Here is a 72,089-nt window from a genome sequence, read left to right on the forward strand (position 1 = left end):
GTCGAGAAAGAGATGAAGGAGATCGAGAAAGAAACCGTTGGGCTGGCGCCACGTGCCCCCCAAGAGCCGATCGCACACTGTCGCTGCACGCAAATGCGACGACAGATCGATACGGAGCAGACGCATATACGATTCCTCCTATGCAATCGCCTCTGCGAGGCAACGGCAGGTCGATCGTCTGTCGATTCCAGCAACCCACCAGGACAGAATCACAGAAGCACAACCTACCACAGCCAGTCAACCATGGGCCGGCGGCGGGACGGCAGAAATCCAAACGCTAGGCTCGGAGGCGCGACACGACGCCGAAATTTCTTCTTCCCTTCCTTCCTCCCTCCCGTCCGCTAGCTCTACTACTAGTTGCATATATTTAGCATCGACTCGTCAGCTATGTCGTGCCGTGCGGCCGCGGATAGTCGATCGATGATCGATGGCCCGAGCGGATAATTTTCAGCGGCCTCTCTAGCTGCTGCGTGCCTGGCCGCATGCCGTGTCGAGCCAAGGGCAACCGCCTTCATCTTGGAGGCGAGGCAATCTCCTTACATCGCACATTTCAGAGCTTCTCCGATTCGAACAAGAAAGAGAGGAGCGGATAACGACTGACCAATGTGCTCTCACTTTCGCCCTGGCTAGCTAAGAAATGCTCCGACTATTCCAAGATATATCAATTATGTGTTCTATCAGATTAATTCGTTTTTTTTCCTAGAAAAAAGAGAAATATCCCCGGGCTCGTCATAAGTGATGCACATCAGATTAGTTTTTCTGTCATGGTATAATACGTGTCTTATTCCCGCCAAAAAAAAGACCAAGTTAGAAGTGGGGGAGGTGGGGGTCTTGTTTGTAATTCCTTTGGGTGCCAACCCAATGATCATGTTCCTTGTAGCCAATGTCTTCTTAGAGCATTTACAACCGAACTTGACAAATTTAGTCCCTCAAACGCCCGCGGACATGTCCGGACGCGTCCATGGGCACTGACCGAGCATTCCTCAAAAAATGCAACCCATATCTGGACACCTCACTTATCATATCTCAAATCCATACAAACTCATGCAACTACGTCGACGCACACGCACGGTCCAGCTACTCCATCACACTACACTAAACAAGCCATCGGACTACCAAAATTTGGCATGTTTGGCCATGATGGAGTTCATCCACGTCTGCCCTTGCCCTTCCCGGCGCCCTTGCCGTCCTTCTCGCGAAAGTATCGGTTGAAGACGCAGTACGGATCTTGCCGAATCTGCTCGTGGTCGGAGCTATCCTAGTCGTCACTGTCCTCCTCCCCTCCTTCGGTGGCAGTCCGGCCATGGCACGGACCGCCCGATTCTGCTCTCGGGCGAGGGCGCGCGTCTTCCTCCGCTGTCGTTTCTTCACAATGCGGGCGCGAATGGCTTCCTCCTCCGCGGCTGCCCGCGCCGCCGCATCAGCTGCCTCCGCCGCCGCCATTTCAGCCGTGATACAGGCCTCGGCGGCCCCTATCCTCTCCTTCCCACGGCGGGCGGCCCGTTCCCGGTGGCACTCATACTCTGCCCGACCGGTGATGGGGAATGACAGGTGTTCCGGGCAGCACCGCGAGGATCCAGCACTAGAGGACCGAGCGCCCAGTGAGCCGACGCTATGGCGTCGCGGCGGACGGATTCGTTCGTCGGCCGGGCGCTGTCCTCCCAGGAGCGGCGGAGTGCAATGCGGACTGCCACTGCCTCCTCCAACCCACACGAGATGACACCCCAATCGACGGATCCGGACTGGTCGGAGTCCATCCACTGCCTGCCATGGCGGAGAAGGCCAGAAACCGCCGAAGATGAGCTCGGGTGGGAGAGAGGAGTGAAGTGAAGTGGCTAGGTTTGCTCCGGCGAGAGGATGAGGACAAATAGAAATGAGATCGGGTGGGCCAGCATGGGCCGGGTCTGATGTGACGGGCGTGCCCGGGCGCCCCCCATATCCACCTCATATTTGGGCTAGATATGAGGGTGCCGGTCAGCCTGAGCATTTGAGGGCAGTTTGAGAGGCCCGTCTGGATCTAAATTCCGTGACCGGGCAATGACTGGACAGCCCGTCCGGTCGTATAAAGCGGATTTGAGAGGTGCGGCTATAGATGCTCTAATTGACCTTCTTTCTCCATGCTCGAAACGTTCTTGAAAAGAAAAATTAGTTGGATCGACGCCACGCTCCAATACCTGCTGGACACATCGTCCGCAAGATCTGTACACGAGCCTAGCTAGCTGGCCCAACAAAACAATATACTACTACCAGTTTGGTTAATTAGGAGATGATCTATCCCTATCTAGGGTTATTATCCCACCGCTTTGTTAACTATCAGGAGACAAGACGAACCATGATGCTAAGCTGGCCATTAGTTAATCAGTAACCACGTCCACGTCTTGCCAAGCAAATCTATGCGTTGGCCTAATAATATGACAGGATTACCGAAAGATAACGTCTGCTCATAAGTCGCAACACGTGTCCTTGTTCTGTTTTGTAGTATATATAAGAACAATCTTGCTAATCTTGCTAATTATACATGAGACTGCGCTCCTCAATTTGCTTTCTGCTGATGCATCATTTTTAACATCTACATCAGAACGATGCATGCGGCCATTAAGTAGCAAGAAATGGCCTCCACACGGTTCAGTTCATACGAGTAATTAATAAAGTTTCAGTTCACACGGTCACGGTGCTGTGCCATTGAGAGGGAGCAGGCCCTGACGTATATGGTCAGTTTTAAAGTTTTGATTTTGTTGCTTGCGCAGGATCGATCTCAATGTAATCATGCAGCTACCGGTGAAATAGTAACCACAGAAACTGATGTTGACACTGCCGCTCTTGCTGACAATCAACCACAAAATTGGCACCACGGGTTCCTTTTCGATCATTTTCTTGAAAGAAACCCCTTGTCTGCAGATGTCTTATCAATCTCTAATCTCTTAGTCTTCAAGCCTGATCTGAAAGTATATCTGCATATGCAGGTGTGTTCAAGGTCTTTCAGTTTCGTCGCTGCAAGATAGCTACCGATACCTAGCTCTATCTACCCCTCCACGTCCGTCAATCATCAGTTAATGAGATGGGTTTGATTTGATTTGATGGAACCCATCAGTGGGTGGTGGAAAGATAGGAGAGAAACTAATACTTATGTTATTGTTTGCCAAAGAAAGGATGAGGAGGCTTGCCTGCACTTTGATCTTGCGAGTTACAAAAGTTGTACCCCCTGCTAAAATTGCACTAAAACAGCGTCATTTAATATGGATCGAAGGGATTAACTCTTGTTTTCTTTAGACAAATAGCTAATCTTCAAGAACCCATATATTTGCAGCGAAATCAGCCCAGCCTGCGCTATGCCAAAAAAGAGTTCATTTTTTGGAAGAAAAAAACCAGTCTGTGTTTTGTGAAGTAGCTAGCTCCATATGTATACGTACATACGTCACTCATTTTACATCGTTTACAACAACTACGTCTTCCCTTGATTGCCGGTCTATGCACTGGCTGTCTTGGGACAAACTTGCATCTCCAAAAGTCCGCGGCGGAATGGATTTTCGTGATCTTGAGTTGTTCAACTTGGCGTTTTTTGGCAAACACGGATGAAGATTCATCACAAATCCAAATTCATTGTGTGCGCGGGGCATGAAGGGACGTTATTTCCTTGATTCTGGATTTATCGAGGCTACTGTACCACAATATCATCGACCATTTGGCGAGCTATTGTGGCAGGCAGGGGAGCGCTTCAAACAGGGCTGATAAAGAGGATGGGGGACGGGAGCTCTATCTTCATTTGGAATGATAAATGGATACGAGGAGGAACCACACTGGGTACTGTAAATGAGCTCACTGATACTGACAATTGGACATGGCGGCGGGAGCTGATCCGAGACACTTTTATAGCCCTTGACGCTAACGTCATTCTGAATATCCCACTACGGCGTGGTGGTGGTGATGATTTTCAAGTTTGGGCCCATGAAAGGAGTGGCATCTATTCTGTAAAATCTACGTACCGTGCTCTTGTGAATCGGAACGAGTGAGTTGCTCTAGATGAAGGGACGGTCACTAACACCTCACAGACTGACGAACATATGTGGAAGACACTATGGAAGCTCAAGGTATTGCCGAAGGTACGTGTTTTCTGGTGGCGAGTCATTAGAGGAATCCTACCCGACGAATGCACTCTTCGGCGTCGCCATATTAAAGTTATAAGCAGCTGTAATGCCTGCTATGCTATGAATGAGGACTTGATGCATGCCCTAATGCATTGCTCTCATGCCAAGTTGTTCCGGAACTAGCTTATGCTCTTTTTGGCACTCGTAAGCCACGCTTGCATCCTAATACATGGCCTTGTGACATCATTTGTGATGGTCAGTTTTCTGATACTGAGAGGGCTCAGATGATCTCAGTCATGTGGACGATATGGCACTCAAGAAACAGAATCACGCATGATGATGACCAATTGGACCCCTTCTCTTCGGTTCGGTGCATCAGAGAGGACCTGGCCTTGTTGGATGTTCCACAGGCCCATGCTTCGATACTCCCAGGCCATGGGTGGAGACCTCCTGATCCTGGGGTGGTTAAAATCAATACTGATGCGGCTCTGAATACGGATTCAGACAAAGTGGGTGTGGAGGTGGGGGGGGGGGGGGGGTCGCCCGCTCTAGTAACGCTTTGTTGGGTGCATGGAGTAAACCTCGTATGGAAGTGACAGATCCATTCATTGGGGAGACCTTGGCGCTCCATGATGGTGTTATCTTTGCAAATCTGCGTGGTTTCTCGCATGTGATAATGGAGACAGACTGCCTGAAGATTGTTAATCTCTGAAAAAATCGCCATAACAGTTTTTCTGTGGTGGCGCTAGTACTTCTAGAAATTGGAGAGCTAACTGTGTCTTTTTCTTATTTTGATATTCAACATGTAAACAGAGCAGCCAATGTATCAACCCATCTTTGCACAAAACATGATTGCACGCTGATGGTCACCGAGAGTTGGACTGACTCCAGACCTTCCTTCCTGCTCACCAGCTTGTTGGCTGATGATGCCAGGAGTTCTTTCGTTGAATAAAAGCTCTCAAGTTTGAATGAAAAAAAAACTACAGGTTCAGAGAAGATCAGCAGTTTGCATTAAAACTTTCCCATGAAAACCTAAACCTCCCGCGGCGTCTTCCCTGCGACGGGGACGCCGTGGCCGACATGCTCACGCTCCCGCTGGTCATGGGCGAAGGCAGCGGGGAGCACCCGTCGTCGTTGGCCACCGCCACCGTCGGGTCCGGCCGCAGGAACTGCAGCAACTTCTTGTGGTTCCTCATGGCACAACGAAGAACGTACACACAAACACAACACCGGCCACCAATCCTTTCAACCAAGTCTCGAGTCTTCGCAACCTTGGAACGATCGAACCGGCTGCCCAAATTACTCGGTGAGAAACCGAGGAGGGAAGGGAGAAGGAACCGAGGGCCGTCGAGAGTGACACTATAATCAAGCTTACTAGACTACTGCATAGTGTGTGGACATGTTGAGTAATCAAGCAAAAGTCAAACACAAATCGCTACTCTACTGTATGAGTTAGACGGAAATAGATTGATTGGGCAGCGAAATCTCTAGGTTGCAAGGAAATCGTATCGGTAGCAATGCTATGTATAGAGGATCTTCTGCCTCTCGATTGTAACTCTATTAATTTGGAATAAAACTCTTTTTTCATCGTAAAAAAAAGGCCAGTACTCTGTGCCGGCACACTGGCCTAAATTTGGGCCGGTCGGCCCGCAGCCGTCCGATATGCTTACTAACAACCGTTCGATCCCCTCTCAAAAAAAACAACCGTTCGGTTAAAGGCTAATCTTCGTCCTCGTTAACCGCTCGCCCGCAGAGAAAAAAAAAGAGAAGTCAACCGACACCGCGCGACGCCCCGGCCTCGAAACACCACCCGCACGTTCTCCGGCCGTCGCTCCCCTCGACGTCGGTCGCCGTCGCTTCCCTCATCGCTGGTCGCCGTCGTCGCTGTCGGTTGTGGTCGCTGGCTTCATGCATGTAACAGCCTGTTTCCTACTGTTGCAGCTCCTCATGGCGACGGCCGCAGCTCCGATGCGACAGCTGCAGTCCAATGGCAGCCGGCCATCCTCGTCGCCGGTTACAAAATCAAAATGGCACAACCGCGTAGCTTATAACCAAATAAGTGGTGGTAGCAAAAATCAGTGTCGATTCCAGCAAAATAAACATACTGTGGAAGCAAAAAAGAAAATGGGACCCTGGCTCCGGCAAAAAACTCGCACGGGAGATGGAACCAAAAAATACGAGCCGCCGGTTCCAGCAAAAACATGATATGGTGGAAGCAAAATCACACACTGGTTGTAGCAAAAATCAAGACGGTGGTAGCAAAAAAAATGGGTTATTTCCAGCAAAATTCAAAGATGGTAGTGGCAAAAAATGAGGTTGGTTGTAGCAAAATACAAACTGGTTGTAGCACTACCGTCGGGCCGTGGTCACCACCGTCGTGGTATGGCCCACACTGGTTGTAGCAAATCCCGTCGCCGGTGGTAGCTTTCCCGGTGCCGGCTGCAGCAAAATCGCAGCACCGACGTCGCCGCCACAAATCACCGTCACCTCCCTTGTAACAAATCCGGCCATCGGTTGTAGCATGGCCGGTTACTGGTTGTAGCACGCCGTGCAGCCGCGGAGCTGCGAGTACGCCTTGACCGTGGCCGGAGATGGACGAGAAGGGAAGTGGTGGACAACCATTGTCAGTCTGCGTCCGTTATCGCTGACTTGGTTCCCCGCAGCAGTTCCTGGGGTGCGCGTGGGCCTGGGCAGCAGCAATTTCATGGGGCGGAGGCCATGACCCGCGTGAGCCGGCCGGAGATGCGAGACGGTGAGATAGAGATGTGGAGGATTGGTGGCTGGGGTGCTCCAAGTGAAGATAAGGAAGAAGAATGAGCGGTTGGTGGGCCTTACTGGTTACGTGGCTTGTATTAGAGACATGCGCGTAGCGCGCGAGCCAGCGCCACCGGCCAAAAGCTTCGGCCGGTCTGCCGTCACTAAACGTTTCCCTAAAAAAGGTAACGCAGCTGCCGCCGAGTTGGGTGACAAGTACGCCACGCTCATTTGACTTGATTTTTTTTTAAAAATATATTAATATCACAAAGATACCAATTACAGATAATCTCTGCACTAACAAAAAGTCATAAAGACATCTAGGATACACACAACCTGAAAAGAATATAAAAAGTATATGAAAAAAAGACCTCGCCACAGTGATCAAGTCCTCTCAGCAGCAGTACACAAACCACCACCAAAAAGAACACCCGAAAAACATAAAAGGTCTCCAAAAGCGACGCATTCAAGAAGGAAACAGTGCACAAGTATCGTCGTTGCCCGATCCAAGATCATAGGTTTTCACCCTGGAGAAAGACCGAGCTTTCCCACTGTCCGACCCGAAGCCGGATCTAGGGTTACCCCAGTGCTCGAAGATGGCGCTTTCTTGGTTGCTCGCGGCGTCCCTGGCGTTGGATCTCAAGATGTTGGATGCCGTGCTTGGTGTGTGCTGCTTCTCCGGGCATGGGCATCCGGGGAGCAATGTATGACATCGTCGGCTCTTCTTCCATGTCTCCTTTCTCAGGCCCGGCCGTGTCCTACAACCCACTCGCCGACTCTTCTAGGCGCTTACGGTGGGGGTATATTGATTCGGTCGGTTCTTGAGTCGTAGCCACGTGATGTGGGTGCCTCGCGTTGGTCATGACGCGACCTTGGTGTCCCGAGCCTCATCTCCTCGCCTTTGTTGTTTGGAGTTCAGGCTAGGCTAGTTTAGGGTTGTGTTGCTTCTGTTCTCTTTTCCCACATTTTGGTGTGGTGTCCTCGTCTCCCTTTCCTTTGTACTGTTCTCTCTTTGTACCGTTATCTTCCATCTATCAATGAAAAGATACACAATCTTTGCGTATTCATGAAAGAAAAGAATAACCGAGCTTTCAAAATAATACCTTCAACAATGCAATTGCCAGGCACAACCACTTAAGGCCAGACCTTAGGTTTTCACCCTGAAAGTCACGACTTGGCACCCGAGGAGCACCACCAAAAAATGAAATTCTCTAGTGTCGTCGCCCCCACTTGACACAACTGCTACTGAAAGTTATCAAACACCTGGCTGGCTCCATCGCCTTCAAGGCCCCCTCCGCTTTACAGATCCTTCGATCTCAGCCATCAAGACTTTCTCCGCTTTTTTCTGTGCCATGGAAATCGAGGTGCCGATATGTCCCATGGTGTAAACAAATAGCAGAGCTTCGCGCCACGCCCTCCTGGAGCCACATAGGCTGATATGGACGCAAACGAGCGGATACTATCCGATCCAGATATCCTTGGGCAAAATCTCCGGCTATAGTTCCGGAACACGTCGACGGCCGGATCGAGGAGGACTGATCAAGCATAAGTTGTCGTGATGCGATAAGAGCACAAGGCCGCCACCATACCACTGCCTCCACCAAGCCGACGCCATTAACATCACGGCGGAGGACACCGGCCCATGCTGTCCACAGCCCGCGGCTCCCGGCGCCAGATCTGACGAAAGCGGCAATGGCCGGCCCGCCCCTCACTCCAGCCCCGCGCTCGAGCGGCAGCAGTACGACGCGCATACGAGGAGGCAGGCCCCCGGCCCGACTTGTCGGAACCGAGCAGCCGCCCAAAACATCGCCATCACCAAGGGAGACTCCGCCGTGCCCGAGCACACCCCCGCTGCCGCCGTCGGCCGCAGCGGCTTCGCCCTGCAGCTTCCTCCGGCGTAGAGGAGGATTGATTTTTGTTGGCGGTGGCGCTAGGGATTGACGATCCACCCGTGTCGCCCACACGGGAGCGACGCGGGGGACGTGGGCCTCGTGGGCGTATACGGACCTGGTTAAATGATAGTTCATTCTTCTAAAACAAAGTTAAATAATAGTTTACTAGAAGTAGCATATCGGGTCGAGGATTAGTAGCATACCGCTCGATCACCACCTATGTTAATTGTCGCGAGCCAGGAACCAGCATGCCACATGACGATCCTAACCTATTAGTACTTTTTTGGAAAAGAGGATAACGCTCGACCTTTGCATCAAGTGATGCACAACGCCATAATATTTATACTGGTAGTATATATTGACATGCGCTAAGCTGGCACATTAGATGAAGTATAATGACAGATTTTATGACCAATTACGTGTCTTTATGTCTATGTGAACGTGAAAGACATGAAAAATAATAATAAAGGGAATCAACTCTTAAGGAAGAGCCTTGCATATACATTAGCTTCTATAGGCAAATACAGATAGATATGAAGACGGAAAAAGAGAAAAGGTAGAAAAGAATACTAATTATAATTTTCAGCCACTCACAGGTTTAACCCTGAGCGTGCGCTCCCTCCCTCCTCCTCTGCGCCGGCGGCTACTCCGGCCCCGGCGGCCACCCCCCTCCCCCCTCCGCCGGCTGTCCACTCCGGCTGCGGCGTCCACGATGTCGAACCGGGTCGCCCTCTCCGCGGCGTCCTCCGAAGCGTCGCCGGTGTCCTCCCCTCCCCCGGCTTCTCCTCGTCCTCGCCCTGTGCTCCGCTCGATCCTGGTGGTCCCCGAGGTGGTTGGCACGGCGCACGGGCCGCTCCTCCAGGGGGCGTCCTCCCGCCCGGCCGCGCCGCCGGCGGTTGGTCCTTCTAGCTGGCAGACCAGGCCAAGCCGGCGGGGGTTTTCCTCGCGCTCGCGCTCCCCCCTTCCCGGCAAGTTCGGCGCTTTCCCCCCAGGCATGACCGGCGTTCCCCTCCGGGCAGGTGGCCCAACATCCTCCCTTCCTCCAGGCCTCCGCGTGGCCGCATCACGGCTATGCTCGTCTGCTGCTGCTACAATTGTGGTAGCGAGAAGCACATCTCTGCCATGTGCACCAACCCTCCAGTATGCGTCCGTTGTGGTTTGGAGGGCCACATCTCCAGGGACTGCGGTCTGCCCCGGCCCCGTCCCCGCAGCTCCTTTCCGGTGGATGTTCCGCGGCCACCGCCCGCGCTTCGCCCTCGCCCCTCCGTCCCCTCGGCTGGGGCGCGGCCTCCGTCTCCGCCGGCGGCGCCCGCGTCCGGCACTCCTCTACCCCGCCCCCCCCCCCCCCCGCCACCAGGCCCGCCACCTGCTGGTGCGGTTCGTGTCGGTGTCTCGTGGGCTCAGGTGGTGTGCGGTGAGTCATGTGCGAGTGTGGCTGGTCCGGAGTTCGCCGTGCCGTTTGCTCCACCGCTGGGAGCGGGTGCCTCCTCCTCCTCGTCGGCGGCCCCGTAGATCTTGGTGGATGAGCAGGTGGATTGCTGCTTCTTGGAGTCCAGGCCAGACCTCTACGCCCTTGAAGAGGAGCTGGCTCGTACTGTGGTGGTCTCCGTTGTGGGCTCTCGTCAGGCGGCGAGCTTGGCGGTGTTGGTAGAGGAATTCGACCTGGCGCCCCTCGATGCTTCAATCCGCGAGTTCTTCCCGGAGGAGTTCCTGGTGCTTTGCAGATCGTTGGACATTCGGAACAGGCTTCTGCGGCGTGGTAGGGCGGGCACGCCTCAGTTCGACCTGGTGCTCCGGCCCTGGTCGCGCCAGGCCCGTGCGACGGCCATCTCCATGCCGTTCTTGGTTCCCCTGTCGCTCTGGGGGGTGCCGGCGAATGCCTGGACTCGGCGGTCGGCCGAGGCTCTCCTGCATGGATTGGGCGGCGTCATCAAGGTGGCCGCTTCGACTGAAGCCTGGAGCGACATGGCCGGCTTTTGGGTGTGGCTGCGTACAGACGATCCGCACTGCATGGATTGGGCGGCGTCATCAAGGTGGCCGCTTCGACTGAAGCCCGGAGCGACATGGCCGGCTTTCAGGTGTGGCTGCGTACAGACGATCCGGTGCGGATTCCTTCTCGGCACATCCTCATCATCGAAGAACCTGGGAGTTGCCGTTTTGGGGCCGTGTGCTCCGCCTGTGCTGCTGATGCACTTTGGTATCCAATCTCCATCGTCCAAGAAGAAGGTGCCATCCGGCTCGGCCCGCCAGCGAGCGCGCCGCCCCCACCGCCGCCTCCTTCGCCGCCCCCATCGCCGCCTCCTTCGCCACCATCTGATGGTGGGTGTGATGGTGGTTCCGGGGCAGACTCGACTAGTGGTCGTGGCCCTGCAGATTCGGGTGGTCAGGCTGATCTTTCTCCGGTGGACGGTGGCGCGCCGGCGGCGCCCTCGGCTGCGCCCGTGCCTTCCATCTCGCGTCAAGGTGGCGTTCAAACGGGTCAACAAAGGCAGTCCGTCTGCAGGGCCCAGGATGTGGCGGTCTCTGCGCTGGCGGTCGTCGATGCAAGTTTGCCAGGTGTTTTCAGCTCGGCCAGTGTGGTTGGCCCTTTGGCGACTGATCAGGTGGGCCAGGATGTCGACATTTCGGCGCTGGCCTCTGCGAAAAGCGGTACGGGGCCTCATTGGGATCATGTGGGCCTCTCCTCGGGCTGTGGTTCTGCACTGTTGGACTGGGGCGCCAATCCCCCGACCCGCGACCCTGCCTCTGTCGGCCAACCAACTCGATGCGGGATCCGTGCGGCTCCTGCCCTTGACGCTTCACCCATGGTGGGCCTATCCTCTCCGCGAGTTCAGATTAGTTGCTAGGACCTTGATCTTCTCCAGGAAGATTCGCCACCCACCCCTGCCGCCAATTATGGCTGCTCGGGTTTGTCGCCATGTGTGGACGATTACTGCGACGCCAGCTCGACGCCTGCTTCCCTCTTGGATCCGGTGGATTGTGGATCCACTTTGCATGATCTGGACGTGCCTGCATGCATGCAGGATGGGACGCGCCCTTGCAGCCCATAGATGAATGGCCAAGACTGGATCGTTGTTAGTTTATCAGATCGCCACTCCTCCCACGGCGAGCCGATTGCTCCTTCCCATCCATCGCCGCAGGACCAAGTTGCTCTCCTCTGTTCTGAGCTCAGGCAGGTGATCTCCCCGCTGCTTTCCCAGCCGAAATCGTGCGAGGTTCCGAAGAAGCAGAGGAAGCCAAGACAAAAACGGCCACCTGTGTCCACTCCTCGGCGTAGTGTGAGGCTTGCCAAGGGTGGCCGAGCTTCCAAGGCATCCAAGCAACAGGCGGTACTCATCCGGAAGCTCTGCCTTGCCAACGAGGGCGATGTGATCTCCGACGACGCGCTGCAAGCCTACGTGGACCTATTCGACAAACCTCTAGTGGACAGCCATATACAGGCCATTCTTGCTCTCTTTAGTTGGGATGCTTCGACTCTTCCGCTCATGGAAGAGGATGTGGACGTGGTGGTGGGCCGGTAGAGCCCCTGCGTGGTGGTACTTTGGTGGGTCCCTAACATGACATCTCAACCCCCGAAAATTTTGGTGTGGAACGTGCGCGGGCTTAATTCCCCGGCGCGCCGTAGCTCAGTTTACCAGATTGTTCTCTCGGCCGCGGTTAGCATAGTGTGCCTACAAGAGACTAAGATGGAGTTGATGACTTGTGATGTTGTGAAACAATGCCTTGGGAATAAATTTGAGGACTTTTTCTATGTTCCCGCGGCGGCATCCTCCTCGCTTGGGATAAAACGGTGGTGATGGGCTCAAATCCGCATGTTACGACAAACACTCTAACGGCCCTTTTTAAACAAGAAGGGGGGCCTCACTGGTGGTTTACGGGTGTCTACGGCCCGCAAAGTGATGTGGATAAGGTGGAGTTCATCCAGGAAATTCGAGACATTCGAGATCTCCATGTGGGCCCTTGGATGGTTGCGGGTGATTTCAACTTACTCGTGAATCCGGAGGACAAAAACAACAACGTGGTTAATCGCAGAATGATGGCACGGTTTCGAGCGCTCCTCAATAGGCTCGCCCTTAAAGAGCTTTATCTCAATGGTAGGAGATACACGTGGTCTAATGAACGTAAGCGCCCCACCCTTGAGAAGATCGATCACATTTTCGTCTCCAACTGTTGGGAAGACATCTATCCTCGCCACTTGTTGACTGCCTTGGGCTCGGCTATCTCCGATCACTCCCCTCTGTTGGTGGACCTGGACGCAGATTTCCACTTGGGCCATCGTTTCCGCTTCGAGGCTTTCTGGCCCAAGGTGGATGGCTTCCTGGACGTGGTCAGCTCGGCGTGGCATTCTATTCCTGCCTCTGGAAACCCTTTCATCATCCTTGATAACAAAATGCACGCAACGGCAAAAGCCCTTCAGCAATGGAGCGATCGCCGGATTGGGAACATTCGGCTGCAAATTGCTGTCGCTTTGGAAGTAATTGGGAGACTTGACAAGGCCATGGACACTAGGCAGCTCTCTGAGCATGAGCACGGTCTGCGGAAGTTACTGAAAAAGAAGCTGCTAGGGCTCTGTTCTTTGGAGCGCACGATCGCTAGACAGTGATCACGGTTACTTCAGCTCAAGGAAGGCGATGCAAACACAACATTTTTCCACAAGCACGCAAGGCACAGACAACGGAAGAGTGTGATCACCACTATGCAGCACAATGGCGCGGTCCTCACTGGTCAGGAAGATATTGCGACCGCTGTGGACGACTACTACTCCGGCTTGCTCGGTACGACGACTCCCCGGCTTGCCGCTATCGACCTGGATCAGCTTGACCTAGCCCGGCTTGATCTTGCGCACCTGGAGCTGCCATTCTCCGACGAAGAGGTAGAAGGAGTCCTCAAATCCATGCCGCTGGATAAAGCTCCAGGCCCTGACAGCTTTATGGGCATGTTCTTTCTGACGTGTTGGCAGATCATCAAAGGAGATTTCATGCGGGCGCTTTCGCAATTCTATGATGGCGATATGAGGGGTCTTGCGGCTGTCAACAAAGCTCTCATCTCCCTCCTTCCGAAAATTCAAGGCGCGGTGGACATAAAAGACTTCAGGCCGATTAGCCTTATAAGTGCGCCGGCTAAAATCTTTGCTAAGATTTTGGCCATGAGACTTGCGATGGAACTGCCACGGCTTGTGGGGCTGCACCAGAGTGCTTTCATTCGAGGGCGCACCCTTCACGATAACTTCATGCTCGTGCAATGTACGGCGTGGCGCTTAAATTCATTGTGCAACCCGGCGGTGCTTCTCAAGCTGGACATCACTAAAGCCTTCGATACAGTCAAATGGCCCTTTCTACTAGAGGTGTTGAGGAGGATGGGATTCGGACATCGGTGGATCTCTTGGATATGTGGGATTTTGGCTACTTCTTCGACGCGTGTCATGGTCAATGGATCGCCTGGCAGGCCTATCCTGGCTAGTCAGGGAGTGCGGCAAGGGGAGCCTCTGTCTCCTTTGCTCTTTATCCTATGCATGGAGCCGCTTCGGGCCATCTTCCAATATGCAACGGAGAAGGGTTTACTCTCCAACCTTGCTAGAACCGAGTTACGGCAACGTATCTCTATGTTTGCTGACGATGTAGTGGTCTTCCTTAGACCAAGTGAGCTCGAGGCACAAACCTGCCACCCCATCTTCAAGCTGTTTGGGCAGGCCTTGGGGCTGGTTGTCAACATGAGCAAAAGCATGGTGCTCTCAATTCGTTGCTCCCAGGACGAGATGCAACTTGTCACTGAAACTCTGGGATGCACTGCTGCGCCATTCCCGTGCAAATATCTGGGGCTGCCGTTGACCCTTAGAAAGCAAACTGCTGCCCAGCTACAAGCTCTCGTGGACAAGGTAGGAGACGAGCTCCCTCTCTGGAAGGCGGCTATGCTTCCGAGGAGTGGGCGGTTGCTGCTCATTCAATCCGTCTTGTGTGCAATCCCGGTGCACTCCATGCTTGCCCTAGACTTGCCGGCGAAAACGATCACCGCTCTCGTCAAGATTTGTCGTGCCTTCCTTTGGTGTGGTAAGAAAGAAGCGAACGGCGGCAACTGCTCTGTGGCTTGGGAATCTATATGCAAAGCTAAATGGGCTGGTGGCCTCGGAATACCCAACCTGCAATGGCTCAACAAATCCCTCCAGGCCAGGTGGCCGTGGTCGCAGAAGTATGACAAAGACAGGCCCTGGAGTGAATTTCAAATCAAGGTACCCAAAGAATCTCTAGCACTTGTGGATGCGGCAGTGAACATCTCTGTGGGCGACAAGACATCCATCTTCTTCTGGGAAGATAAGTGGCTTCTCGGGTGTCGGGTACGCGATCTGGCCCCTCTCATCTACGCCAAGATCTCACCTGGAATCAAAAGATCGAAAACGGTGGCGCGCGCGCTTCAGAACAACGACTGGGTGGGGGACATCAATCCGGACCTCCAACCTGCTGCTTTGCTTCAATTCTTTGAGCTCTGGGATCGTGTGGCCATGGTGCGGACGACTGCGGGCGAACAAGACGTGATCTCGTGGAGCTGGGAAAGCAATGGATAATTTTCTGTGCGATCAGCTTATGCCGCCAAATTCATGGGGCTCGAGGTGTCCCCAACGGCGGCCATCACCTGGGGATCTCAGGCACCCCTACGATGCCGCTTCTTCGCCTGGCTCACGCTCAAGAACAGGTGTTGGACTTCCGACCGACTCGCCAGTAGAGGCCTTCCACACCAAGTCTCGTGCCCGCTTTGTGGTCAGGCCGACGAATCCATCAACCATCTATTGCTGGATTGTGTGTTCGCTAGGCAAATTTGGCACTGGACTGCTGGGGTCACGGGCCGGTCTGCTTTTGTGCCGCTCGGAAACGAAGAGCTCAGCTCATGGTGCATCAGGTAGGACCTACTGGACACAAACCAGAAAACTACAAGAGCAACCTCTCTTCTAGTCTTTTGGTTGCTCTAGAAGCACAGAAACGACGTGGTATTCAATGGTACAACGCCATCAGTAGCTCTCCTCAAGCAGCGGATCATGGATGAAGGGGAGGCCTGGACCAAGGCAGGCTTGTTTGGCAAGGTGGCCCAAAATGTAGAGGTAGTTAGGTGGGCAGCTCCGGGCTTGTAGCTTTTCTCGTTTTCTTGGTAGTGTCGGAAAAGCCGACATGTAAATACACCGTGTACATTGGTTACTTTGGGGTTCTTCCCCTTCCTCTTTAATGAATGATATGCATGCTCGTGCGTATTCGAGAAATTTTTTCAGTAACTATAGATGTAATGTTAGTTTCATATAGCCATGCTCTTAGTAACTACGATTGTTGTTGTGCGAAACAAATCTATGTATTGACTGAATAACATGATATGATCAAGAACAAGCATTAGCTTATGCTGAACATTGTTACGTGGCATCTTTTGTTTGCCAACTACAAAGATTGATCTAGTCACCTAATAGGGATTTTGTTGACAAATTTTAGTCAGTGATGCGCGAATGAAATCTTATCAACGTATCTACCTAGCCGTAGGTGACAGAGACGCGCGCGAGGATGCAGGTTCTCGCGTGGAATAAATGGAGTTGAAAAACGGAAAAACACGTGAGGGTTCTATATATGCCTGAGAGAAAATGGCGCCGATGGATCGCGACAATTCAGAGCTAGGACTCCCACGAGTTTAACCAATCAACCGGTCATGAACAACAGTGTGTATGTATACAGATTGAGCTGATATACACGTACTGAAGTACCGGATGTATACATTGCATATAAAAAATATTGCGACCCTCCGTTCTATGAAGCGTGTAGGCGGCAATGGCCTGCATACGTACATGGAGCCAGCTGCTAGGTTGTTGTAGGTACAAGTCCGTCCCGGCCACTAGAGCTTGGCATCAGATGGATACGCGATTCGGCCGATGAGAAATTGAAAAACAACGATGTATTAATGAATTTGTTTTTAGATAATCTGTTGCCATTTCTTCTGTACCCTTACCGTTTGTTGGTTTCTTCTTCTCAGGTCGCGAGCTGCCGGGGCTTTTCCTTCCTTCCGCCAGCTCCAGTTTCGTGGAAATCAGCCTCGATTCGATGCTGTGCTGTGCGGCCGCGGTTAGTCGGTACCTCCACCTCCAACCGTCGCCGCGCCCCTGTCACCTGCCATGGAGGGCACCCACGTCGCCGACCCGGCGCGCCGTCCGCGCCATAGCTGCAAGGTCGTCGTGTCTACCCCCGCCCTAGAGCATGCCGTCTTCGTCCTCAAGCGCCAGGCCATGCTCCTCACGGCGGCGGACGCCAGGCGCACCTCCTCTGCCATGGCGGTCGGCCAGGAGTTGGAGGCGTGACTGCGCATCCAGCCGCACCAGCTGCGGATCACCTGCCACGACCCGGAGGACTACCTCATCATCTTCGACCTGCCGGTCCACCAGGAGCAGGTGGCCAAGCTGGGCGCACTGACAGTCGACGGCGCCAAATTCTTCATCAAGCGTTGGCATGAAGACGACCATGCCGTGATCCAGCCGTTCAACTACCACGTCGAGTCGTCATCGAGAAAATGCCGCAGCACTTCTGGTCTGTGGAGGGGGCTGAGGAGGCGCTCGGCTGTCGCGTCGACCGCCTCGACAGCCGCACGTTTGAGCGCAGCCACACCAAGAGTTTCGCCTGCTGGGTATGGGTATGGGACGTCGGCCTCATCCCGACCAAGCACACCTTCTGGCTGATGCAGCGCAGGGCGGGCAGAGTGGAGGAGATGCTGGGCTTTTCGCCGCCCGGCCGCGTCGTCGCTGCGCCACCATCTGCAATCCGCCACGACGTCCTCATCCACGTCGATCGCATCGAGGACTGGACCCCGTACAAGGCGCGGTCGCCGCGCTCTGCTCAGAGCGGCCTGCCGTCCTCGGGTTCGGATGACGATGACAGGCCGATGCCGCGCATCATCCCGGCGGCCTCCTGGAAGAAGGGCGTGGAGGATGGCCAGCGTGAGCCGCAGCATCGCCGTCAGCTCGCCACGCTGGTGGATGTGGGGTGCAGCGGCGGTGCTCACGGAGGTGGCCGCAAGGACGACGAGCAGGGCGGGCGCAGGTCTTGGAAAGACACCCTCCTGGGTCGCAGCCGTGTGGGTAAGGAGAAGGTGGTGGATACGGAGGCCTCCTCGCGCCGCCGCAGCCGCTCCCCCCGGGCATGCGCCGCTCAGAGAGCTCCAGGGGCCGCCGCAACGCTGGTCACCACCATGCTGGGGGTGCAGGGCCAGCCTTGCTCCAAGCCCCGCGGCCCCTGCCCTCCCAGGCACCTGTCGACGCGCCACCAGCCGCCGACCCGATTGCGGACTTCTTCGCCGGCGCCAAGACAGCGCTGTCGACTGCATGGCCGCTGAGCTGGAGGCTCACGTGGCAGCTGCCGTTTCTGAGCCACTGCTTTTCAACGGAGAAGTCAACAACGCCAATGCCGCGTCCACGGCCCTGCTGGACGCCTTCGGCCCAACTCTGGCGGGCTCATCTTCTGCGGTAGGCCTCCTAAGCTGCAACAAGCCGGCCCGCCCCACGGTGGTGGAAATGCAGCTCGGCGCTGTCACCCGTCAGGTCTGCTGCCTGCAGCTTGACGCGACTGCCGCACCTGCAGACGCAGCTGCTGCACCGCAGGGCCTCTTCCAAGGAACAAAGCCGCCGCTAGTGCCCACTGCGCCGGTGCGCCGTTCGTCAGCCCCCCCAAGACCAGGACTGTGCCGCCCCTCGTTCGTCACAGCGCCAGGCAGGCGGCCAACCCATCCCCAGTGCCGGTGGCGCAGCGGGGAACCCTTAGGCTGGTGCGAGAGCTGGGCCTGCTGGGTTCCAAGGAGAAGATGACCGCCAAGGCTGCTGAGAAGCTTCTGCGCAAGTTCGACGAGCCGCTCTCCGACGAAGACATTGCCTACATCGCCAAGATCACCCGCCTCAACCACGAGGCGCTGCGTGTTGCTGCCGCCATGGCAGGACCTGATGGAGCTGCCGATGAGGCCGTAGTGTGATCATGTTAGTTTCTGCTTATGTTAGTAGCCTCCAACGGCGCCCGGCCTTCCGCGAGGTTGAGTTAGGTCTTGTTTCTGTTCTTGTCAGGTTAGCAGGTAGGTTTAGCTAGTGTTGGCGCAGTTTGGGGCCTACTGGAGGGCGCCAGCATCCCCTCGAACGTGGCTGTGTGTGGTTGTTTCCATTCCTGATCCTTTTCAATGGTAGTAGTAGTCGTTGGAGCATGTTTTGGTTTCCTTATGGATGACAATCACTGCCCAATTCTGAGCTGGAATGTGCGAGGATTGAACATGCCAGCTAAACATGATGCTGTGTGCGAAACGGCGACAGCACATCGACCGGCAATCCTATGCCTCCAGGAAACCAAGATTGATGTTTGGTCGCCGGCCCTAGTCAAGGATGTAGGAGGAGCGAGGCTGGCTGACTGCATCGTCCTTCCGGCGATAGGCACCAGGGGAGGGATTGCAGTTCTTTGGGATAACCAGATCGTTTCCCATGCTGTAGGAGAATTTGCAATCACTGCAAAAGTCACCGTCCTGCGTTCGGCGACTACGTTCTGGCTAACCACAGTCTACGGGCCAGCGGATGAGGGTAGAAAAGACGATTTCCTATGTGAGCTAGGTAGATCAGCGCCACCCTCGTTTGAGCCGTGGCTACTTACAGGCGATTTCAACATAATCTATGAGGCTAGGGACAAAAACAATTTCAACTTAAATAGGCGCATTATGGGTAGGTTTAGAGCTGCGATCGACTCGGCTTGCCTGCGGGAGATCAAGTGCAAAAATGGACGTTTCACGTGGAGTAATGAACGGCTAAACCCTACCTTGGTTAGCATAGATAAGTTTTTCTGCAATGTGAACTGGGAGCTGCTGTTCCCCACTTATGGGCTGATGGCCTCTGCCACGGCATGCTCTGATCGTTGCCCGCTGATCCTAGCACCGTGCGACGCCCCTAAGCGCCCTGCCCGCTTTCGCTTTGAGTCCTTCTGGCCAAAGTTCCCACATTTTCAGGCCACCGTCGAGCGGACTTGGAATAGGCCAGTTCAGCAGCGCTGTGCGTTCTCAAGGTTGCAAACCAAGCTGACCCGCACTGACCAAGCAAACCAAGCGATCTCAAGATTTGGAGCAACTCTCTTTTTAGTGACGCAAAGCTGCAGTTCCACATTGCCAGTGAGGTCATCTTGCGGTTAGAAGTAGCTCAAGAAGCAAGAACTCTATCGGCTGCAGAATTTACACTGTGCAGACTGCTCAAGATGAGATTGGTGGGGCTGGCGGCCATCGAGAGAGCCAGGAAAAGGCAAGCCTCCCGGGTGCTCTGGCTGCGAGTGGGTGATGCTAGCACCAAGTTTTTTCATGCCAAGTTCAGTTCCAGGAGGCGCACAAATTTCATTCACTCCATTCAGAACGATGACGGAATTGCAATAACACATGCAGACAAGGCCCAAGCCATCCATGATCACTTTAGCAAAGTAATGGCAGCTAGCATGGGCTAGAGTGTCACGCTAAACTGGGAGGCGCTGCGGTTGCCAAGGGTTCAAGCTGCTGGGTTGGACAATCCATTCTCTGAAGACGAATTCTGGGCAGCAATTTTGCAGTCACCGGCAGAAAAAGCGCCGGGGCCTGACGGCTTCATTGGCACTTTCTTCAGAGCCTGCTGGCCGATCATCAAGAATGACATCATGGTGGCATTCCACCGCTTCTACAGCCTCGCGCGGGGGGGGGGGAGTTTAGCTGCACTGAACACGGCATTTGTGGCGCTACTTCCAAAGAAAGAGGGTGCAGCGAGAATAACTGACTTTCGACCGATCAGTTTGATACATTCTTTTGCCAAGCTGGTGACCAAGGTTTTGTCAATCAGACTGACAAAAGTGATACACACAATTGTCTCACCAGCGCAATCGGCCTTCATGAAGAAGAGGTGCATCCAGGATAGCTTCCTGTACGTGCAAAATGGAGTACGAGCGTTGCACAGAAGCAGAACACCGTCGCTGCTGTTGAACTTGGATATATCAAAGGCGTTTGACAGTGTTTCCTGGGATTACCTGCTGGAGCTGTTACAAGAGATGGGCTTCAGCGCTAGGTGGACGGATTGGATGGCATGGTTGCTTTTGATGTTGAGCTCTCAGTTCCTCCTAAACGGAACGACAGGGAGCAGGATCAGGCACAGGAAAGGGCTCCGTCAGGGAGATCCTCTGTCACCACTGCTTTTTGTCCTTGCAATTGACCCGTTACAGCGCCTGATCGATGAGGCGGTCATGCAGCAGATGATCAAGCCGTTACCTAGGAGAGAGCTCAAGCTAAGGGTCAGCCTCTACGCAGATGATGCCGTGATTTTCATGAACCCGGACAAGGCCGAGATGGATGCTTTAGTCGAGATTCTGCACATGTTTGGAGAAGGCACAGGTCTGAAGATAAATCGTCAGAAATCAACTGCAACTCTGATCCGTTGTGAAGAAGTTGACATCCAGCAGGTGCTGCAGAGTTTTGGGGGCACCATGGCCATGTTCCCAATGAAATACCTAGGGCTGCCACTCACCCTCACTAGAACTAGGATCGTGCACCTCCAGTTCATCCTCGATCGGATCAGGGCAAGGCTGGCCGGATGGAAAGGAAAGCTCATGTCCATCACCGGCAGGCGGGTTCTAGTCAGAGCAGTTCTAAGTGCAATTCCTACTTTTGCGCTCACCGTGCTTCGCATGCCGAAGAAGTTTTTCAAAGAGATCGACAAGGTGTGGCGACGTTTCCTTTGGGAATAGGATGAGGAGCTCTGCGGTGGCAAATGTAAGGTCAACTGGTCCAAGGTTTGCTCTCCACTGGACAAGGGCGGGCTGGGGATCATCGACCTCGAGCGCTTCGGCAGAGCTCTACGGCAAACATGGCTCTGGTTAACATGGAAGCACCTAGAAAGGCCGTGGGTGGGCATGGAAGTGCCGTGCTCGGAAGCAGACAAGGCTTTCTTCAGCGCGGCTACCTCAGTCACAATTGGAAATGGTTGAACTACTCGCTTCTGGACATGCTCCTGGCTGCCAATGGGCACGCTCAGGGTGCTGTTTCCCGCCCTATACCAGCACTCGAAGCAGAAGAACAGGTGTGTGGCCGATGCCCTGCATGATGATCGTTGGATCCAGGACCTTGCGCATGGACAGATCGAGCTGGTGGTGCAAGGCTGCGTGCGGTTGGCACGGCTACTGCGAACCGCGTCCATCTCTCTCAACCTGGACTGCGCAGATGAAATCAGATGGAACTTAGAGGCCAGTGGCTGCTACTCGGCGTCGTCAGCATATCGAGCGCAATTCCAGACCAACCACGGCTCAGTTTTCCCACAACTCATTTGGAAGACATGGGTGCCCGGGAAGCTGAAGATGTTCTGTTGGCTGATGATGCTGAACAGGTTGTGGTCTAACGACCGATTGCAGTGACGAGGATGGCCAAACTCATATTTCTGCCAATTCTGTGTGCGCAACCTTGAGACTGCTGAGCATGTTTTCTGGACATGCCCGTTCACTACCTCGCTCTGGAACAGTCTGTCGACATGGCACGGCTGTGAGGCCTGAGGATGCAGCTGGAAGACGGCAACACAACGGCAGCTAATCGGGTGTTGTGGTTTGTGGGGCGATCAAGGCCAGAGTTCAGAAAAGGCATCAAATCACTGGCGATGCTCACGCTCTAGGAGATCCGGTTGCACCACAACAGCTGCACCTTCAGAGAAAAGGAGCCCTCCGCGACGGCGATCATGCAGGCGATCAGGAGAGGTATTGATCTGTGGCGTCAAGCCGGTGCATCCTGCCTAATGCACCCACTCTCCATGCCTCCAGAAGGGATAGGCTGATTGAGAGGCCGCTGCTTTTGTCCCCCCAGCAGGCCTGTAGTTTTGTTTTCCCCTTTTTCTTGTTTTTCTTTTTCTGATCTATGGATCAGCACCATGTTCCTGTTTTTCCCGCAACTCTCCCTGCTATGATCAACATGAAAACACCAACTCTCCAAGCTAGGTTTTTCAAAAAAAATATACCCAGAGCGGATAATTTTCAGCGACCAGTAGCTACGTGCCTGGCCGCGCCGTGTCGAGCCAAGGGTAAGCACCTTCGCCATGGAAGCGAGGCAACGTCCTCAGATCGCACGTTTCAAAGCTTGTCAGACAAGAATGATATCATCAGTGGATAATGACCGAACAATGTGCTCTCCCTTTCGTCCTTCACCCAGCTGGCTCGCTAAATTACGCAACATATTCCAAGACAGAGTATCTAGCTAACAACTATGTATCCTGTCTGATATGTGATGTTGCTTGGTTTGTCCTGTCAAGATTTTCACGACGAGAGGCACACCCATGTAGTATGTACGTACGAATCTAAGGGTGCAAGCGGACAAGCGGGCATCCCACTTCGTCTCATAAGTAAAAATCATCAACCAGTTCACACTTTACTCATTTACTCCATCCGTTCGAAAATAGATGACTCAATTTTGTACTAACATTTGAGTCATCTATTTTGAAACGGAGAGAGTACTTTGCTTATATAAAGTTAACACTGCATTTTGTATTGTTAGAGTTGTGTCGAATATAGTGTACAAGGTAGGTTACAGTTGGACTTGTAATTGTATTGTGTTTAGATAGGATATGGAGTCGTGTTCAAGTAGGATACTTGTATCCTAGACCTCTCTTATATAGCGGGGGTAGACACACGATGTAACCTATGCCAACATAATAGCACAGTCGCGTGAGGGGGAGCCGGCGGCGTGTGCCGGCACCCGGGTCGCCAGCGTGCAGTATTGTGACGGTGTCACAGGGAGGAGCGCCCATAGTCAGGCCCCGGGGATGTAGCCATATCGGTGAACCTCGTTAACAAATCTCGGTGTCGTGCTCGTGTGATTGCTTGGTCCTCGGATGATCGACGATGGCCTTGGATTTATTCTAACAAGTGGTATCAGAGCTAGGTTACCGGAAGGCGATGTATAGTTGATCTAGAGGAGACGAAGATACCACGGAAAGATCAGGCGTCGACGATGCAATCGGAACGACGCGGCAATGCCATGAAGCAGTGTCGAATTGGATTCAGAGTCGGCAAGATCAAACGTGATCTGCAGTCTGCAGCAATAGCGTGCGTGGCAACATTGTGGGCCAAGGTACGGTCCAGTTCGGCGACTGGAGGCAGGCCAGCAGAGCCCCGCGCGGGTGTGCGTACGTGATGTTTGCTGGGGCGAGGCGGCAGCAGGTTCGATAGTTTTCTCGATGCAATCGGAAACAGCGAGTCACGTGATTTGTTTTCGAAACAAAAAGGGACCGAGTCCCAGGAGGATTAAGCGTCGTTGTGTTTGAGCCGGAGATGTGCAGCAACAGGGCAGCTTCTTGGTGTAACACGTCCGCTGGAATAGGCTAAGGGATTGACAGCAATTGCTAGCATATGGAGTTGAGCCAAATACACGTTGAAGACCAACTTGTTTTGGATTTGCTATTAGTTCATTAGGGTGTACCATGTTTAGGTTTTGCTCATGTACTTGGGCATCATGTGAAAATAAGCTCGGTTATTTTTTTCATTGGGTCAGTCATACAAAGAACCATGGCGTCAACGGATACTAGGTTTGAGGTGGAGAAGTTCAACAGAACTGGAAACCTTGGGTTATGGCAGACAAAGATGAAAAATATGTTGGCACAACATGGATGCTTGAAGGCGTTGCGGGATCTCAAGCCAGTTAAGATGGACGATGATGGCTGCAGTAAGTTCGGCTCAGGTTAGACACATAGGGCAGTTGGCCTAACAGATCGATGCAAGTCGGTTGGTACAGAAGACGGTGGTGGGATCGGCGACGACGACATAGGAGCGTGGTGTTGATGGTGACCGACTTCTGGGCGTGGAAACACGTGTCGCTGGCGCAAGGGCTTGTGTGACTTCGACAAGACTATGGTGCGGGGTTGATTCAATATGGTGTACACACGGAGCTCGAAATCGACGGGGCGCGGGGTGGGACGTACAACCACCATGGAGTCATGTTGAAGGTGGAGCTGGAGTCTGGCGGAAGACTTCACTTGGTGCTGATTGAGGGGCTACGGTGTAAGTCGACAGAGTCGAAGCCTATTCAGCGGGGAAAAAAGTGAGGGACACGTAATTCGGACTAGAGCCCAGTGGTCTGATGGAAGCGTGAAACTCGTCATCGGTCGGTGATGACCGATGGTATTCTACAGTGGGGGTTGAGTGGTGTGGGTTCACGACCCTTCAGACTCAATCGGGACAGCGGAGGCTCGACGCGGTAATAGCGGTGAGGTGTGCGGTATGCACGGGACATGGTTACGGTCCAGGGCTCTGGTGGTCATACATGTGATGAGACAACTGCGAATTTGACTCGGGATGACTAAATGCAATGGTGAAATTCCTTCAAGTTTCAGACAGGCGGGCAAGAAAGGAGCGGTGATGTTGAGTTCAGGTAACTCTTATATGTGACACCAATATGTGAGTTGTTCACTGTCACGCAGGTCAGTGATCGGTGTGTGATGGCATTGACCGATACTCTGTAAGTTGGGAGCACAAACTAGAGTAACAATGAACTTAATTTTTCTCGAGTGTTGACCGTGGTTAAGAAAAGACGGGACTAGAAGTTGCAGGTGGAGTCACATGGAGTCTTTGGAGTAGCAGCGGTACTCACAAGATAAACTCAAGTCCAATGTACATGGAAGTTTGATGCATTGACGAATTCAAGATGGTGGAGAATATTCGCCAAGGTGGAGTTTGTTAGAGTTGTGTCGAATATAGTGTACAAGATAGGTTACAGTTGGACTTGTACTTGTATTGTGTTTAGATAGGATATGGAGTCGTTTCCAAGTAGGACACTTGTATCCTAGACCTCTCTTATATAGCGGGGGTAGACACATGATGTAACCTATGCCAACATAATAGCACAGGCGCGCAAGGGGGAGCCGGCGGTGTGTGCCGGCGCCCGGGTGGCCGGCGTGCGGTATTGTGACGGTGTCACGGAGAGGAGCGCCCGTAGTCAGGCCCCGGGATGTAGCCATATTGGTGAACCTCGTTAACAAATCTCGGTGTCGTGCTCGTGTGATTGCTTGGTCCTAGGATGATCGATGGTGGTCTCGGATTTATTCTAACATGTATTATGGTATTGTCCATTAGTCAGCCTCGGTTATATATCAACATACTCATAATTAGATGTGGCCTAGTTAATTCGATCAACACGCTATAAGTAACAAAGACGAAATCAAAGCGAGATCGCGACATGTAGTTGTATGCATCAATCGCTTGCACCCACATATACTTTCGCGTGCCAGCACTAGCATTCAGATTTCCCCTGTTTTGCAGCCATGCTTGCAGCGTGTGGCAATAAGGCTTGGGTTCCGCAAGTCGATATATATGTAGCTACATGTCAATTAGCGAACCACAAAAGCTGACATTGACACCGCCGCTCTTGTTGATAATTAACCACGAAATTGACACCAAAGATTTCCTTTTCAATCATTATCGTAGGGAAGTCACCTCAAACACGGTTTGAGTATGTATATGGTCCCCACTTTCTTGACTGCAAGATATACTGATACCTATATCGATTATCATCCCCTCTACGTCCATATGTGCGTCATTAATTAGATGGGTTTGTGAGAGAATGTCGTACCCTGCCTAGGGTGACGGATTCATGTTATATAGGATCGGGGCGCAACTTCCGTATAGCGTACAGAGAGGATTACATCGTTAGGATCCTTGACTTGAGATCCAAGGGATAGACTAGAGAGATAGAGATTACAATAGATAATGGAATATCCCAACTACCCTAGTCTATGGTTTCGGTTCAGATGGACTCCTGGTCGATCCTGGTCGAACCCCTGGTCGAACCTGTACGTGCCTGAACTCTGTTGCTTAACACCCTCCCTTAATCACAATTGCGTTAAGTTGAGATTATGCTTGAACTCTTCAAAGTTTCTTGTGGGCAATGCCTTGGTAAAGCCATCTGCAACTTGGTCTCGTGAACGAACAAACCAAATTTCCAATTGTCTGTTGGAAACTCTTTCTCTGACAAAGTGAAAGTCTATCTCAATGTGTTTTGTTCTTACATGGAACACTGGATTAGCAGATAGATAGGTAGCACCCAAGTTGTCACACCATAAACGTGGAATTCTAGTATGCTTCACACCAAGTTCTCTTAACATGGACTGAACCCAGATAATTTCTGCTGTAGCATTTGCTAATTCTTTATACTCTGCTTCAGTGTTTGACCTGGATACAGTAGCCTGTTTCTTAGCACACCATGATATCAAGTTTGGTCCAAAGAACACTGCAAACCCACCAGTGGATTATCTATCATCCACACATTCTGCCCAATCAGAGTCAGAGAATGCACTAACAAGATTGGATGATGACTTGCTGAAGGTAAGACTAAGATTCATAGTATGTTTTACATATCTCGCAATGCGTTTAGCAGCAGTCCAGTGAACTGTGGTGGGTGCGTGAAGAAACTGGCATACCTTGTTCACAGCAAAACATATATCAGGTCTAGTCAAGGTTAGGTACTGAAGAGCCCCTACTAAACTCCTATATCTGGTGATGTCTTCTTGATTCAAGAGAACTCCTTCTTCAAGTGATAATTTTTCTGTGCTTGAAAGAGGAGTCAACGAAGGTTTGCGTCCTTGTAAACCAACTCTTCTTACCAGGTCAGTAGCATATTTTTCTTGAGATAGGTGGAGGCCATCTTCATGTTTCTTTACCTCAATACCTAGACTCCCAAGTCCTTGAGAGCAAATTCAGCACTTAGGTCTTTTAACAGCCCTGCCACTGCTTCATCTGATGAACTTGTGACAATGATATCATCTACATAGATCAACACAAATATCGATGTATTTGACTTATTGTAAATAAACAGAGATGTATCAGACTTGGAGGGAGTAAAGCCAAGTGCTTACAATTTATGACTCAGACGTGAATACCATGCCCTGGGAGCCTGCTTCAGTCCATATAGGGCTTTATCAAGTATGCACACATGAAAAGGCTTACTCTTGTTTTCAAACCCAGGAGGCTGTTTCATGTACACTTCCTCTTCCAGAATGCCATGAAGGAACACATTCTGTACATCCAGTTGCCTAAGGCTCCATCCCCTGGAAACAGCAATAGATAGCATAAGACGGATAGTGGCAGCTTTAACAATGGGACTAAACATATCCTCATAGTCAATACCATACCGCTGTTTAAAACCTTTTGCAACCAATCTGGCCTTGTAGCGATCTATAGTTCCATCAGACTTTTTCTTTATTCTGTAAATCCACTTGCAATCAATTAAATTTTTACCTTGCCGTGGGGGAACTAAATGCCATGATCTGTTTTCCTGAAGTGCCATGTATTCTTCTTCCATGGCCTTTTTCCACTTTGCATCACCAAGTGCTTCATCAAGAGTGTCTGGTTCACCTGTAGAGCAAGCTAAACCAAATTTGGTTATCTGCTTATAATTAGCAGGTTTAATTACCCCCCCTTTGTAGCCTTGTACGCGGAGGAGCAGGAGAGGCCGTATTGGTGCCCTCCGCAGAAGATCCAACCTCTAGACGAGGCGATCCCAAGGACGATCCTGAAGCGGACAGGTCTGGTGCAACCGACGCGGTTTCTGACGCGATGGGTTCTTCTGTGGCATCTTCTATTGGTGTGGACATGTTTGATGGAGCAGAAAATCCCGAGCCGTGCATGTGGTCCACGTCAGGCCCATCACGGTGCAATGATTGCGCGGGCCCGGGCAAATCCGCACCTGATCGCGCGCCCGTGGCAGGTCTGGCGGCGGGATCAGCACCGGATCCCGTGCTTGCACCAGTTTCCACGCGGGGAGGCCCACCTGGCTAGCCGCGCACATAGTGGCGGGGTCCGCCCGCTGGCCAGCGAGGCGTAGGCTGGCATGTGGTGTCGGAGGATCGACGCGGAGTGGAGGCCACGCCTGGCCCAGTTGGAGAAGCCCGCGTGGCAGCTGTTGGCTGGCCGCTGCCGCGCCTCGCAGGTGACGCAGGATCCGACGTGCTGACGCCCTCTTGCAGCACGGATCCCGTGAAAGATTCGCTGGCGCGCTGCTGGGGTAGCGATCCCAAGCCAGATATGTCTCCTGTCGGGCGGCGCATCAAATATCGCTCATTTGGAGCGTATTGTGCACCGTTTTGGGCGTTTTCTTCACCATTTTTTTCAGTGTTTGCATCTACATCAGTACAAGACTCAAGAGCAAGGTTACGAGGATTAGTCAATAGTTGATCATCACAGTCATTTCCCCCTTCATCAACGCCGGTGAGACTAGGTGATAGGAGAAGGATTTCTTGACGTAGGAGAGCACCGACATTGGGGTGAAGATTGGCAAAAGGGAATTTTGTTTCATCAAACACTACATCTCGAGAGATATAGACGCGACCCGTGGGAATGTCAAGGCACTTGACGCCTTTGTGTTGAACACTATAGCCAATGAAAGCACACTGTTTGGATCTAAGCATGAGTTTACGATCATTGTAGGGACGAAGATTGGGCCAACAGGCGCATCCAGACACACGAAGGGACGTGTAGTCCGGTTTGGTGTGAAATAGCCTTTCCATGGGAGTTTCATTGTTAATCACACGACTAGGTAACATATTGATAATGTGGACAGCGGTGAGGAAAGCCTCGTCCCAAAATTTAAGGGGCATGGAGGCGCCTGCTAGAAGAGAAAAACCAACATCAACAATATGTCGATGCTTGCACTCAGCTGACCCATTCTGTTGATGGGCATGAGGACACGAAACATGGTGGGATATGCCAAGTTTTTGGAAGAATGAGTTTAGTTTCTCATACTCCCTCCCCAATCAGATTGGAGAGCAAGGATTTTACTATCAAATTTTCTTTGTACAAGAGCTTGAAAATTAAGAAAAACTTGGCAAACATCCGACCGTTTCTTAAGGAGATAGATCCATGTGAACTTGCTATAGTCGTCAATGAAACTCACATAATATGTATGTCTACCAACAGAAGAGGGAGCAGGCCCCCGGACATAAAAAAAATGAGTTGCAAAGGTTTGGTAGAAATACTTGTAGAAATTGGATAAGGCAATTGGTGGCTCTTGGCCCTTTGACACGAATCACAAATTGTTTCCACATCACGATCCCCAACATATGGGAGTTTATTTTTCCTAAGCAAACACTCGACTAAAGAGAAACTTGCATGGCCTAATAGATCGTGCCACCGTGTTGAAGACACTTTGGTGGCACCAAGAACTTGTTTATTGAATCTTCTAATCTCCGGGATCAAAGGGTAAAGCCCACGAACGCATGTACCTCGATACAGCACCCTCCTCATTGCCTGATCCTTGATAAAAAAGAAGAATGGTTGAAATTCAAGAAAGACATGATTATCAATGGCAATGCGGTGGACAGAAAGAAGATTTTTGTTGGCACTAGGGACATGCAAGATTAGTTTGAGATGAATTTTCCTATGAGGGGTTTTAATAATTGAGTGACTAATACGACCAATCTTCATACCTTCTCCACTAGCGGTGTGGATGTGATCTTGGCCGCGGTATTTTCCCCGCATGGTCAACTTTTCCAGCTCACCGGCGATGTGGTTAGTAGCACAGCTGTCGACATACCAATTTGTGTCGACGCCATAGGAAGCTTCAGCAGCCCCGACCACCTTTTCATCTTGAGATGAGTCTTCTTCTTCATCAAACCGGTACCAACAGTCCTTGGCGGAGTGGCCCAGATTACCGCAGATTTGGCAGCAGACAGCATCAGGCCGAGACTTGTTGGTGGAGCCGCTCGATATCCAGCCGCCCTTGGTGTTGGAATATGAGGGTCGGCCGCCGCTGCGTGCGTTGTTGTTGCCGCTGGTGTTGCCCCCACCAGGGCCCCTACTTTTCCCGCGAGGAGGGCCGTGAGGACGGGAACCACTGCCACGCCCGAGGGTGGTGACATTCGTTGAGGACTTGAAACCACCACTGGTCCCAGCCCCTTGGAAGAGGGCCACTCGATGATCGAAGTTGCTCATCTGAGCGAAAAATTCATCAAGAGTGACCGGGATGACACGAGCATCAAGGGTAGAGACCAGCGGCTGGTATTCCATGTCCAGGGCATTGATGATGTAGGAGATGAGCTCGTCGTCGTCCAGGGGTTTGCCGGCCGCCGCGAGCTCGTCAGTGAGAGATCACATGTTTGCGAAGAAGGTGGCCACAGATTGCGTGCCCTTCTGCGCGTTGGTGAGTGCCGCCCGGATGTTGGTGACGTGGGACAGTGAGGTCGACGAGAACATCTTCGCCAGCACCGACCAGAGCTCATGTGCATGGACAATCGAGGTTACCTGCACGAGCACTTCCTTCGAGAGGTTATTCAGGAGATATCCCAGTACTCGTTGATCCTCCCGGATCCACACGTGGTGGAGCGGATTGGGGATGGACTCCTCCTTGCCATCCTTGTCCTTGGTGACGACGACTTTGGCCGGCTCGGGTATGCTCCCATCAACATACTCGAAGAAACCAGCACCTCGGAGCTGCGGCGTGATCTGGGTGCACCAAAGGATGTAGTTGGTGCGGGTGTGGCGCTCAGTGATCTGGCCGGAGAGGGTTGAGTTGGAGGAGCCGGAGGAGGCTATGGTAGGAGGTTTGTGGCAATGGAGGAACTAGATGAGATGGAAGAGGTAAGCTCTGATTACCATGTGAGAGAACGTCGTATCCTGCCTAGGGCGATGGCTTCGTGTTATATAGGATCGGGGCGCAACTCCCGTATAGCATACAGAGAGGATTACATCGTTAGGATCCTTGACTTGAGATCCAAGGGATAGACGATTACAATAGATAACAGAATATCCCAACTACCCTAGTCTATGGTTTCGGTTCAGATGGACTCCTGGTCGAACCCCTGGTCGAACCTGTACGCGCCTGAACTCTGTTGCTTAACTGGGTTTAGGTTGATGGGACTCTGTTGACACCAGATTTTTCCATGGCACAAAACCCTATCAAGATGACATCGGATGAGAAAAGTTACAACTGCAAAGTTCTTCGTCTCGTCGAAACAAATGGTTTTGATATAAAAACCTTTTTAATCTGAGGTCGTATTTGGCCGGATCATCCGGCCGAAGGCCGGATGAATGACCCGAACGTCCGGGCAATCATCCCGGTAAATTAACAGAACCATAAATTTCGGGCCCCTTGAAGCAAGATCATCCGGATGGCACCCAAATCATCCGTGTGAAGCCTGGACGATCTGGACACGAGTCCGGACGTCCGGACAACTTTTTCTGCTACAGACTTTAGAAAACGGCCCGAAACACCCTCAAGATGGCCTCAGATCGAAAAGTCTTCAACATTGATGAACGTGACATATTTGTATTGCTATTCCTACAATATCTAGCCTTGTATAGTTGACTCCTAGAGATATGATAGGATTAGTTACCTTGTCACGCAAGACATCTCGTGTATATATTGTGACCACCTCCGAGGAGTACAATTGAGTTGCATCCCATAATCTTTCTACATGGTATTAGTTTCTCCGCGATCTTCCTCGCTTCCGCTCCCCCGCAGCCGCCGCTCCTTCCCGTAGCCGCCGCTGCCACCTCCTCCAAACCCTAGTGCCACCGCCGCTACCTCCTCCGTAGCCACCGCTGCCACCTCCTCCAAACCATAGTGCCATTGTCGCTACCTCCTTCGTAGCCGCCGCTGCTATCTCCTCCAAACCCAAGTCGCCGCCGCTACTCCGACCTCATGCAGCCGCCGCCTCCTACTCCCCAAACCGTACCGCCGCCACCGCTACTCCTACCTCCTGTAGCCGCCGCCTACTCCCCAAACCCTACCTCCGCCGCTACTCCTACCTCTTGTAGCCGCCACCTACTCCCCAAACCCTACTGCCGCTGCTGCTACCGATCTACCGCAGCCGCCGCCGCCCCTCCCCTCTACTACCATCTAAACCCTAGCCACCCATCGCCACCCCCTCCTCCTCTCTGCCACCATGTCCCGCTCCAAGGCTGACCCTTCCGATGCTGGTTCCTTCGTCGGCGCCATGTTCACCTCCGAACGCCTCAACGAGCTCCACATCAAGGACCACGTACCCGTCGTCCTCGACCTCGACTTGCCATCCTACAACGCGTGGCGCACCTACTTCACGCTGCTGTTTCGCTCCTACCGTCTCATCAAGCACATTGACGGGAGTGTTGACATCCGTGATATGAAGCACGATGACGAGTGGCTCGCCGTGGACGCCTGCATCATCAAGTGGCTCTTCCTAACCATCTCCGCAGGTCTCTTCAACATGGTGAACACCCGTGACCCGTCGGCGTACGCCATGTGGACATGCCCGTGCGATCTCTTCCTTGACAATCAACTGCAACGTCGTGTTTTCCTCCAAGGGGAGTTCTTCACTATGCAGCAGAATGATCTCTCGAGCGACGACTACTGCACGCAGCTGAAGGTTCTTGCCGACGAGCTGTGCGACGTCGGCATGGCCATCGATGACTCCATCCTCCTCACCAACCTTCTTCAAGGCCTCCACCCCGACCTTGGCCAGTCCTCCGCCAACCTCTCCCTCGTCACGCCGACGTACGCCAGGGCGGTCACGTATCTTTGCATGGAGGAGAAGCGTCTTCGCCACTTCGCTCGGCAGGCGACGCAAACCGCCTTCCACATCAGCCTCGCCGCGGGCCACGGTGCGCCTTCCTCCCAACCTGTACCGCGTGCCCCTGCTCCGACACCGCCTCCTGCGCCCGCCCCCACGGGTGGCCGCAAGCAGAAGGGTCGCGGGGGTCGGGCCTGGAACACCAACCAGGCACCACGCCCTCCCGCGCCCGCCGCGACTCCTACCCCGCGCTGGCTGTCGGGGTACAACCCCTGGACGGGGGTGGTGCATGCTTATTCTAAGCCCATCCCCCGCCCTCCTGCTCCAGGCATCCTCGGCGTGCGCCCGGCCTTTCACCAGGCGCTACTGACCGCTCCCGCCCCTGGTCCCGCGGCATATGGTGGTACTGCGACCTACGATGGTCCCGTGGCCTATGGTGGTGCCGCGCCCTACGGTGGTCCTCGGGCCTACGGCGCATACGGCGGGACACACGGCGGTGCTTGGGATCCCGCTCTCTTCTCTGCCCTTCATGCCACCCCTTTACCGAGCAACTATGGTGGCGGTGGCGATTGGTACATGGACACCAGAGCCGCCACTCACATGGCTTCTAACCCCGGTATCCTCTCTCGTGCCTCTCCCTACCCCTTCAATTCTCATACCATGGTCGGTGATGGGTCCTCTCTTTCCATCACCCATCACGGTTCGTCCTCCCTTCCATTTCCCTCTTCATCTTTAACTCTTAACAATGTGCTTGTCTCACCATCCTTAATCAAAAACCTATGCTCTGTCATACTCTAACTCGTGAAAATCCTATCACTGTTGAGTTTGACGCTCTTGGTTTCTCTGTCAAGGATGCTCGCTCCCAGAGGGTTCTGCACCGATGAGATTCCCCCAATGATATCTACCCATGCGGTCCTATGACGAGTGGCGGTCCGGTTGCTCTCCATGCCGATGTCTCGCTTTGGCATGCTCGACTTGGTCATTCCGGCGCCGACGCTCTTCAAAAAATTTGGAGTACTTTTCCTTTTTCATGTAATAAATCAGCGGCGCACACTTGTCATGCTTGCCGTGTCGGAAAACACGTCCGCTTATCGTTTCCCTCATCTACATCAGTAGCCACTTTTCCATTTGATGTTATTCATTGCGATGTTTGGACATCTCCAGTGCCGAGTAATTCGGGCTTATCATATTATCTTGTGATTTTAGATGATTTTCTCATTTCACTTGGACTTTTCCGTTACGCCATAAATCCGACGTCGCCTCAACCGTCCACTCATTTTATGCTTACGTCCACACCCACTTTCATCGCACTATTGCTCATCTTCAAACGGACAACAGAAAAGAATTTGATAATCTTGCCATTCGCCACCTTCTCTCCACTGATGGCACCATCTTTCGCCTCACATGTCCATATACATCCCAGCAAAACGGTCGAGCAGAGTGTGTACTTTGCACCCTTAATGAGAGTGCTTGTGCATTGCTTTTCCATGCACAAATGCCCGCTAGGTTTTGGCCTGTTGCTCTCGCTACTGCCACGCTTTTGCTTAACATACGGCCTTGCAAACCACGCTGGCACTACACTCCTCATCATCTCTTGTTCGGGTCTCCTCCATCCTATGACGATCTTCATGTCTTCGGTTGCCTATGCTACCCCAACATAACCGCCACTGCTCCACACAAACTTGCTCCTCGGTCTCTCGCATGTGTGTTCCTTGGTTATCAACCCAACACCAAAGGCTTTCGCTGCTACGACCCCGTCTCCCGTCATGTGTTCATTTCGCGGCACGTTTACTTTGACGAGGCTGTTTTTTCTTTTGAGCAGGTTACTTCGACGGCGGCGACACCTCCGCAGACCGGCCCCTGTCGGTCGCGTGGCGCCCTTGCGCTCCCTGCACCGTGGCCACCTACTTCTTCGGTGGCCCGTCCGGTTTTCCCGACAGGACCCTCATCGTCGGCTGCGGTACAGCTGGCCTCATCTTCGTCTTCGTCGGTCCAGGAGGAGCTGACCTCCTCCCCGCTGGCCTCAACTCCATCCCATGCAGGCATGATGGCCTCTTCATCACATTTGGCCGCCGCCTCCCCCGTAGCGTCACCCCTTGTGGGGTCTCCTACGTCGGCTGCGGTCTCGCCCACCGACACGTCGCGCGGGGCGCCTTATACGCCGACTGCGGCCTCGCTCGCCGGTTCGTCGTTCCTGCCTGCGGTCTCACCCGCGTACACGTCATTGCCACCCGTGGCTCCGTCTGCGGACTCGTCGCCACCACTTTCTACGGCCTCACCGGCGGCCTCGCCCATTCCATCGGTGTCTGTGGACTCGTCGCCATCGTCCTCTGCGGCCTCACCAACGGCCACCTCGGTGCCTACGGTACCCTCCACGGCCTCGCCATCGTCGACCTCTGCCCTCGCGGCTATGGCTCCACCGCACTGACGGCATCGGCTCCTGCCTCACCATTCTATGGTGACGCGTGCTTGATACGTCTCCAACGTATCTATAATTTTTGATTGATCCATGCTATATTATCTACTGTTTTGGACATTATTGGGCTTTATTATCCACTTTTATATTATTTTTGGGACTAACCTATTAACTGGAGGCCCAGCCCACAATTGCTGTTTTTTGCTCGTTTTAGGGTTTCGAAGAAAAGGAATATCAAACGCAGTCCAAACGGAATGAAACCTTCGGAAACGTGATTTTCTCATCGAATACAACTCAGGAGGCTTGGACCCTACGTCAAGGCACATAACAGGAGGCCACGAGGTAGGGGGGTGCGCCCTACCCTATGAGGCACGCCCCCACCCTCGTGGGCCCCCTGTTGCTCCACCGACGTACTTCTTCCTTCTATATATACCCACGTACCCCCAAACGATCAGATACGGAGCCAAAACCCTAATTCCACCACCGCAACTTTCTGTATCCACGAGATCCCATCTTGGGGCCTGTTCCGGAGCTCCGCTAGAGGGGGCATCGATCACGGAGGGCTTCTACATCAACACCATAGTCTCTCCGATGAAGTGTGAGTAGTTTACTTCAGACCTACGGGTCCATAGTTAGTAGCTAGATGGCTTCTTCTCTCTTTTTGGATCTCAATACAATGTTCTTCCCCTCTCTTGTGGAGATCTATTCGATGTAATCTTATTTTTGCGGTGTGTTTGTTGAGACCGATGAATTGTGGGTTTATGATCAAGTCTATCTATGAATAATATTTGAATCTTCTCTGAATTCTTTTATGTATGATTGGTTATCTTTGCAAGTCTCTTCGAATTATCAGTTTGGTTTGGCCTACTAGATTGATCTTTCTTGCAATGGGAGAAGTGCTTAGCTTTGGGTTCAATCTTGCGGTGTCCTTTCCCGGTGACAGTAAGGGCAGCAAGGCACGTATTGTATTGTTGCCATCGAGGATAACAAGATGGGGTTTTCTTCATATTGCATGAGTCTATCCCTCTACATCATGTCATCTTGCTTAAGGCGTTACTCTGTCTTTAACTTAATACTCTAGATGCATGCTGGATAGCGGTCGATGAGTGGAGTAATAGTAGTAGATGCAGGCAGGAGTCGGTCTACTTGTCTCGGACGTGATGCCTATATATATGATCATACCTAGATATTCTCATAACTATGCTCAATTCTGTCAATTGCTCAATGGTAATTTGTTCACCCACCGTAGAATACTTATGCTCTCGAGAGAAGCCACTAGTGAAACCTATGGCCCCGGGTCTATCTTTATCATATCAATCTCCTACTACTTAGTTATTTACTTTGCTATTTACTTTGCCTTTATTTTACTTTGCATATTTATCATAAAAATACCAAAAATATTATCTTATCATATCTATCAGATCTCACTCTCGTAAGTGGCCCTATAGGGATTGACAACCCCTATTTGCGTTGGTTGCGAGGATTTATTTGTTTTGTGCAGGTGCGAGGGACTCACGCGTAGCCTCCTACTGGATTGATACCTTGGTTCTCAAAAACCGAGGGAAATACTTACGCTACTTTGCTGCATCATCCCTTCCTCTTCGGGGAAAACCAACGCAGTGCTAAAAGAGGTAGCAGTGCTAAGGACGGCATCCATCAGCCGAACCCTCGCTACCACAACCTCAGTGTTATGGCTATCTCTCCAGTACCGTGCTCGGTGTGCTCTACTTTGAGCGACCCGCACTGGCTCACGGCCATGCGCGCAGAGTATGATGCTCTTGTCGCCAACAGGATATGGACGCTGGTTCCTCACCCTCCCGGTGCCAACATCATTACCGGCAAATGGGTGTTTCGGCATAAACTTCTCCCGGATGGCTCCCTGGACAGGTACAAGGCTCGATGGGTCGTACGTGGATTTGCACAACCTGTCGGTGTTGATTTCTCGGAGACATTCTCTCCAGTTGTTAAACCCGCCACGATTCGTGTTGTTCTTCAGCTCGCCGCCTCTCGACACTGGCCTGTTCATTAGCTCGACATCAACAACGGTTTTCTCTATGGTCATCTTCAGGAGCGTGTTGTTTGTCAGCAGCCAGCTGGTTTGGTTGATCCCACTCGGCCTGATGATGTTTGCTTGCTCTCACGGTCTCTCTATGGCCTGAAACAGGCGCCTCATGCGTGGTATCAACGCATTGCAGCATTCCTCACTGCTCTTGGGTTTTGCAGCACCACCTCCGACACGTCGCTATTTGTGCTTCATCGAGCTGATCATGTTGCCATGCTTCTCCTATATGTTGATGATATCGTCATCACCGCCTCCCATGCGGACGTACTTCGCGACATCATTGGGTGCCTTGGTTCTTGCTACCTCTTGAGCATGCATTGGTTTTCCCTTGAAGAGGAAAGGTGATGCAGCAAAGTAGCGTAAGTATTTCCCTCGGTTTTTGAGAACCAAGGTATCAATCCAGTAGGAGACTACACGCAAGTCCCTCGTACCTGCACAAACAATCAAGAACCTTGCAACCAACGCGATAAAGGGGTTGTCAGTCCCTTCACGTCCACTTGGAAAAGTGATCTGATAAAGATAATAAGATAAATATTTTTGGTATTTTTGTTGTATAGATTGACAAGTAAATATTGCAAAATGAACGGCACCAGAGATAGCTAGTTGACGGGAAATAATAGAATAATAGTGGGGGCCATAGGTTTCACTAGTGGCTTCTCTCAAGATAGAATAATCTACGGTGGGTGAACAAATTACTGTCGAGCAATTGATAGAAAAGCGAATAGTTATGAGAATATCTAGGCATAATCATGTATATAGGCATCACGTCCGTGACAAGTAGACCGAAACGATTCTGCATCTACTACTATTACTCCACATATTGACCGCTATCCAGCATGCATCTAGAGTATTAAGTTCATAAGAACATAGTAATGCATTAGGCAAGATGACATGAAGTAGAGGGATAAACTCAAGAAATATGATATAAACCCCATCTTTTTATCCTCGATGGCAACAATACAATATGTGCCTCGCTGCCCCTGCTGTCACTGGGAAAGGACACCGCAAGATTGAACCCAAAGCTAAGTGTCGGTGTCAAAACCGGCGGATCTCGGGTAGGGGGTCCCGAACTGTGCGTCTAAGGCTGATGGTAACAGGAGGTGGGGGACACAATGTTTACCCAGGTTCGGGCCCTCTCGATGGAGGTAATACCCTACTTCCTGCTTGATTGATCTTGATGATATGTGTATTACAAGAGTTGATCTACCACGAGATCGTAGAGGCTAAACCCTAGAAGCTAGCCTATGATTATGATTGTTGTTCTACGGACTAAACCCTCCGGTTTATAAAGACACCGGAGGGGGCTAGGGTTAGACAGAGTCGGTTACAGAGAAGGAGATCTACATATCTGAATCGCCAAGCTTGCCTTCCACACAATGGAGAGTTCCACCCAGACACGAGACGAAGCCTTCAATGTTGTATCTTCATAGTCCAATAGTCCGGCCAAAGTATATAGTCCGGCTGTCCAGGGACCCCCTAATCCAGGACTCCCTCAGTAGCCCCTGAACCAGGCTTCAATGACGATGAGTCCGGCGCACATATTGTCTTCGGCATTGCAAGGCGGGTTCCTTCTCCAAATACTCCATAGAAGATTTTGAACACAAGGATCGTGTCCAGCTCTGCAAAACAAATTCCACATACCACCGCAGAGAGTACAATACTCCACAAATCTAATTCGCTGACAACTTTTCCTAACGTGACACCATGCCATGATCCGTTCTTTATTCGAACCGTTCTCCCTAACCAGCTACTGCGCATGTCGCGAGGCGGTTTTATGGGCATGTCTTATCGAAGCAGAGATCGTGTCCCCCTATCTCGGGATTCTCATCAATACGGGTATGGGTAATCCAACCGCGTCTTTAGCGCGATGCTTGGGGAATAAGCGAGTTTACCGGGCAAGTGGGGAGGCGCTGGATCCCTGCCGCCTTTATAAGGAGATAAGGACTCCCCCTTTTCACCCACGCCTTCTTCTTCTGCTTATCCATTCCCCTCCGCTCGAGCCCCAGCGCCCAAGCGTTCGTCCTCTCCGGCCACAAAGGCCCTCCGAAAATGTCTGGATTCGGAGCAGGAGGCAAATGGATGGCCTCTACCATCCGAGAGAAGGATATTAAAAAGCTTCAGGAGGCCGGGTACCTGGCCCAGAAAATCAGCCACCGTCTCCCGACGGCAAGGCAGATCGTCCCTACTCCTGAACCCCACAAGAGGGTTGTTTTCCTCCCTCATTTTGTTCGCGGGCTGGGGTTTCCCCTCCACCCATTCGTTTGCGGCATCATGTATTACTATGGGATCGATTTTCATGATCTATCCCCCAATTCCTTCCTCAACATCTCGACGTTCATCGTCGTGTGCGAGGCCTTTCTCCGCATCTCGCCACACTTCGGCTTATGGCTGAAGATCTTTAATGTGAAGCCCAAGGTAGTGGGCGGTGAGCACGCCGAGTGCGGAGGCGCCATGGTGAGAAACATGACCAACGTCACATGGCCAAAAGGTACTTTCAATGATTCCGTCAAAGGGTGGCAGCAGCAGTGGTTTTACATCACTGAGCCGCGCGGCACGAAATGGGCCGCTGCTCCTGAATTCCGATCCGGAGCCCCCCTGCGGCTTATGTCCTGGCCCAAGAAGGGTCTGGATTGGTCTTCGTCCGACGAGTTGTCGGTGGTCCAGACGCGCGTCAAGAATATGGAAGACAAGGGTATCAAACTTGTCAATGTAGTCCAGGTGATGTTAGTTCACCGCATCCTTCCTTGTCAACACCGGGCTTGCAATTTATGGGAATTCGACCCGGCCAAGCATCAGACCCTGCGAGAGCTCTTTGGCTCCTCACACAAAGACATCTGGAAGGTGCTTTTTAAGTCCGGCAAATCATGGCTGGACTCAGCCGAGGACCGCGGGTACCACCTTTCCCGCCCTGCAAGTTCGGTAAGTCATTATAAGTTTTATTCGCATAACCCAAGGGAAACGCTTAATGTGTTTTCCACAACTCTCCTAGGGCTGGACGAAGAAGGTGGGGCAGATCTACTATCCGGCCCCACTACCTGAAGAACCGGCCTGCCCGCTTCTAACGAAGACGCTGGTCCCGGCGCCTTACAAGGCACCGAAGAAGAAGGCCGAGAGAGGGGCCAAGAAGACCAGGGGCGGCCTCTGTCATCGTGGCGCCTTGGACACGATATACGAAGACTCTAATGCCCGTTCTTCCTCCGAAGGGGACGAGGAGGAGGAGGAAGACGAATTCCCAGCGGGGGAAGAAAGAAAAGGACAACATCCACATCGTTGGAGGCGGAATCGCCTAAGAAGGGAAAAACTCCTCTTCCAGAGGAGTCCATCGCCGCTGATAGCAGCCCGGAGTGGGATCCCAGGGCTCAGCCCCTGGTGAACTCGTGAGTACATAAAATCCGAACACGTTTACGCGTCCAGGCTCATCATGGCATAATATTTTAATCTAGGCCATACTTTTTGCAGTCCGGCGAGGTCCCACGCCGAGCAATCCTCGTCGGAGGATTTGCTAGGCTCGGGCACTATGGAGAGTGGGACACCCCCGAAGGCCCCTTCCCCCAAACATGTGAATGACACCGAGGCTTTGTCCTAGGAGGACCCAGGCCAAGGAGGGGGGGGGGGAGATTGTAAAGGTGGCGCCAGGAGGTCAAACTTCAGGGGCCGGACACATGGGAGAGAAGGCTCCCATGGGCGTCATCGGCGGGAGCCATCTTGAATTCGGCCCCCAGCCGGACGCAATTCCGGAGACCAATATGGTTCCAGAATCAGGCAGGCTACCTCCCTCGGCTAAAGGGGGTGTACCTGTTCCACCGGCAACCTCTGTCCAACCAGAGGTGCTGGATACTTTATTGGTGGCGCTGAAAAGAGCCTCCATCGTCGATAAACAGTGATTGAGAAGATTCAGTCCGCGGAAAGTGGACTAAATGAAGCCTGTATTAGCCTTATAAGAGGCTTTGAGGTATGTTTTATGAGGTTTCGAAGAGTGTCACAGTATAGATAGTAGCCCCTGATATATTGTTCGGTGAGAGAAAGAACCGGATAGAGGATCAAATCTATGTTTGCAGCAGACTCACTTGATGACATTTACCTCTCTTCTGTTATAAACATGCGTCTGTAGCGACTGCCGCCTCTCATACTGCAAAGGTCTCTGGACCAAATCAAAGTCTGGAGTGGGCCACAGAAGAATTGGGCCAGTTGAAAAGGCAGTTGGAGGATAAACAAGGTATGCACAAACCTTGCTCATGTTCAGTGCGAACGAATTTAAAATATGTTTTGTGATTTGCGCCAGGGGCGATGATCGAAGTCGAGGCTCTTAAGAAGGCTGTTGCCGAGGCCGAGAGAAAGGCAGCCGCAGAGCGGGCTCTTCGTGAGAAGCACGAGTCCAGGGTTATTGAAGCTGAGAAGGAGCTTCAAGAGGTCGTGAAAAGATGCGAGGCCTTGGAGCAGAGTCTAACGGAGAAAGAATCCGAACTTGCCAAGGCTCATCAGGCCGCATGCGATGCCCAGGGGGAAACCCAAGGTGCCCTGCAGGAGATCCAAGACGCGAGGAAGATCGCGGTGGGTAAGGCTTGTTCCATGTAAGGCAAGTATTTGGGGAGAGAATCATGTTTCTAATCTTGAGTTCGGATTTCTCCAGGGGTATTTGCGGAGCTGCCACGCAGCGTATCTGATGCTGCACAATTCTACCGAGCCGAAGAAAGGAACACTTCGGATAAGCTCTTCTGGTCACAGTATCTAGCACCGAATTATCGGGTGCCTTTTGCCGATCAACTGAAACAGCTGATCGAACTATAGAAGGCGGCCGAGCTAGCCATGAAGGATTTGATTATCCGGCTATGGCCCACTGAGCCGATTCCAGGCAGCTACTTTGGGCTCGTGAAGCGGCTTGCGAGTGCCTACCCTCGACTGGACGTCGTCAAGCGGCCGGTCTGTATAGAGGGTGCACGAATGGACTTCGCCCGTGCAAAGGTGCACTAGGGGAAGATGGATGCTCAAAAGCTGGTGACCGAGGGACCGTCGGAGGGAAAGGAGCACCGCAAGCCTGAGTTATATTATGAAAGTGTCCTGAAAGGATCCTGCCTTGCGGCGGAGCAATGCACCAAGGACACTATATTACCATGAATACAATCATGTTGTCCTTTGTAATGTTGAACAAGGTCATTTCTATTATTTATTGCCTGTTATATGAAAGTTTATCCTCCTGCGTGGCCGTTTTATATATTAATCCTGAGAGTTGGCCACTCGTCGGCTTCTGCCCCCACGTAGGAAGTACGGGGGTGTTCGGGATAAACCTGATCACTCTTTATCCCAGTTTTGGGTCCTTCGAAGGAGGTGTTCAGCACAACGAACCAGGCAATCAGACTATAGGGCTTTATCACTCTCACTTAGCCATAGGAGCTTTAGAAAAGGAAGGTAGGCACAGCCCCTGGTGTTCGGAAGACCACACGAGGGGCTCTATAAGCACCTGATCGGAAGAAAAGCCGATCCATCGCATGCTGCATTGGTTATGGCATTATGCGGGAGGAATCCTTAAAGATTTTACAACCTCTCGAACAGCTGACCAGCTCTCGCTATATCACGACAGTCAGTTTTCGGCTTTCTCTACTGAGGTGCTCGTTCGGAAGAACCGGGACACAATCGTAGTTGTTCTCCCTGTGCCACCTTAGCCGATATAGCAGAACGTAAGGCAGCAAAACATGGGAGCCGGGAAAACCCAACATTTGACCCAAGACATGATTCGGAGCTGATGCATATAATGCTATAAGTTCGGGGTGCCAAACTACCATGAAGGTGCTCGGACTTTATTGCCGTATTATGGGTAAAACGAAGCCCCTGGCATATTAAGGCATATCATGGTGTACGGATGCCATTTGACAAAAGAATTTCAATAAGAGATAACGACAGATAAGTGTCATATAAATCCACATGTTGTTTTTGAATAATACGTCGATGCGTATGAGTACATGTAAAGTAATAAAAAGAGAAAGTGACTGCGGAACATACTGAGGCCAGGCGGGAAGAAGTTGTGTGCGGATCCTGAGTGCAGTCGGATGGTCATGGAGGGGAATATCTAAGGGTTCCCTTGCGTGTTCGAGCTGTTTCCATATCGCCAGTCCTTGCCTGGGCAAAAATGAACCTATAAAGAAAATGCAAGATGTGTTTGTGTGTCGCAGAGCGGTTGAGCCGCAGTATGTGGCCTCTCCTGGCTTTCGCCGGAGTGATTAATTGAGCTCTGGACGAGCCGGGTTATCCTGCCGCGAAGTAGTTCGGAGTCCTTTGGCGGTGTCCGGGAGCTTGGTCGTCGACTCAAGGTTCGATTGAAAGGTGCCACTCGTTGCTTCTGATGTTAAAGCAGCGGTATACTCTTTGGTACCGAGGGGGAGTTGGGCCTTGCCATTAACCGTGATTACGCTGCGCGGACCGGGCATCTTGAGCTTACGGTAGGCATAATGTGGCACCGCATTGAATCGAGCGAACGTGGTTCGTCTGAGAAGTGCCTGATAATCACTGCGAAAGGGGACGATGTCGAAGATTAACTCTTTGGCACGGTAATTGTCCGGTGATCCGAAGACTACCTCAAGGGCAATGGAGCCTGTACAGCTGGCCTCCACACCAGGTATAATACCTTTAAAGGTGGATTTAGTGGGCTTTATTACCGAATGATCGATGCCCATCTTGCGCACTGTGTCCTGGTAAAGCAGGTTTAGACTGCTGCCTCCGTCCATAAGGGACTCGTGTGAGGTGGAACCCGTCAATTATTGGGTCGAGGACTAGTGCGGCTGAATTGCCCTGATTGGTGTTAACCGGACGATCCGTGCAGTTGAAGGTGATCGGCCCTAGTTTATATTGTGGGGCGACTGGTTCCGTTAAGTCGACATCCCTAAGGGTGCGCATCCGGTCCGGGTTGGGAGTGTGGGTTGCGTTTACCACGTTCACCGTTTGGATTTTCAGGGGAGATTTCTTTTGCCCTCCTATATTCGGTGATCTGGGCTCCATGTTGCCATAATCGCTTTGAGACCCCTTCTCCTTGTTTTCGGCACCTGACCTGCCGGCTTATTTGAAGACCCAGCATTCTCTGTTGGTATGATTGGCTGGTGTTCCCGGGGTGCCATGAATTTGGCATGGACGGTCGAGTATGCGGTCCAGACTGGACGAGCTCGAATTGTCATTTTTGAATTGCCTTTTCCGCTGACCGGACTTAGAGCCACTAAATCCGGCATTGACTGTCGTATCTTCGGCATTACCACTATTTTTGCGACACTTGTGTTTGTTGGGTCGGGGTTTGCCGTTGCTATCTCTGGCCTCTGATGTGCCAGGATTGCTTGCTGTGTTGTTGCTACGGGCCAACTAGCTATCCTCACCCGTGCAAAAGCGGGTCATGAGTGTCGTGAGGGCTGCCATGGATTTTGGCTTCTCTTGGCCGAGATTTCGGGCAAGCCACTCGTCACGGATGTTATGTTTAAAGGCCGCCAGGGCTTTGGCATCCGGACAGTCGACAATTTGGTTATTTTTAGTTAGGAACCGAGTCTAGAATTTCCTGGCCGACTCTCCGGGCTGTTGGGTTATGTGACTTAAATCATCAGCATCCGGTGGTTGCACATAAGTGCACTGGAGCTTGTCCAGGAATGCGTCTGCCAGGTTCTCCCAACTTCTGATGGAGTTTGTCAGCAAGCTATTCAGCCAATGCCGAGCCGGCCCTTTGAGTTTTAGTGGGAGATGCATGATGGCGTGTAGATCATCCCCGCGGGCCATGTGAATGTGGATGAAGAAATCCTCTACCATACCGCGGGGTCTTTAGTACCATCATATGATTCAATGTTCACGGGTTTAAACCCTTCTAGGAATTCAGGATCCATTACGTCATCAGTGAAGCATAGGGGGTGTGCGCGCCTCTCTTCCGGGCTATATCACAACACAGTTCATACGAGTCTTGTCTGCTATATTCGGCCCGGCCGGATTTGCTTTTAGTATATCCGGCATGACGGTCGTCGTCACGCATTGGGGCGCGCCCCCGTGATCCGTAGATCGATCTTGTATGTCCTGCTTTGTTTTCCAATACGTCTCACAGGTCCTGCGTGTAGCCCCGGGCCTTGGTGTTTTTGTTTGACTGGCGACGGGGTGCGGGCTGGACTTCGGGCTGATACGCCACTTTGTCTCGGCCACTGATAACCCACAAGTATAGGGGATCGCAACAGCTTTCGAGGGTAGAGTATTCAACCCAAATTTATTGATTCGACACAAGGGGAGCCAAAGAATATTCTCAAGTATTAGCAGCTGAGTTGTCAATTCAACCACACCTAGAAACTTAGTATCTGCAACAAAGTGTTTAGTAGCACAGTAATATGATAGTAGTGGTAACGGCAACAAAAGTAAAGACATCAAAAGTAATGTTTTTGGTATTTTGTAGTGATTGTAACAGTAGCAGCGGGAAAGTAAATAAGCGTAAACCAGTATATGGAAAACTCGTAGGCACCGGATCAGTGATGGATAATTATGCCGGATGCGGTTCATCATGTAACAGTCATAACATAGGGTGACACAGAACTAGCTCCAATTCGTCAATGTAATGTAGGCATGTATTCCGTATATAGTCATACGTGCTTATGGAAAAGAACTTGCATGACATCTTTTGTCCTACCCTCCCGTGGCAGCGAGGTCCTATTGGAAACTTAGGGATATTAAGGCCTCCTTTTAACAGAGAACCGGAACAAAGCATTAGCACATAGTGAACACATGAACTCCTCAAACTACGGTCATCACCGGTAAGTATCCCGATTATTGTCACTTCGGGGTTAACGGATCATAACACATAATAGGTGACTATAGACTTGCAAGATAGGATCAAGAACTCTCATATATTAATGAAAACTAACTCGATTACATGATAAATCTCATCCAACCCATCACCGTCCAGCAAGCCTACGATGGAATTACTCACGCATGGTGGTGAGCATCATGAAATTGGTGATGGAGGATGGTTGATGATGATGACGGCGATGAATCCCCCTCTCCGAAGCTCCAAACGGACTCCAGATCAGCCCTCCCAAGAGGTTTTAGGGCTTGGCGGCGGCTCCGTATCGTAAAACGCGATGATTTCTTCTCTCTGATTTTTTCTCTCCGAAAGCAAATATATAGAGTTGGAGTTGGCGTCAGAGGGTCTCCAGGGGGCCCACGAGGTAGGGGGCGCCCTAGGGGGGGCCACCCTCGTGAGAAGGGTGTGGGCCCCCTGGTCTTTATATTTGGCGAGGATTTTTTTTCTAAGACCTCCCATGGAGTTTCAGGTCATCCCGAGAACATTTATTTTCTGCACATAAAACAACATCATGGCAATTCTGCTGAAAATATCGTCAGTCCGGGTTAGTTCCTTTCAAATCATACAAATTAGAGTCGAAAACAAGGGCAAAAGTGTTTGGAAAAGTAGATACGACGGAGCCGTATCAACTCCCCAAGCTTAAACCCTTGCTTGTCCTCAAGCAATTCAGTTGACAAACTGAAAGAAAGAAAGAAAAACTTTTACAAACTCTGTTTTATCTTGTTGTTGTAACTATGTCAAGCGAGCATTCAAGTTTTCAGCATAAATCATAACTAACCACATTTGCAATAATTCTCAGGTCTCATAATTACTCATATCAATAGCATAATCAACTAGCAAGTCATAATAATAAATCTCGGATGACAACACTTTCTCAAAACAATCATAATATGATATAACAAGATGATATCTCGCTAGCCCTTTCTGAGACCGCAAAACATAAATGCAGAGCACCTTTAAAGATCAAGGAATGACTAGACATTGTAATTCATGGTAAAAGAGATCCAATCATAGTCATACCCAACATAGATTAATAGTAACGAATGCAAATGACAGTTGTGCTCTCCAGCTAGTGCTTTTTAATAAGAGGGTGATGACTCAACATAAAAGTAAATGGATAGGCCCTTCGCAGAGGGAAGCAGGGATTTGTAGAGGTGCCAGAGCTTGGTTTTGCAATAGAGATAAATTGTATTTTGAGCGGTATAGTTTCATTGTCAACGTAAAAACTAAGAGATGGCGATATCTTCCATGCTAAACACATTATAGGCGTTTCCCAAATAGAATGGTAAAGTTTATACTCCCCCTCCACCAACAAACATCAATCCATGGCTTGCTCGAAACAACGAGTGCCTCCAACATACATCAGGTCCCAGGGGGAGTTCTGTTTGCAATTAATTTTGATTTAGTTTGCATAAAGCATGGGACTGAGCATCCCGGTGACCAGCCCTTTTCTCGTGAGTGAGGAGCGGAGTCCGCTCCTCTTGAGAATAACCCGCCTAACACGGAAGTTAAGGACAGCCTTTGTTGATACATGAGCTATTCGAGCTTACAAAACAGAATGTTTATTTGAAGGTTTAGAGTTTGGCACATACAAATTTACTTGGAATGGCAGGTAGGTACCGCATATAGGAAGGTATAGTGGACTCATCTGGAATAACTTTGGGGTTTAAGGGATTGGATGCATGATGACCCACAAGTATAGGGGATCTATCGTAGTCCTTTCGATAAGTAAGAGTGTCGAACCCAACGAGGAGCAGAAGGAAATGATAAGCGGTTTTCAGCAAGGTATTCTCTGCAAGTACTAAAATAAGTGGTAACAGATAGTTTTGTGATAGGATAAATTATAGTGAGCAACAAGTAACAAGAGTAAATAAAGTGCAGCAAGGTGGCCCAATCCTTTTGTAGCAAAGGACAAGCCGGAACAAACTCTTATAATAGGAAAAGCGCTCCCGAGGACACATGTGAATATAATCTTCTACCAATTAAACCAACTAGCATCAACTACAAGGAGTAATCAACACTACTAGCAACCTACTAGCACCAATCCCGGACTATGAGACAAGAATTGGATACAAGAGATGAACTAGGGTTTGGAGATGAGATGGTGCTGGTGAAGATGTTGATGGAGATTGCCCTCTCCCGATGAGAGGAGCGTTGGTGATGACGACAGTGATGATTTCCCCCTCCGGGAGGGAAATTTCCCCGACAGAACAGCTTTGTCGGAGCTCTAGATTGGATCCGCCAAGGTTCCGCCTCGTGGCAGCGGAGTCTCGTCCCAAAAAGTTCCTCCTTATTTTTTTCTCATTGAAAGACTTCATATAGGAGAAGATGGACGTCGGAGAGCCACCAGGGGGCCCACGAGGTAGGGGGCGCGCCCTAGGGGGGGCGCCCCCACCCTCGTGAGAAGGGTGTGGGCCCCCCGGCCTTCATCTTTTGCGAGGATTTTTCTTTATTTATTTTAAGACGTTCCGTGGAGTTTCTGGACTTTTGGAGTTGCGCAGAATAAGTCTCTAATATTGGCTCCTTTTCCAGCCCAGAATTCCAGATGTCGGCATTCTCCCTCTATGTAAACCTTGTAAAATAAGAGAGAATAGCCATAAGTGTTGTGACATAAAGTGAAATAACAGTCCATAATGCAATAAATATCAATATAAAAGCATGATGCAAAATGGACGTATCAACTCCCCCAAGCTTAGACTTCGCTTGTCCTCAAGCGAAAAGCCGATAAAAATAAATATGTCCTCATGTTTAGAGGTAGAGGCATCGATAAAAAAATAAAATACGGACATGAAGGCATCATGATTATTCTCATAACAGCAACTTATAAAGATTTTGTCATATGATTACTTATGTTCAAGTGATGATCTATTCACAATGCAAAAGTATCAATCATAAACCTTATTGGTCTCCAACAAACTATAATCCCAGTCATTGAAGCAATTGCAATTTATCATAACATCGGAAAGAGTCTATGTCAGAGCTAAAAAGCAAGTCCACATACTCAACTATCATTTAGTCCTCCATAATTGCTAACACTCACGCAATACTTGTGGTTACATAGTTTTAATAGGACACAAAGAAAGATAGGGGCTTATAGTTTTGCCCCACAAGCTTTTACCTCAAGGGTAATGTCAACAATAATGGTTCATGCTCCCCTACATCCAATTAGATATATATATCATGTTCTTTCCAACATGCTGAGCTTGCCAAAGGATAAAATGAAAAAGGAAAGGTGAAGATCACCATGACTCTTGCATAAGGTAGAAGATAATAATAAAGGATAGGCCCTTCGCAGAGGGAAGCAGAGGTTGCCATGCGCTTTTATGGTTGGATGCACAAAATCTCAATGCGAAAGAACGTCACTTTATATTGCCCCTTGTGATATGAACCTTTATTATGCAGTCCGTCGCTTTTATTACGTCCACATCACAAGATCGTATAAATCTTATTTCTCCCACACCAATCAATCATACATATTTAGAGCAATTTTTATTGCTTTGCACCGATGACAACTTACTTGAAGGATCTTACTCAATCCATAGGTAGATATGGTGGACTCTCATGGCAAAACTGGTTTAGGGATTTTGGAAGCACAAGTAGTATTTCTACTTGGTGTTGAGAATTTGGCTAGCATGAGGGGGAAAGGCAAGCTCAACAAGTTAGAGGAACCATGACAACATACTTTATCTCAGATATAAGAAACACATAACTCATTACGTTGTCTTCCTTGTCCAACATCAACTCTTTAGCATGTCATATTTTAATGAGTGCTCCCAATCATAAAAGATGTCAATGATAATATATCTATATGTGAAAACCTCTCTTTCCTTATTACTTCCTATTAATTGCAACAATGACCAAAGCTATGTCTGCCAACTCCCAACAACTTTTAATCATCACACTCTTTCTATGTGAAGTCATTACTCACAATAAGATCAATATGAACTTTTTGTTTCTTTTTATTCTTTTTCTCTTTTCTTTATTCACCCAAGATCATGGCAAAATAATCAATCCCTTGACTCAACACTAATTTTTATTATATATAACTCACAGACTCGATTACATAGAGTGATCATAAAGCAAAACTCAAAACTAGATCATGCCATAAACTTTATTCTACTAGATCAAGATACTACTAATAGGATCGAACTAAGAAAAACGATAAAGATAGGAGTTGTGATTGTGATACAATACCGGGGCACCTCCCCCAAGCTTGGCAGTTGCAAGGGGAGTGCCCATACCCATGTGATTATATCTCCTTTGTCGGTGAAGAAGGTGGTGGTGACGGATAATCGCACATCGAGCGTAAGAGGTCCTCCAGCTTGCGAATAATGGCCTTGAGTGCGACAATATGCTCCTTCAACAAAATATTTTCTTGTGTGAGATACCTGTTTTGTATACGAGATAACTCAATCATCTTGAAAGCTTCGATCTCGGTTGGGGTAAGAAGGTTATGATCAAGTTGAAGGATGTCTTTTGCTGCCGGAGCTTGATCCTCCGTGGCCTTCTTGATCCTCTCATCCTTGTTGACCCTCGTGGGATCTTCCCTCTACAGATCTATCTTCATTAGCCAAGCATCGTGGTCACCATTGTTGGAGGAGGGAAACGACATGATGCCTAGCCTGCGAAACCCTGACAGAAAACAGCTCGAAACAAGAATAGAGGAGGTTTGCATGATACGGGAGTCAAAACCTCCGGGAGATTATATAATGAATTTTTACCGACTAAAATACGTAACGTGCAAGAAAACAAAGTTCGTAAGGCACACGAGGTGCTCACGAGGTAGGGGGCACGCCCAGGGGGGTAGGGCGCGCCCTCCACCCTCGTGTCCTTCCCAGACTGCTGCTTATTTTTCTATTTTTCTACATATTCCAAAACGGAGAAATATTGCCTTGAAAATTGTTTTGGAGTCGGTTTACTTACCGTACCACATACCTATTCCTTTTCGGAGTCTGAAACGTTTCAGAAAGTGTTCTTTATGTATTCCTCCAGGGTTACGATTTCAATAATATTGGTTTCAACATTTATGGGATTACCTGAGATATAATGTTTAATTCTTTGACCGTTTACCACCTTCGGATTTGTGCCCTCGAAGTTGTTGATTTTTATGGCACCGGAACGATAGACCTCCTCGATAACGTAGGGGCCTTCCCATTTAGAGAGAAGTTTTCCTGCAAAAAATCTTAAACAAGAGTTGTATAGCAATACATAGTCACCTACATTAAACTCACGCTTTTGTATCCTTTTGTCATGCCATCTTTTAACTTTTTCCTTAAACAACTTGGCATTTTCATAAGCTTGGGTTCTCCATTCATGAAGTGAGCTGATATCAAATAACCTCTTCTCACCGGCAAGTTTAAAATCATAGTTGAGTTCTTTAATAGCCCAATATGCCTTATGTTCTAGTTCGAGAGGGAAGTGACATGCTTTTCCATAAACCACTTTATACGGAGACATACCCATAGGATTTTTGTATGCAGTTCTATATGCCCATAATGCATCATCAAGTTTCTTAGACCAATTCTTTCTAGACCTATTAGCAGTCTTTTGCAAAATTAATTTGAGCTCTCTATTGCTCAACTCTACTTGACCACTAGACTGTGGGTGATAAGGAGATGCAATTCTATGATTAACATCATATTTAGCAAGCATTTTATGGAAAGCACCATGAATAAAGTGTGAACCACCATCAGTCATTAAATATCTAGGGACTCCAAACCTCGGAAAAATAACTTCTTTAAGCATTTTAATAGAAGTGTTATGATCAGCACTACTAGTTGGAATAGCTTCTACCCACTTAGTAACATAATCAACAGCAACTAGCATATGTGTGTATCCATTAGAGGCAGGAAAAGGTCCCATATAATCAAAGCCCCAAACATCAAATGGTTCAATAACAAGTGAATAATTCATAGGCATTTCTTGGCGTCTACTAATATTACCAATTCTTTGACATTCATCACAAGACAAGACAAACTTACGGGCATCCTTGAAGAGAGTAGGCCAATAAAAACCATATTGCAGTACCTTATGTGCAGTTCTATCTCCAGCGTGGTGTCCTCCATAAGACTCGGAATGACACTTGTGTAGGATCTGTTCCTGTTCATGCTCAGGTACACAACGTCTAATAACACCATCTACTCCTTCTTTATAAAGATGTGGGTCATCCCAAAAGTAATGTCTCAAGTCATAGAAGATTTTTTTCTTTTGCTGGTATGTGAAGCTAGGTGGAATAAACTTAGCAACAATATAATTAGCATAATCAGCATACCATGGAGTACTACGAGAAGTACTTATAACATTTAATTGTTCATCAGGAAAGTCATCATTAATAGGTAGTGGGTCATCAAGAATATTTTCTAACCTAGACAAGTTGTCTGCAACGGGGTTCTCAGCTCCCTTTCTATCAACAGTATGCAAATCAAATTCTTGTAGCAAGAGAACCCATCTAATAAGTCTAGGTTTAGCATCTTTCTTTTCCATAAGGTATTTAATAGCAGCATGATCAGTTTGAATAGTTACTTTAGAATCAACAATATAAGATCTGAACTTATCACAAGCAAATACAACTGCTAAAAGCTCTTTTTCAGTAGTAGCATAATTTCTTTGAGCATTGTCTAGAGTCTTACTAGCATAATGAATAACATTTAATTTCTTATCAACTCTTTGCCCTAGAACAACACCTACAGCATAATCACTAGCATCACACATAATTTCAAAGGGTAAATTCCAACCAGGTGGCTGAACAATAGGTGCAGATACTAATGCTTTCTTAAGTATTTCAAATGCTTCTACACAATCATCATCAAAGACAAATGGTGTATCTTTTTGCAATAAATTAGTCAGAGGCCGAGAAATTTTTGAGAAGTCCTTAATGAACCTCCTATAAAATCCGGCGTGACCAAGGAAACTTCTTATACCTTTGATGTCCTTGGGACATGGCATCTTTTCAATAGCATCAACCTTGGCTTTATCAACTTCAATACCTCTTTCAGAAACTTTGTGCCCCAAGACAATACCTTCATTAACCATAAAGTGGCACTTTTCCCAATTCAAGAAAAGATTAGTTTCTTCACATCTCTGCAAAACTCGATCAAGATTGCTCAAGCAATCATCAAAAGAGGAACCATAGACGGAAAAGTCTTCCATGAAGACCTCACAAATCTTTTCACAAAAGTCAGAGAATATAGCCATCATGCATCTTTGAAAGGTAGCAGGTGCATTACATAAACCAAAAGGCATACGTCTATAAGCAAAAGTACCAAAAGGGCAAGTAAAAGTAGTCTTTGATTGATCTTTAGCCGACACAGGTATTTGAGAGAAACCAGAATAACCATCTAGAAAGCAATAGTGTGTATGTTTGCATAATCTTTCTAGCATTTGATCAATAAAAGGTAAGGGGTAATGATCTTTCTTAGTAGCTTTATTTAATTTGCGGAAATCAATTACCATCCTATAACCTGTGATAATTCTTTGTGGAATCAATTCATCTTTATCATTAGGAACAACAGTAATACCTCCCTTCTTAGGCACACAATGGACTGGACTTACCCACTCACTATCAGCAACGGGATAAATTATACCTACCTCCAGAAGCTTGAGTATTTCTTTTCTTACCACTTCTTTCATTTTAAGATTCAGACGTCGTTGAGGATCACGAACTGGTTTGGCATCTGCTTCCAAATTTATTTTATGTTGACGTAAAGTGGGGCTAATGCCCTTAAGATCATCAAGAGTATATCCAATAGCAGCACGATGCTTCTTCAAAGTTTTCAATAATCTTTCTTCTTCATGCTCTGAAAGGTTAGCACTAATAATAAAAGGATATATCTTCTTTTCATCAAGATAAACATATTTAAGATTATCAGGCAAAGGTTTAAGCTCAAACATGGAATCACCCTTGGGTGGAGGAGGATCCCCTAAAATTTCAACAGGCAAATTGTGTCTCAGAATAGGTTCCTATTTAAAGAATACTTCATCTATTTCCCTTCTTTCATTCATGAACATATCATTTTCATGGTCTAGCAAATAGTGTTCTAAAGGATCACTAGGAGGTACGGCAATAGAAGCAAGACCAATAATTTCATCCTTACTAGGTAATTCTTCCTCATGATATTGTTTACTAAATTTAGAGAAATTAAACTCATGAACCATATCATCCAAGCCAACAGTAACAACATTCTTTGTGCAATCTATGGTAGCATTGACAGTATTTAAGAAGGGTCTACCAAATATAATGGGACAAAAGCTATCTTGTGGGGAACCAAGAACAAGAAAATCAGCAGGATATTTAGTTTTCCCACACAAGACTTCAACATCTCTAACAATTCCCATTGCTGAAATAGTATCTCTATTGGCAAGTTTAATTGTGACATCAATATCTTCTAATTCAGAAGGTGCAATTTCATTCTTAATTTCTTCGTATAAAGTATGCGGTATAACACTAGCACTAGCACCCATATCACATAAGCCATGATAACAGTGATCTCCTATTTTAACAAAAATAACAGGCACGCCTACCACATGTCTATGTTTATCTTTAGCACAAGGTTTAGCAATTCTAGCAGTTTCACCTTCGAACCGAATAACATGCCCATCAATATTATCAAACAAGAGATCTTTAACAATAGCAATATTAGGTTCTATTTTAACTTGCTCAGGAGGTGTATAAGTTCTAATATTGCTTTTACGAACAACAGTTGAAGCTTTAGCGTGATCCTTTACTCTAACAGGGAAAGATGGTTTCTCAACATAAGAAGTAGGAACAATAGGATCATTATAAGTGACAGTCTTTTCTTCAACTTTAATAGGTGCAGCTACTTTTACTTCTATGGGAGGATGATATTTAAACCACTTCTCCTTAGGGAGATCAACATAAGTAGCAAAAGATTCACAGAAAGAAGCTACTATCTCAGAGTCAAGCCCATATTTAGTGCTAAAATTACGAAAAATATCAGTATCCATAAAAGATTTAACACAATCAAACTTAGGTGTCATACCTGACTCCTTACCTTCGTCGAGGTCCCAATCTTCAGAGTTGCAATTAATTATATCCAATAAATTCCATGTGAATTCAATAGTCTTCATCATAAAAGAGCCAGCACAAGAAGTATCGAGCATGTTGCGATTGTTTTCAAAAAGCCGAGCATAAAAACTTTGCATAATTATTTCTCTCGGGAGCTCATGATTGGGGAATGAATATAACATTGATTTAAGCCTCCCCCAAGCTTGAGAGATGCTTTCTCCTTCGCGAGGCCAGAAATTATATATATAATTGCGATCATGATGAACAAGATGCATAGAGTAATACTTTTGATGAAATTCCAAAGGAGTTTCATTTTCAATAGGTTCAGTAGGTTGAGGAGCAACTCTTTGCTCTACTGGACGGGGTGAAGATACCCCGAACAAGCCCCTCAGAGTATTACTTTCCATAGTAACAAGTGACAGTAAATTTCAGCACACTATATAAATTTTTCCTTACCAAATTCCACCTACGAAAGGCGCTACACTACCTGGCAACGGCGCCAGAAAAGAGTCTTGATGACCCACAAGTATAGGGGATTTATCGTAGTCCTTTCGATAAGTAAGAGTGTCGAACCCAACGAGGAGCAGAAGGAAATGATAAGCGGTTTTCAGCAAGGTATTCTCTGCAAGTACTGAAATAAGTGGTAACAGATAGTTTTGTGATAGGATAAATTGTAACGAGCAACAAGTAACAAGAGTAAATGAAGTGCAGCAAGGTGGCCCAATCCTTTTGTAGCAAAGGACAAACCGGAACAAACTCTTATAATAGGAAAAGCGCTCCCGAGGACACATGGGAATATCGTCAAGCTAGTTTTCATCATGTTCATATGATTCACGTTCGATACTTTGATAATTTGATATGTGGGTGGACCGGTGCTTGGGTGCTATTCTTACTTGAACAAGCATCCCACTTATGATTAACCTCTATTGCAAGCATCCGCAACTACAATAAAAGTATTAAGGTAAACCTAACCATAGCATGAAACATGTGGATCCAAATCAGCCCCTTACGAAGCAACGCATAAACTAGGGTTTAAGCTTCTGTCACTCTAGCAACCCATCATCTACTTATTACTTCCCAATGCCTTCCTCTAGGCCCAAATAATGGTGAAGTGTTATGTAGTCGACGTTCACATAACACCACTAGAGGCTAGACAACATACATCTTATCAAAATATCAAACGAAAACCAAATTCACATGACTACTCATAGCAAGACTTCTCCCTTGTCCTCAGGAACGAACGTAATTACTCACAAAGCATATTCATGTTCATAATCAGAGGGGTAATAATATGCATATAGGATCTGAACATATAATCTTCTACCAATTAAACCAACTAGCATCAACTATAAGGAGTAATCAACACTACTAGCAACCTACTAGCACCAATCCTGGACTTTGAGACAAGAATTGGATACAAGAGATGAACTAGGGTTTGGAGATGAGATGGTGCTGGTGAAGATGTTGATGGATATTGCCCTCTCCCGATGAGAGGAGCGTTGGTGATGATGACGGTGATGATTTCCCCCTCCGGGAGGGAAGTTTCCCCGGCAGAACAGCTCTGCCGGAGCTCTAGATTGGATCCGCCAAGGTTCCGCCTCGTGGCGGCGGAGTCTCGTCCCGAAAAGTTCCTCCTTATTTTTTTCTCATCGAAAGACTTCATATAGGAGAAGATGGACGTCGGAGAGCCACCAGGGGGCCCACGAGGTAGGGGGCACGCCCTAGGGGGGCACCCTTGTGAGAAGGGTGTGGGCCCCCTGGCCTTCATCTTTTGCGAGGATTCTTCTTTATTTATTTTAAGACGTTCCGTGGAGTTTCAGGACTTTTGGACTTGCGCAGAATAAGTCTCTATATTTGCTCCTTTTCCAGCCCAGAATTCCAGCTACCGACATTCTCCCTCTTTATGTAAACCTTGTAAAATAAGAGAGAATAGCCATAAGTATTGTGACATAAAGTGAAATAACAGTCCATAATGCAATAAATATCGATATAAAAGCATGATGCAAAATGGACGTATCAATGCACAAGCAGTATTCCCGCTTAGTACATGTGAAGGCTAGCAAAAGACTGGGAAGCGACCAACTAGAGAGCGACAACAGCCATGTGCATGCACTAAAATTAATAAACATTGGGTGCAAGCATGAGCAGGATATAATCCACCATGAACATAAATATCGTGAAAGCTATATTGATCTGTTTCAACTACATGCGTGAACATGTGCCAAGTCAAGTCACTTAAATCATTCAAAGGAGGATACAACCCCAGCATACCACATCATAATCATCTTAATAGCATGTTGGCACACAAGGTAAATCATTATAACTCATAGCTAATCAAGCATGGCACAAGCAACTACGATCTCTAGTTGTCATTGCAAACATGTTTATTCATAATAAGCTGAATCAAGAACGCGGGATTCATCATATTTACAAAAACAAAAGAGGTCGAGTTCATACCAGCTTTTCTCATCTCATCTCAGTCAGCCCATCATATATCATCATAATTGCCTTTCACTTGCACGACCGAACAGTGTGAATAATAATAAGAGTGTGCGTGCATTGGACTGAGATGGAATCTGCGAGCATTAAATAAACAGGAGAAGACAAGGCAATATGGGCTCTTGGTTAATTCAACAATAATGCATATAAGAGCCACTTCAAAATTTTAATTATGGTCTTCTCCTACTGACCCCCAAAGAAAAGAAAATAAATAAAACTATTTACACGAGAAAGCTCCCAACAAGCAAAAGAAGAACGGGAAATATTTTTGAGTTTTCTTTTTAATTATTACTACTACAGTAGAAGAATAAACTACTACTAATTTTTTTGGTTTTTCTTAAGGTTTAACAAACACACAAGAAGAAAGCAGGAAAAGAAAATAAACTAGCATGGATATTACAGTGAAAAGTATGAGCACCGACATCTAGCAATGTGTGTGTGTGAACATAAATGTAATGTCGGTGAGAAATACGTACTCCCTCAAGCTTAAGCTTTTGGCCTAAGTTGGTCTATGGCCACGGCTGGCCTGGATGATATCCATAATAATAGTTGTTGGGGTCGTACTGTGATGAAGAAGGATAGTTGGGATCATACTGATGTGCAGCGGTTATCGCCTGCTGAGCTGCAGCGTGAAGTCAAGCTGCCTCTGCTCTCCTCTCGTACTCTTCTGCCTCCTCTGTGGTAATAACATATCTTCCTTTTGCCTGTGAATCAAAGAAGGCAGGAGCAGGGAGAGTAATACGGAAAACACGTCGTTTATCAAAAATTAAGCGGTATAAGAGAGGTGATTTAGACCTCTTGACAAACTGGTGTGAATCCATAGAGTCATAATCTAAATATGCAGGGGGCAACTCCATATCACCCTCACGAATGTCTATTTCAACAAAATGAGCTAAGCGGGCTGCAAAAATTCCTCCAAAAATATCTCCATTATGTCTATTAGGATGCAACCTACGAGCTACAATGGCTCCCATATGATAAGATTGGTCTCCTGACACAGCACTCCTAAGAATGCTAAGATCAGGGACACACATGTGACAGGCTTCATCCTTAGCATTTATGCATCTGCCGATGAAAAGAGCAAAATAATGTATAGCAGGAAAGTGAATGCTCCCTATGGTAGCCTGCGTTATATCTCTAGATTCTCCCACAGTTATACTAGCAAGAAAGTTTCTAAATTCAGATTTAGGGGGATCCCTAACACTACCCCATGATGGAAGTTTACAAGCAGAAGTGAAATGCTCTAAGTCCATGGTATAAGATTTGTCATAAAGATCAAACATGACTGAAGGAGAATTACGCGAAGATGAATACTCAAACCTCCTCACAAATGAACTTGTGAGATCATGATACTAGGGGCATTTGTTAGCCTCAAAATCCTCAAGACCGGCATTGCACAAATATGCTTTGAATTCTTCTTTAATTCCCGCATGGTCCATAAAATTTTCCGATGGCCATTCGCAAGGCCGCACTGGAGCGTCTCTTGGTGGATCCTCGTCAGCATCACGCATAGCAATCCTGGGTCCTTACTTCTTAGAGGAACCACCTTGAAACATCTTCCTAAGCATATTGTTTTTCTCTGAAAAATTCTGAAATTTTTAGTAACTTCAAAATAAAAGTAAACCAAACTCAATAAAACTGATAGCAACTACTCCCACAAGTGCCTAGAGCCTATATCATGCATCAAAACTACTTGGAACCATATAAATTTGACATGCAAGCTCAAGAACATGGTCACCTATGCAGCACAAATTTGCAATGAATAAAGCACTAGAACAAAAACTAATTGGGCCAATGGAGGAGTCACATACCAAGGAACAATCTCCCCCAAGCAGTTTTGCGAGAGGTGCTTTGAGCAAGGAGATCGAAAATCACAGCAAAAGTGGCTGGAACTCGTGCTTGAGTTGGTTTTTCGGGTTTGTGTGAGATAGAGGAAGAAGATGGGTGCTGGGATAAGTGGAGGAGGGCCACCGTGGGCCCACGAGGCAGGGGGCGCGCCCTATAGGGGGGTGCGCCCACCACCCTCGTGGCCAGGTGGCAGCTCCTCCCACAGTGACTTTTGCACAGTAAATCCTCAAATATTCCCGAAAAATCATATTAAATTGGCATGTCATTCTGAGGACTTTTATTTTTGGGATATTTTTATATTGCACAGATAATCAGATAACAAACAGAAAAATACTATTTTTACTTTTTTTAATATAAGTAATAGAAAATATAGAGTGGGTACAGAAGTTTGTGTTTCTGGTTTCATCCATCTCATGCTCATCAAAAAGAATCCACTAACAAGGTTGATCAAGTCTTGTTAACAAACTCATTCCGATAATCATGGAACCGGAGAAATTTCGAATAACACTAAGTTACCTCAACGGGGATATGCACATCCCCTATAATAAGTATGTCATATTTCTTCTTGACAGTAGGAAGAGGAAATTCAAAACCTCCAAATATAATCGATGGAATTTTTCCAATGGAGTTGATACTATGAACTTGAGGTTGTTTCCTCGGAAACTGTACCGTATGCTCATTACCGTTAACATGAAAAGTGACATCGCCTTTGTTGCAATCAATAACAGCCCCTGCAGTATTAAGAAAAGGTCTTCCAAGAATAATAGACATACTATCATCCTCGGGAATATCAAGTATAACAAAGTCCGTTAAAATAGTAACGTTTGCAACCACAATAGGCACATCCTCACAAATACCGACAGGTATAGCAGTTGATTTATCAGCCATTTGCAAAGATATTTCGGTAGGTGTCAGCTTATTCAAGTCAAGTCTACGATATAAAGAGAGAGGCCTAACACTAACACCGGCTCCAAGTTCACATAAAGCAGTTTTAATATAATTTCTTTTAATGGAGCAAGGTATAGTAGGTACTCCAGGATCTCCAAGTTTCTTTGGTATTCCACCTTTAAAAGTATAATTAGCAAGCATGGTGGAAATCTCAGCTTCCGGTATCTTTCTTTTATTAGTAATGATATCCTTCATATATTTAGCATAAGGATTTGTTTTGAGCACATCAGTTAATCACATACGCAAAAAGATAGGCCTAATCATTTCAGCAAAGCGCTCAAAATCCTCATCATCCTTTTTCTTGGATGGTTTTGGAGGAAAAGGCATGGGTTTCTGAACCCAAGGTTCCCTTTCTTTACCATGTTTCCTAGCAACAAAGTCTCTTTTATCATAACGTTGATTCTTTGATTGTGGGTTATCAAGATCAACAGCAGGTTCAATTTCTACATCATTGTCATTACTAGGTTGAGCATCATCATGAACATCAGCATTAATATTTTCATTAGGTTCATGTTCATTACCAGATTGTGTTTCAGCATCAGACATAGATATATCATTTGGATTATCAGGTGGTTCAGCAATAGGTTCACTAGAAGTTTGCATAGTTCTATCATTTTTCTTTTTCTTCTTTTTAGAAGAACTAGGAACATCAATATTATTTCTCTGAGAATCTTGCTCGATTCTCTTAGGGTGGCCTTCAGGATACAAAGGTTCCCGAGTCATTCTACCAGTTCTAGTAGCCACTCTAACAGCATAATCATTTTTCTTACTATTAATTTCATCAAGCACTTCTTTTTGAGCTTTAAGTACTTGTTCTACTTGAGTGGTAACCATAGAAGCATGTTTGCTAACAAGTTTAAGTTCATCTTTAATATCAGCCATATAATCACCCAAGCGTCTAATCATATAAGCATTTTCTTTTAATTGTCTACCAAAATAAGCATTGAAGTCGTCTTCCTTATACATAAAGTTATCAAACTCATCCAAGCACTGACTAGCAATTTTAGTAGGAGGAACTTCAGCTTTATCATATCTATAGAGAGAATTTACCTTTACTACCTGTGTCGGGATATCGGGGTCAGGAGGTTCTTCAACGAATAAATAATTGAGATCATAAGTTTCTTCAACAGGCGGTGAATTAAGACCATGTATTTCTTCAATAGGAGGTAAATTCTTAACGTCTGCAGCTTTAATACCTTTTTCTTTCATAGATTTCTTTGCCTCTTGCATATCTTCGGAACTGAGAAATAGAACACCTCTCTTCTTTAGAGTTGGTTTAGGAATAGACTCAGTAATTGGAGCAGGAGCTGGCTCAGGAGGTGCCCAATTATTTTCATTTGTCAACATATTATTCAATAGAATTTCAGCTTCATCCGGTGTTCTTTCCCTGAAAAGAGAAACAGCACAACTATCCAGGTAATCTCTGGAAGCATCGGTTAGTCCATTATAAAAGATATCAAGTATTTCAGGTTTCTTAAGAGGATGATCAGGCAAAGCATTAAGTAACTTGAGAAGCCCCCCCCAAGCTTGTGGGAGACTCTCTTCTTTAATTTGCACAAAGTTGTATATTTCCCTCAAAGCAGCTTGTTTCTTATGAGCAAGGAAATATTTAGCAGAGAAGTAATAAATCATACCCTGGGGACTACGCACACAACCAGGATCAAGAGAATTAAACCATATCTTAGCACCACCCTTTAATGAGAACGGAAATATTTTGAGTAAATAGAGGTAACGTGATCTCTCATTATTAGTGAACATGGCAGCTATATCATTTAACTTAGTAAGATGTGCCACAACAGTTTCAGATTCATCATAAAACGGATCAGATTCAACCAAAGTAATTATATCAGGATCAACAGAGAATTCATATTCTTTATCAGGAACACATATAGGTGAAGTAGCAAAAGCAGGGTCGGGTCTCATTTTATCTCTAAGTGATTCTTTGTTCCATTTAATTAATAACCTCTTACGGTCATATCTATCCTTGCAAGCGAAAATAGCGGCAGAAGATTCCTATCAAAAAGATAACCTTTAGGAATAACAGGCATATTTTCATCATCACTATCATCATCGTATTCAGATTCAATAATTTCTTTTTCTCTAGCCCTAGCAATTTGTTCATCAAGAAATTCACTAAGAGGCACAATAATATCAGACATAGAAGCAGTTTCATCATAAGTATCATGCATAGTAGAAGTGGCATCATCAATAACATGCGACATATCGGAATGAATAGCAGAAGCAGGTGTAGGTGTCGCAAACTTACTCATAACAGAAGGTGAATCAAGTGCAGAGGTAGATGGCAGTTCCTTACCTCCCCTCGTAGTTGAGGGATAGATCTTGGTTTTTGGATCTCTCAAGTTCTTCATAATGATAAGCAGATATAAATCCCAAGTGACTCAAAGAATAGAGCTATGCTCCCCGGCAACGGCGCCAGAAATTAGTCTTGATAACCCACAAGTATAGGGGATGGCAACAGCTTTCGAGGGTAGAGTATTCAACCCAAATTTATTGATTCGACACAAGGGGAGCCAAAGAATATTCTCAAGTATTAGCAGTTGAGTTGTCAATTCAACCACACCTGGAAACTTAGTATCTGCAGCAAAGTGTTTAGTAGCACAATAATATGGTACTAGTGGTAACGGCAACAAAAGTAAAGACAGCAAAAGTAATGTTTTTGGTATTTTGTAGTGATTGTAACAGTAGCAGTGGGAAAGTAAATAAGCGTAAACCAGTATATGGAAAACTCGTAGGCACCGGATTAGTGATGGATAATTATGCCGGATGCGGTTCATCATGTAACAGTCATAACATAGGGTGACACAGAACTAGCTCCAATTCGTCAATGTAATGTAGGCATGTATTCCGTATATAGTCATACGTGCTTATGGAAAAGAACTTGCATGCCATCTTTTGTCCTACCCTCCCGTGGCAGCGGGGTCCTATTGGAAACTTAGGGATATTAGGGCCTCCTTTTAATAGAGAACCGGAACAAAGCATTAGCACATAGTGAATACATGAACTCCTCAAACCACGGTCATCACCGGGAGTGGTCCCGATTATTGTCACTTCGGGGTTGGCAGATCATAACACATAGTAAGTGACTATAGACTTGCAAGATAGGATCTAGAACTCTCATATATTGATGAAAACATAATAGGTTCAGATCTGAACTCATGGCACTCGGGCCCTAGTGACAAGCATTAAGCATAGCAAAGTCATAGCAACATCAATCTCAGAACATAATGGATAGTAGGGATCAAACCCTAACAAAACTAACTCGATTACATGATAAATCTCATCCAACCCATCACCGTCCAGCAAGCCTACGATGGAATTACTCACGCACGACGTTGAGCATCATGAAATTGGTGATGGAGGATGGTTGATGATGATGACGGCGACGAATCCCCCTCTCCAGAGCCCCGAACGGACTCTAGATCAGCCCTCCCGAGAGGTTTTAGGGCTTGGCGGCGGCTCCTTATCGTAAAACGCGATGATTTCTTCTCTCTGATTTTTTTCTCTCCGAAAGTAAATATATAGAGTTGGAGTTGGCGTCGGAGGGTCTCCAGGGGCCCACGAGGTAGGGGGGCGCGCCCTAGGGGGGGCGCCCCCACCCTCGTGAGAAGGGTGTGGGCCCCTGGTCTTCATATTTGGCGAGGATTTTTTATTATTTTTTCTAAGACCTCCCGTGGAGTTTCAGGTCATTCCGAGAATATTTGTTTTCTGCACATAAAACAACATCATGGCAATTCTGCTGAAAACAGCGTCAGTCCGGGTTAGTTCCATTCAAATCATACAAATTAGAGTCCAAACAAGGGCAAAAGTGTTTGGAAAAGTAGATACGACAGAGACGTATCAGCCACAAGGTGGCCGGTCAGCCGCATCATACGCTGGTAGTGTAGGCTTTAATGCTTCCTCCTCGAGTTGGGGCACCAACCCGTGCTTTGGGTAACTTTTGGTTGGGCATTCAAGTTCGTATTCCTCGGCTTCCAGGACCTCGGTCCATCTATCCGCTAGCAGATCTTGATCAGCTTGAAGCTGCTGCTACTTTTTCTTCAGACTTTTTGTTGTGGCTATAAGCCGACGCTTGAAGCACTCCTGCTCGACGGGATCCTCAGGAACGATGAATTCTTCGTCGCCGAGGCTGACCTCGTCTTCGGAGAGGGGCATGTAATTGTCATCCTCTGATTCTCCGTCTGTCGCATGTTCCTTAGGGCTAGCTTGCCCATCCTCCTGCTCGAAGCCTGGCTGGAGGGGATTGTCTTCGTCTTCGGCACTATCCGCAGTGTTATTGTCTCTTGTGCCGGTATCGCTGCTTTTGCTATGGCGGGGCTTAGAGCGGCGCTGATGACGCCGGTGCTTAGATTGCTTCTCGAGGGGATCATCCTTCATTGCCTTATTTCCATCACTTTCTTTGGGGGTGTCCACCATATATATATATATATATCATATGATGAGGTGGCTGTCCAACGCCCGGTGGGCGGTGGTTCCTGTTCCTCTCCTGCATTGTCGTCCATATCGTCGATGTCTTCGGAGCCGAAATCAAGCATGTCGGTTAAGTCATCGACAGTGGCTATTAAGTGGGTGGTGGGTGGGGAACGAATTTCATCGTCCGCTTCCCACTCAAGCTGGATATAGTTCAGCCAAGGGTCTCCTGGCAAGGAGAGAGACCTCAATGAATTTAGCACGTCGCCCAAGGGCGAGTGCTGAAAGATATCCGCGGAGGTACTCCTTGATTAGTGCCCAATCAGATTCGATAGGCACAAACGCAAGCGGTTCGGAGCCTGTGGCCGGGGACGAATCGAAGGGTCCGATGACACATGTCTCATAGGAGGTGAAGTCAGTATTCGGCTCTATCACTGTTGAGTGTGCGGCCTCCGTGGCGGGGTCCAACCACCCGTCCTCGGACAGCACGATCTGCTCCAGATTGTGGGCCGAAGTAGCCGCAGGTGTGATCTCCCGAACACCGTCCGACGGCAGGGCTAAGTCATGCTCGTCGTGACTGTGCGGCGCACCTGACATGGGCTCGAATCCTTCGAAGATCAAGTCTCCGCGGATGTCGGCAGTATAGTTCAAGATTCCAAACCTGACCTAATGGCCAGGGGCGTAGCTCTTGATCTGCTCCAGATGGCCAAGCGAGTTGGCCTGCAGTACGAAGCCACCGAATACGAAGATCTGTCCGAGGAGAAAAACCTCACCCTGGATCGCATCGTTGCCGATGATCGAAGGAGCCATCAAGACTTTATCGTGACGGCACAGTGGAACTCTCAATGAAAGCACCAATGTCGGTGTCAAAACCGGCGGATCTCGGGTAGGGGGTCACGAACTGTGCATCTAAGGCTGATGGTAATAGGAGACGGGGGACACAATGTTTACCCAGGTTCGGGCCCTCTCGATGGAGGTAATACCCTACTTCCTGCTTGATTGATCTTGATGATATGAGTATTACAAGAGTTGATCTACCACGAGACCGTAGAGGCTAAACCCTGGAAGCTAGCCTATGATTATGATTGTTGTTCTACGGACTAAACCCTCTGGTTTATATAGACACTGGAGGGGGCTAGGGTTACACAGAGTCAGTTACAGAGAAGGAGATCTACATATCCGAATTGCCAAGCTTGCCTTCCACGCAATGGAGAGTCCCACCCAGACACGGGACGAAGCCTTCAATCTTGTATCTTCATAGTCCAACAGTCCGGCTGTCCGAGGACCCCCTAATCCAGGACTCCCTCACTAAGCACTTCTCCCATTGCAAGAAAGATCAATCTAGTAGGCCAAACCAAACTGATAATTTGAAGAGACTTGCAAAGATATTTAAATCATGCATATAAGAATTCAGAGAAGAACCAAATATTGTTCATAGATAATTTTGATCATAAACACACAATTCATCGGATCTCAACAAACACACCGCAAATAGAATTACATCGAATAGATCTCCAAGAGAATCGAGGAGAAATTTGTATTGAGATCCAAAGAGAGAGAAGAAGCCATCTAGCTAATAACTATGGACCCGAAGGTTTGTGGTAAACTACTCACGCATCATCGGAGAGGCTATGGTGTTGATGTAGAAGCCCTCCGTGATCGATTTCCCCTCCGGCAGAGCACCGGAAAAGGCCCCAAGATGGGATCTCACAGGTACAGAAGGTTGCGGTGGTGGAAATAGGGTTTCGTGGTGCTCTTGGATGTTTTCAGGGTATATGAGTATATATAGGCGAAAGAAGTAGGTCAGTGGAGCTGCGAGGGGCCCACGAGGGTGGGGGCGTGCCTGGCCCCCCTGGGCGCGCCCTCCTACCTCATGGCTGCCTCGCTGCTTCCTTGGCGTCCACTCCAAGTCTCCTGGATCACGTTTGTTCCAAAAACGATCCTCGCGAAGGTTTCATTCTGTTTGGATTCCGTTTGATATTCCTTTTCTGCGAAACACTGAAATAGGCAAAAAAACAGCAATTTGCACTGGGCCTTCGGTCAATAGGTTAGTCCCCAAAATAATATAAAAGTGCATAATAAAGCCCATTAAACATCCAAAATAGATAATATAATAGCACAGAACAATAAAAAATTATAGATACGTTGGAGACGTATCAAGCATCCCCAAGCTTAATTCCTACTCGTCCTCAAGTAGGTAAATGATAAAAACAAATTTTTTGATGTGGAATGCTTCCTAACATAATTTTCAAAGTAATTCTCTTTATTGTGGCATGAATGTTTAGATCCGAAAGATTCAAGATAAAAGTTTAATATTTACATAGAAATAATAATACTTCAAGCATACTAACTAAGCAATTATGTCTTCTCAAGACAACATGGCCAAAGAAAGTTATCCCTACAAAATCATATAGTCTGGCTATGCTCTATCTTCACCACACAAAATATTTAAATCATGAACAACCCCGATGACAAACTTTTTCAATCTTTTGATGTTCTCAAACTTTTTCAATCTTCACGCAATACATGAGCGTGAGCCATGGATATAGCACTATAGGTGGAATAGAATGGTGGTTGTGGAGAAGACAAAAAAGGAGAAGATAGTCTCACATCAACTAGACGTATAAACGGGCTATGGAGATGCCCATCAATAGATATTAATGTGAGTGAGTAGGGATTGCCATGCAACGGATGCACTAGAGCTATACGTGTACGAAAGCTCAAAAAGAAACTAATTGGGTGTGCATCCAACTTGCTTGCTCACGAAGACCTAGGACATTTTGTGGAAGCCCATCATTGGAATATACAAGCCAAGTTCTATAATGAAAAATTCCCACTAGTATATGAAAGTGAGAACATAGGAGACTCTCTATCATGAAGATCATGGTGCTACTTTGAAGCACAAGTGTGGTAAAAGGATAGTAGCATTGCCCCTTCTCTCTTTTTCTCTCTTTTTTGAACCTTTTCTCCTCTCTTTTTTATGGCCTCTTTTTTTCGTCCGGATTCTTATCCCGACTTGTGGGGGAATCATAGTCTCCATCATCCTTTCCTCACTGGGACAATGCTCTAATAATGATGACCATCACACTTTTATTTACTTACAACTCAAGAATTACAACTCGATACTAGAACAAAAATATGAATCTATGTGAATGCCTCCGGCGGTGTACCGGCATATGTGATGAATCAAGAGTGACATGTATGAAAAAATTATGAATGGTGGCTTTGCCAAAAATACGATGCCAACTACATGATCATGCAAGGCAATATGACAATGATGAAGCATGTCATAATAAACGGAACAGTGGAAAGTTGCATGGCAATATATCTCGGGATGGCTATGAAAATGCCATAATAGGTAGGTATGGTGACTCTTTTGAAGAAGATATATGGTGGGTTTATGGTACTGGCAAAAGTTGCGGGGTACTAGAGAGGCTAGCAATTGTGGAAGGGTGAGAGTACGTATAATTCATGGACTCAACATTAGTCATAAAGAACTCACATACTTATTACAAAAATATATTAGTTATCAAAACAAAGTACTACGTGCATGCTCCTAGGGGGATAGACTGGTAGGAAAATACCATCGCTCGTCCCCGACCGCCACTCATAAGGAAGACAATCAATAAATAAATCATGCTCTGACTTCATCACATAACGGTTCACCATACGTGCATGCTACGGGAATCACAAACTTTAACACAAGTATCTCTCAAATTCACAACTACTTAACTAGCATGACTCTAATATTACCATCTCCATATCTCAAAACAATCATCAAGTATCAAACTTCTCATAGTATTCAATGCACTTTATATGAAAGTTTTCATCACACCCATCTTGGATGCCTATCATATTAGGACTAATTTTATAGCCAAAGCAAATTACCATGCTGTTCTAAAAGACTCTCAAAATGATACAATTGAAGCTTGATAAATCAATAATTTCTATAAAATAAAACCACCACCATGCTCTTAAAAAGATATAAGTGAAGCACTAGAGCAAAATTATCTAGCTTAAAAGATATAAGTGAAGCACATAGAGTATTCTAATAAATTCCGATTCATGTGTGTCTCTCCCAAAAGGTGTGTACAGCAAGGATGATTGTGGTAAACTAAAAATCAAAGACTCAAATCATACAAGAAGCTCCAAGCAAAACACATATTATGTGGTGAATAAAAATATAGCCTCAAGTAAAGTTACCGATGGATGAAGACGAAAGAGGGGATGCCTTCCGGGGCATCCCCAAGCTTAGGCTTTTGGGTGTCCTTGAATTTTACCTTGGGGTGCCATGGGCATCCCCAAGATCAGGCTCTTGCATTCCAAAATGCATCACATCTTTACCCAAAAACTTGAAAACTTCACAACACAAAACTCAACAGAAAATCTCATGAGCTCCGTTAGAATAAGAAAACAAACCACCACTTCAAGGTACTGTAATGAACTCTTCTTTATTTATATTTGTGTTAAACCTACTGTATTATAACTTCTCTATGGTTCATACCCCCCGATACCAGCCATAGATTCATCAAAATATGCAAACAACACACGAAAAAACAGAATCTGTCAAAAAACAGAACAGTCTGTAGTAATCTGTAGGTTTCGAATACTTCTGTAAATCCAAAAATCCTACCAAATTAGGACAACCTAAATAATTTGTATATTGATCTACTGCAATTGGAATCAGTATTATTTCGCTCCCTATTAAAAACGAAAATTATTCTCGCGAGTGTATACTTTCTGTTTTTTCAGCAAGATCAAACAACAATCATCCAAGAAGATCCTAAAGGCTTTACTTGGCACAAACACTAATTAAAACATAAAAAACACAATCATAACATAGGATAGATGATTTATTTTTTACTAAACAGGAACAAAAGGTAAGAAACAAAAATAAAATTGGTTTTCCTTCCAACAAGCGCTATCTTTTAACGCCCCTAGCTAGGCATGAAAGCAAGAATAGATCTAGGAATTGTCATCTTTTGTATGCAATTCTTCAATGGAACATTTATAACCCTTAGGAATTTCCTTATTTTTATTAATGATCAAACTCCTAGGCAAGAAATCAATAATTCATTTGTAGCAAAAGTTTCCTTAATGATAGTGAAAAAGTTAGGATGAACACTTATTGATTTGAGATCCACATTTTCCTTACTAGAAGATTCACCCTTATTTTTAGGAACATACATAAACTTGGCAACTTTGGTAGTAGGAGGGTTTGAAGTGTTTCTTATGGCAGAAAAGGCAGACCCTAAGTTGGTAATAATATCCTCAAGTTTATCATTTCTAGTAGAATCTTGATCTATCTTTTCATTAACTATAGGTTCTTTCTCTCGAAAATTTTTCAGAGTAACTCCTACCTTAGATCCATATTGAGTAATTTGATGGTGGATCTTTTTATCCAAATTCTTGATCAACTCTACCGTAGCAACTTTATTTTCGATAATTTCAAGCCTTTGCATCACTTGTTCCAAAGTTAAAATAGTTCCATTAACCAAAAGAGGTGGTGGGCCAAACAGATCTAACATAGCATTATAAGAATCAAAAGTGTGGCTAACCAAGAAATTTCCTCCGGTAATGGTATCAAGAATATATCTGTTCGAAGGAGTGATGCCTACATAAAAATTGCGAAGAAGAACGGAAGTAGATTCCTTCCTAGTGGATCTATTTTGAGCATTACAAATTCTATGCCAAGCATCTTCAAGATTTTCTCCCTCCATTTGTTTAAAATTAAGAACTTCATGATCGGGAGTACTAATAATGATAGGAGGACTAGGCATAACAAAAAAATAAACGATCTAACACACGAACACGCAAGAAGCAAGCAAAAAGAGGCGAACGAAAAAAAGGCGAACGGAAAAGAGGCGAATAAAATGGCAAGGGTGAAGTGGGGGAGAGGAAAACGAGAGGCAAAAGGAAAATAATGTATTGCGAGGGAGAAGAGTTTGTGATGGGTACTTGGTATGTCTTGACTTGTGCGTAGATCTCCCTGGCAATGGCGCCAGAAATGGCTAGTTGTCGGGAGATCAAATCTCGACTTGACTTGGTGCAAATATCCTCGACAACGGCGCCAGAAATCCTTCTTGCTACCTCTTGAGCATGCGTTGGTTTTCCCTTGAAGAGGAAAGGGTGATGCAGCAAAGTAGCATAAATATTTCCCTCAGTTTTTGAGAACCAAGGTATCAATCCAGTAGGAGACTACACACAAGTCCCTCGTACCTGCACAAACAATCAAGAACCTTGCAACCAAAGCGATAAAGGGGCTGTCAGTCCCTTCACAACCACTTGCAAAAGTGAGATCTGATAAATATAATAAGATAAATATTTTTGGTATTTTTGTTGTATAGATTGAAAAGTAAAGATTGCAAAATAAACGGCGACTGAGATAGCTAGTTGACGGGAAATAATATAATGGATAGTAGACCCGGGGGCCATAGGTTTCACTAGTGGCTTCTCTTAAGATAGCATAATCTATGGTGGGTGAACAAATTACTTTCAAGAAATTGATAGAAAAGCGAATAGTTATGAGAATATCTAGGCATGGTCATGTATGTAGGCATCACGTCCGTGACAAGTAGACCGAAACGATTCTGCATCTACTACTATTACTCCACACATCGACCGCTATCCAGCATGCGTCTAGAGTATTAAGTTCATAAGAACAGAGTAACGCATTAGGCAAGATGACATGATGTAGAGGGATAAACTCAAGCAATATGATATAAACCCCATCTTTTTATCCTCGATGGCAACAATACAATACGTGCCTTGCTGCCCCTGCTGTCACTGGAAAAAGACACCAAAAGATTGAACCCAAAGCTAAGCACTTC

General features: G+C 47.9%; 1 protein-coding gene and 2 pseudogenes across 1 annotated transcript; 1 reads left to right on the top strand and 2 right to left on the bottom strand.

Annotated features, from left to right (window-relative positions):
* Window positions 1–17,639: 17,639 nt before the first annotated feature.
* On the bottom strand, window positions 17,640–18,669 carry LOC147970341 (uncharacterized; annotated as a pseudogene).
* Window positions 18,670–30,656: 11,987 nt separating this feature from the next.
* LOC125511823 (small nucleolar RNA Z247) lies at window positions 30,657–30,795 on the bottom strand (annotated as a pseudogene).
* Window positions 30,796–32,624: 1,829 nt separating this feature from the next.
* LOC147970342 (uncharacterized) lies at window positions 32,625–34,125 on the top strand. The gene is made up of 2 exons (XM_087523407.1): window positions 32,625–33,843; window positions 34,079–34,125. Exons 1-2 carry the CDS (start codon window positions 32,625–32,627, stop codon window positions 34,123–34,125), a joined length of 1,266 nt encoding a protein of 421 aa, XP_087379533.1.
* Window positions 34,126–72,089: the final 37,964 nt, after the last annotated feature.

Source organism: Triticum urartu, chromosome 5A (assembly GCF_056163025.1).
Source record: "Triticum urartu cultivar PI428250 chromosome 5A, HENAU_Tu73, whole genome shotgun sequence".
NCBI classification, from domain to species: domain Eukaryota; kingdom Viridiplantae; phylum Streptophyta; class Magnoliopsida; order Poales; family Poaceae; genus Triticum; species Triticum urartu.

What these genes read in the sequence shown, in the direction of transcription:
- LOC147970342 (XM_087523407.1), top strand. Translation starts at nt 32,625, where the DNA reads ATGTCCCGCTCCAAGGCTGACCCTTCCGATGCTGGTTCCTTCGTCGGC. An exon ending in TCACATGGCTTCTAACCCCG is followed by an intron (nt 33,844 to 34,078) that starts GTATCCTCTCTC and finishes TTCTCTGTCAAG; the next exon opens with GATGCTCGCTCCCAGAGGGT.